A 60,948-nucleotide genomic window follows, 5' to 3' on the forward strand; every position below is an offset into this window, starting at 1 on the left:
TTTAAAGCTGCTTTATCCCATTGACCTCCTCTCCATTTACTTTGCTAACGAATCCAGAAAGCTCTTTATTTTAGCAAGTTGGTTATAATACTACCAATGCCAAGGCATGTACAGTACTCATAGAGGCAACCTACAGAAAGGCCCAAACCCCAATAGGCTAATATTTGAATGAAGTCACAAATAAATGCAGCACTTTTATCTGGTGTGGAGCAAAATGGCAACATTTTCTTTCTACATACTTATCTGACCCCCATTCCTAACCTTGTGATGCAGAGAAGTGCTGTTATTCCCATTTCACAGACAAAGAATTGAGGCACAAGAGAATCTAAGTGACTTACCATCCAGGAGGTCTGTGGCAGAACAGGAAATGGAACGTGGTCTCCAAGTTCCTAAGCTAGTGACCAAACCAACAGCCCATCTTTCCTTTCTAGCCACAATTGACCTCAAATTGGCAAAGCACTTAACTGCAAGCTTAACTTTAGGCACATGCTGAAAGTCAGTGAAGTCAATGGGACTTAAGCCTGTGCTTTGCTGAATTAAGCTATTTAATGTATTTCTAATGATATTCATCTTGTCATATAAGTGTTGTGTGGTATTAACTATTGACCTTTATGCTAAAAATTATGTTAGCAATTGAATATACCAAAGAATTTACAGTAAAGATTTGACTGGCTTATGTTTTCTCATGAATGCACAATACTAGGGTTGTTGCATGAAACAGCATTTAAGACAGACCCTTATGGATGGGTCTAATTTAATAACAGTTGATAAGCTTTCCATAGAAAGTGTAAGCCAGCCTATAGCAAGTAAGAGACAATGATATCCCAGCTCTAAAATTGCTCAGTTCTAGGGTCCAGTTTCACAAAGGTACTTGGGCACCTAACTCCCATGGAAATCAGTGCCTAGGTAGCTAACTGAGAAGCTCGCCAACTCCACCTAGATCCTGACAACATCCTGGACCCCTCCCACTCAGATTTCAGGCCAGAACACAAACATGGACTAGGCATGGTGCTGTTGTCCATGGCTAAGAGGAGATCATCATGGAATAAATTGCTTATGGAGTTTGTGGAATCTCCTTCATTAGAGATTTTTAAGAGCACATTGGACAAACACCTGTCAGGTCTAGATAATACTTAGTCCTGCCTTGAGTGCAGGGGACTGGACTAGAAGACCTCTCGAGGTCTCTTCCAGTCCTATGATTCTATCAGTGCCAAGAGCCAAAGATCCCTACTCATGTTGGACCTCTCCACAGCATTCGACTGGCTGACCAGAGACTTCTGCTGTCCCACCCCAGAAGTGGGGAGGGAGAGCAGGCTCATGTGGAGATGGCTGTGACCATTTCTCTCAGACTGCACCCAAAGTGGTCTGTTGAGACCCTGCTCCTCCATCTCCAGAGCTCTCAACTGAGTCACACAGATTCATGCTATCCAATATTCTACATGCAGCCAGTAGGGGAGATTGTGGAACTGCATGGACTTGAATGCCAACAATAGGCCGATGATACCCAGCTCCAAGGGTTTGTCTGAGATCAGCAGCTGGATGTAGATGAGATGACAGAATCTGGAAATACTAGGGTGATACTGGTGCGGAGAGGGAAGCACTTTGAAGAATGCACCACCTCCATGGCATCACCCTCCACCAAGGCAAATGGCCCTAAAATTGTTAAGCTGGTCTACAGCCTTGGTGTCCATCTACATTCTTCATGTCCATGTCTGCTGGAATTCCAAATAGCCACAGCCATGAAAAATGCCCTTTACCATCTTTGGCTGGCAAGGTGACAGTTCCTCCTTCTTTTGGATTCAGCCTTATTCACAGTGATCCATGATCCCCAGCCTCGCATATTAAAATTCTCCATGCTTAGGAATGAACTCACTAACCCTAAAAAATCCCAGATCCCATCAACTCAACAGGCTGCCAAGAGCACATGAAACCTGTGTTTCACTCTCTTCACCAGTTCCCTGTGGAATACTGGGTGAGATGTTTTGGTTTTGGTTCTCATCTTCAAAGCCCTTCCTGGCACTAACCCAAGTTACCTGAGAGATTGCCTCTCCCTCAATAATTGTGACCTCCCAGGAGAGCTCTGTTCCAGTGGAATAATCAAACTAAAAGTGAAATTTGTAAGGACAGCATCCAGGCCCACAAATCTGGAACTCACTCTCCCGAGAGACCAGAATAACCCTGAACTTCACACTTTCGGAGCAAAGTGCAAATCCCACTTTCTTTGGTTGAGTTTTCCCACCATAAATCCACACTGAAAAATAAACAGTTTGACTAAGTCCAGTGCCCTGTGCACTTTGTAATTTTTAGACGCACTCTGACAGCACAGTGTTGGAGGCTGTATAAAACTTGGATGTGGCAGATTAAAAAATTATTTGGAAAGGATAATATTCTATTAAATTCTGTTGTTTTTAGAGTGGTTTCTGTAGAACTATACTGGCTCCAACCCTATTAATTAAATTCTATAGGATTCTTTCTACAGTGCCATGTATACCTTCCCCTGGTGCAACTTAACCAATGAAACAAGAGGGTTTTCTAGTAAAACTTTATCAAAGTGTTATTGAATGCATGTGAAAGCAAAATTACAATAATGATTGGGTTAAATTATGTACTTTGCACGCATTGGCAATAAATCCAGATTATTGGGCTCTAAAGGTTGCCAGAAAAGGCTTTGTAGAATACCATACTGCTAAAAACTTAATGAGTTTTAGTAGAGAAGAACATAATTCTAAAGTTCAGCAGAAGGTGTATGTTTGTATGCAGTGACTAAGTGTATGTGAGTGGGAGGCAAATGCAGATGGTTGGAAATATGCTACTACTGCTAAACACATATGCTGTTTGGTAGTTTATAGCAGAAAGCAGGAATTGTCTAAAATACGGCAATTCAATTACTAGTTATTGTTGTGATACTGAGTCATGTATCTTCAGAAGCACTGAATCCCCCCAGGAACAAAATTTTCCATTCTTTCTGAAAATGAAAGAGGTCATATTAAGAATTAGGCTCACAGAGAGTTTGCAGAAGTATAAGAGGAACAAGACAAAGGGAAAAAACAGTTCAATAAACCACATTCCGTAAATTTTCCTGTTAAAAGCAAAGGATGCACGAGTTGGCTAGAAAGCAATTTGCTTTTGGTACATAGAAAATGAAACTTAAGTACGTTCCCAAGTGGTTCTCCATTGTGGCTCAGTCCTGTCTTCTCTTTTAGCTGGCTTTTAGACAAGTAGCTAATTAGGGAAATGACTGTCTCACTTTGTGTCTTGTACTGCTCCTGGATTGGTTGTTGCTTATTGAAATTACTACTGATTGGTGAGTGACTGTTCAGTAAATCCAGCTTGTGGAGTTTCTAATTCTAGCCGATATCTTTTCTGGACATATTTTTACCTTTAGTTAAATAATCCTTCACCCTAGGGGTTGAGAAGTCAGTTCTACAGCTCTGCCCAATTAACACAATACCCAGCTGAGGCCCCTCAAGGGGAATGTTTTGGAATGGTTGAGTGGCTGATGCCATTAATGGGAGACCTGTTGGTGTGGAGGGGGAAATGGAGAGCTGGCAATACTTGATGGGAAGAGCAGTGGTCTGGAGTTCTCAAAATATGTTCTCTCACCCCTTAACAAAAATTACACTACAATTAGCTTAAAAACTTGAAAACTTAAAAACTTTTCTTGTATATTACAGTCATTGTTAAAAAATGAATAATGTTAATAAATACATAGGTTTGATGAAACAAAGTACAGTAGTTGTACTTATGTGCCTGTGCTTAATTTGTGTTTTCGATGATTTACCTTCTAAAAAAATCTCGCAGAAAGGTCACCTCGCACCCCCAGGGGATGTGTGCACCCCAGGTTAAGAACCACTGCACTAAACTGATAAGATCTGCATTTTAATTTAATTTTAAATGAAGCTTCTTAAACATTTTAAAAACCTTCTTTACTTTACATACAACAATAATTTAGTTATATAATATGGACTTATAGAGAGAGACCTTCTAAACACGTTAAAATGTATTACTGGCACGCGAAACCTTAAATTAGAGTGAATAAATGAAGACTCGGCACACCACTTCTGAAAGGCTGCTGACCCCTGGTGTAGACACTTTTGGTGTCACACTAAACATTTTTATTAGCCACTACTCAGAATATTCTAAAGACAAATTAATTTTCTTTGCTCAGTATTTATTAGTATACTAGTGTTGTTCTCTCTCTGGCCCAATGACTCTTTAAGTATTTATCCAAAGTGGAACAACTTTAACAGGAGAGACTGAGGGAACCCCGCATCAGAATATCTCATAGCTCAGTGGTTAGCGCTGTCCTGTGAGGTGGGAGACCCCTGTTCAAATCCCTTCAGCTGTGGGGGAACTGAATTTGAATCTCCCACACCCCAGACGAATGCACTAACCACCACTGGCTTTAAAGTTACGAGGTGAGACGTGGCAGCGGCACCTCCTCTTCCTCCACCCCGGCTTTGTGTGGAGCCCCTGCCTCAATTACGCTCACAAGAAACAACTTAGGTGCCTAAGGCGCCTGACTCCAGGAGAGGGGTCCCCCGTTGTGGACTGCTAGCAGAGGTAAGTGCCTCAGTGCAGCCTAGACACACCCTTCTCCTTGGTATCGCCCATTGGCTAACTTAGACAGCTCCCCACCTAGCGTGCTGGCTTTGTGGATTCTATTCTAAGGGGCCTGCCTCTCCCCACTCATTGTACGGGGAGTCTAGGCACCTAACTCCAGCTTTGTGGATTGCAGTGTTGTTCCTGTAATTTTCTAGGTACCTGAAAGTTAGGCTTTGCTCAGTGTCACAACACCTAAGTCCATTTGTGGATCCAGGCTTAAGTCACTTTTGAAAATGGAACCTAGGTGCTCTTGAGAATTTTACCCAATAGCTGTCTTAAAAAAACTAGGAAATAAGGTACAATAAACATTGTCAGACTTTTCTCTGCATTTTCATAGTATGAAAATTACCTCACATTGTTAACAGATTAGCAAGGAAGAAGTAGGTGACAGGTCACTGCTTCATGCCCTGTGTACTTGAAGCTTTCTTCCCAAATTAGCTCTTGAAAATGCTTCTTTTTGCAGAAACATTCCAATTTCAAACCCAGCGACTATAGTTAGAGGATTACTTTCCAATTCTCTCTTTCAAATTAAATCTAACCCCTATATTACATTTTGCTTACTAGTTAGATTGTTAATACAAAAATTACTGTCTCTTTCATAGAACTGAAAACAAGGAGCAGAAGGTATAAAATTGTATGAGTATGGAAGTAATTCCTGACAACACTCAATCAGAAACATTAAAACTTAGGTTAGATAGCAATTCTCCCACAATACAAGCATATATTTTAATGGTCCACATGAACTAACACTATTAATTTTTCATTTACCATGTGTAGGTTCCAGGGTCAGGTCTTCCAGCTCATAAAACACACATACACACTATACAAAAATGCCCTGAACAACATGTGGAGCTGCTGAGGAAAAGGCTTGGTTGTTTAATAATCTGGTTATCAGAATTGAAGTTATTATGCCCTTAAAGCTTTAAGACTCAATTCAAGTAGACCCCTGAGTTCTTAAATGATTACCTGAATTATATCCTTTGTTGGCAAGTCCACATGATCTCAAATATTTCTACTACTACAATCAATTTGTCTGGGAGATATCTGGATCAGAATTATGTCAAAGGGAGAAAGAAAGAGGAAACTAGTCAAGCCTAATTAGATTTAGTGCCAAAGGGGTACTGCTTTTGCCTATATATACTGAACCTGGAAATATATCATTTAAATTCCAAAATTATTTATTTCCCTGTTAACTTATATAGAAACTGACAGCACAGTCCAGTGGCTAATGCCATAGCCTGGGCATCAGGAGACCTAAATCCAATTCCCAGTTCTACCATTGCATTGCTGCTTGACAGTGGACAAGTTACCTCCGGACCTCATAAAAAGGATATATTTTTCTCCAAGTACAATGATTTAAGATCTATGGCTGAAAAAAATCACTATTTAAGTGACAAGGGTTATTGAATTACTACAAAGATTTTTACTTTGTTATCCAAAATAGCTTTCATATTTTCACTTTATAGATCTACTAAAACAGATCTAGAGAATATGGCTATTTAAGCAGCCAAGGTGTTTTCATTGTGGTGACTTTGGAAGGACAGAGAATTCCTAGCTCCCCAATGAAATCTCTTGTGTAGCTGCTGATGTGTACAGCATATGCTTCTGAGAAAGTATGTGGTTTAAGCAACATCTAGTGGTTAATACCGAACAAGCAGCCATTCACATTCAGCTCAAGGCTCATTTTTAAAATTCAGTGTTTAGGTAATAAGGGCAAGGACTTGGGTAAACTCCACAATATGCTTTCTGTAATCAACATTGAAAGGAGAATTTGCTATAAACAAAATTTCATGTGGACATGCACTCACTGTCACACTGTCTGGAGTGGCTCACAACTCGGAGTGCCTCCGTGAGGCCAAACTGTCAAAAACAGGGTGGACACCCCAAACTGGTGATATGTTCTCTTATTAGATTTCACCAACCCAATAATAAACGTGAACTCCCAAAGCACTACAGTAGTCTTATAATGGAGTCACAGACAATCCCCTTAGACACTCCTATCTATCTTGCCACCCAGACAAGCTGAACTCTGTGATAAATGGTCATTTACACCAAAATCACAACAATATTCAGATTACACCCAGTCCAAGAGACCAGTTACTCACCCAGGTCGATTTGCATCCTCGATCTCACACCAGACAACACTGGTAGCCAATTCTACAGTAAACTAACTAAAGGTTTGTTAGCTGAGCAAAAGGAATGAGAGTTATTGAGAGGCTAAAGCAGGTAAATATATATGTACAGGTGAGTCAGTCTATAATTTCAAAAGGTAGCACAGATGTAGTAATCTGCCAGCTTCCCAAAAGTCTTAACTCTGGGGATCTCCATCTTCTAATTCAGTTATTCTGCCCTGTTAGATCCAAACAGTCCAGAGTTGAAGAAATTTGTTCCTTGTGTCCACACTTATAGCTTCTTCTCACAGAACAAGTTAACCCACAGAACATGTGGGCTCTTTGATGATGGAGTGGGGAATGCATTTAGAGTCTTTGATTTCTGATCATCACACACAAAGAGCACTTGATTTGAAATGTGCAGGAATTAGCACCTTCCTGTTATAGTTTGACTTACACATGGTTTCCTTATGTTTGATCAGTCACTTAGGTATAAGGTATATACAATATAAATGTTTGCTATTTCATTCTAAGATGATACAGATAAGTGAAAACAATGCATGCAACATCCCATTAGTTTTCATGAGGTTTAAACACTAAACACATTCTAACATGTTCAACAACTACTTTCATCTATACAAATACACAGTGAATTGGCCTGGCATCCAGCTGCAAGTTTGTCAGTTTTTTATTGACGCCTACACCTTGGCCAGACCTAGCACTCGGCTCATCAGTGTCGGCTCATCACTATCTTCAGTGTGACTTTAATACAGAATGGCTGAAAAAGTACAACAAGTGATATTAACAGTCATACTCCACAAACAGGAGCAGTCTGAGGAACAAGATTTCTTTAACCAAAAACAACAGGGGAAATTCACTGACTTATATTGGTTAAGTCATTCCCTCTTGCAATCGGCACTTCCAGAAGAAAGCTTCTTACACAGGAAGTGGTCACATCTTCCCAGGCAGAGGGCTTGGGTGAGCAAACTCTCTCTGGGTTTGTGGATATCACTATTTCACCAGTAACAAAAGCAAAATTGCTGGGAGATACTAAGCTAAATTAAGGATTCCACTATTGCTGCTACTGATTTTTCTGACCCAGCCAGAGGTGTGGTGGGAAAGATATCTAAGTTTGTCTACTGTGGACAAGCCTTAGTACATGGTCCCTTCCGGGCCAGCCTTTGTCTACACTAGAACAACCATAGTGTTCTACCTCTTTAACTGTAGGGTATCATTAAGTGATACAACCCCCCTAGACATGGTTATACTGGTAAAACTATGCTTGTAGTGTTACAAGCTTATACCATCAAGAAGGAAAGAACAATTTCAGGAAAAAAAATCACACTCCTAAGCAAAACAGTTGTATTGGTAAAACTTGAAAGGGAAGACTAAGACTAAATGTGTCAGACTGGAAGAGGACCAGGAATTGGAGAAATTTAACTCTAGCCTTTTTTGTGGTAGTGTGAAATTTTGAGTGCCTAAATGCAAGAGGGGAAAACTAGAGATGCTGTGAAATGTTAAACGTATGCAAGTATGTGCCTGAGATAGCTTATCTCAAACTACTAAATCAAGTTCACCAAGCACAGCTTGCTCTAGATCAGTTGTTCTCAAACTTTTTTATTGGTGACCCCTTTTACACAGCAAGCCTCTGAGTGTGACCTGCCCGCCTTATAAATTAAAAACCACATTTATTTATATTTAACTATGATAAATGCTGGAGGTATTCTCCCATTCTGTCTCAATGAAAATAGCATAGATTTCCTCCTACTGTATTTTAGTTTTTGTTTTATCTTCTCTGAAGCCTGAGGGACGGCCACAGCTGGAGATGAAACATTGGATGGGGAGGACCAGGGCTCTGAGGTGGTACCAAGCACTCTCTCAGGTGCTTTTTCTGGCTGGTTTTTTGCTCACATGCTATTTCTAACAGATCACACCATATGTGGGGTTGGTAAGGAATTTTCCCCCCAGGTCAGATTGGAAATGACCTTGGTGGTTTTTCATCTTCCTCTTCAGCATGGAGTGCAGATCACTCGCTAGGATGATTTGGATATATCTCAGTTCCCTGCCATGGCAAGGGCCTTGAGGACGGTGCACCTCAGTTCCTCCTATTCTCTGCCTGCAGCACACAAGTCTAATCTCTTGTGGGCTGTAATATTTTGGTCTAATTCTGATTGTGGGAGTTAGTGTGTGGGTGCTGGATGGTGTTGGTGGCCCGTGATATACCTGATCAGACTAAATGATTGGGTTGTCCCCTCCAGCCTTAAAATTCTATGACTCTACAATAATAAAACTAGTGTCTTATTTTGAAGAACATTTGTTGGCCAATGCATAAGAATGCAGGTAGACAAAGTGAGGTCAAGTTACTTGTAAAGTAAACAAACTCCTGTCTTGCCTCAAGTGGGTCAGTGGGATAGAATGCTCTTTTCAAGTGAACATTTATATTTTCCACACAGTTTCTTCTGTACATACATACTAAAGAGTTGTTTTTTTAAAATACTCCTTTTCCATGATGCAGCTTTGCAGCAGTGCTTGTTCAAGATATACAAGCCACGTGAGCCGTAGCCACGAAAGCTTATGCTCAAATAAATTTGATAGCCTCCAAAGTGCCACAAGTACTCCTGTTCTTTTTGTGGATACAGACTAACGCAGCTGCTACTCTTAAACAAGCCACATTTACTTTGCCCACAGCTGTCAAGTGTTGGGCTCCTTGGTAGAAAAGCTTAAGGTAAAATGCTGCATTCTCCACTGTTACTTTCTATTACACTAGTTTTACAGACCAGTCAAACTTCAAGAACACAATAAAAAGGGACACGTATAGAAAATAAGGATGCTGTACAAAACTTTTTATTCTGCTAAAGATTACAGATCTGACAATTTGCATTCACTATAACTTGTTTAAAAAAAAAAAAAAGTGTAAATTCAGTGCTTCTTGGAGGTGCTGCAGACCGCCAAGACTGGAGATCTTGTTTATACACAACTTGCGCCAATTTAAAATCAGATTTCATTAAACAATACATAACCCTGTACATGCACTTGTAATTGGATTTTTTGATTCATCCTGTGACTCAAGTTTACTTATATAAGCTATATAGATATGCCAGGTTTAAAATGAGTCACATCCACACATGCAACTCACTCAGCTTTAAAAATCACATAGAGACACAAGGTAGGTGAGGTATTATCTTTTATTGGACCAACTTCTGTTGGTGAGAGAGACAAGCTTGTGAGCTACACAGAGCTATTCTTCAGCTCTGGGCCTGACCCAAGTTTGCACTAGCCTAAGAGTATTATTCTGTTGAGACTGGTTTCATTGTAGCGATGACAGGACTTGTAATAGCAGTGGTTGGCGCCTGAGCTGAGCCACGCCAAGTAAACATACTGAAGATTGTGAGATTAATATCAGAGTCTTTCCAATGATGGAATGCGGGTCACTTTAAGCAGTTTCAAAACTCACAGGATATGACCTCACATTAGTTCCAAGATGCTATACATTAATAAGCCCATCCAATTCATTTCCTATAATGTGGATGGTTCATATACGTAAGAGTTTAGTGTAAAACAGTCTAAGAAAATCATAGAAACACTATTTTGGAAGGCCGATGCTAAAGGCAAAGTAAACTCCAAGAAAATATCTTGTTCTCTCCACAGAGAACACAAGATGATAAAATGAAGTAACCAGCTTTTTGAAGGTGAAGCATAAGGAATTGAGAAATAGCCTGCAGTTTAATGAAGCCGCTCTATCAAAACTAAGTATGAGGAAATTGTCAATTTGGAAGAGAATCTTTTAGTTAAACATGCCCAATTTTATAGCATCTCTAAGTTTTTGTTGAATGCTTAGGAAGTCTCACTAAGGGTATGTCTACCCTACAAGCAGAAGCTAGAGCCATTGTAGTGCAGACACTTACTTCAGCAACAAAAGGGGTTTTTCCCCTTTGCTGCAGCAAATTCACCCCCTTGAGACAGTAGCTAGGTCAAACGAATAATTCTTCTGTCAACATAGCTACATCGCAGAGGGTGTGCAAACTGCATCACTCAGGGCTGTGAAAATTAAGTTGGCCTAAGTTTTAGGTCTATACCAGGCCTATTTCTCTTGAGTTACACATGTAGTCGCTCCCCTGAAGTGGCTCCATGCATTATCACATTATAACAGAGAAGAGCAATAATATATTGAGTCACTAAAGTAGGTAATTATTCAAAAACAATCACTTGTTGCAATTTGAAGAATGCTCCATGTATGCAATATCTATGGCAGCTTAGTTCTTTGAACAGATCCTTCACAATTCCCCTCAAAAGTGGGACTGATGTTGAGTTCTGGTTAATGTTTGGCACTACGGATGTTTAAAACAAATTATGACTTTGAGTAATATAAAACAGACAACTAAATGTTTTGACAAGCTTTTATTGTGAAATATTGGATTTAGAAAAAGGTACAAAATGTCAGATGTGTGTCAATACAGGATTTCAATAGTCTATAAATGTGGACAACTGAATAGCTTCACTACAGGATGCATATTTAGACATACTATCTAAAAAGAGACTGCAATATTCACAGACTTAAAATACATAAATAACTTGAGCCAAAGTGGCAATCACCTGTCAATGTTAACTGACAACTAAAAACAGGCTAAAAAGCACATTACAGTACAATCAGTTCCTTATGTCAATGCTCTACAGCTCCAGGATCGCATTCGTCAGGACTGGGATTTGATTGGCTAGTTTACAAACTTTAAAAATTAAAGTTAAGTTAGGTTACAGAATAAAGAGATCAAGTATTTAATTATAACTAAATACTGTGAAGCCCCTAAATGTTTTTAGCACTGGGATCTATAAAATTCAAGTATAATATTGAACTTTTTCTTAAAAAAAAATTATATTGCAGCTCAAGGAGGTTTGAATAAGAATCACTTAATGGAATAATTCATCAATTTGATGTGCATGGTTCTGAATTGGTTTTTAAAATCCACATGCACCATGGACTGGTGGCCAGTAAACTGGAGAGAAAAGCCCCCAGTATCAAAATATTACTCTGAACTAATGAAAGTCAGAAAAACTCCTAATTTTTTTTAAAACTGTCTCAATACAACTAACATCCCAAGAGGATAGCAGCAGCATTTTCTACCCTAGCTGTATTAATAAGTTTATTAAGAACAGTTTTTATAAACTTACAAAGTTGATCTTCATGTACAAAAAAACCAAATACATCTTCACTGTATGAAACAAGCTAGCTTGCTTTTTCCAAATTAAAGTTATTCATTAGACTAAGTCTGTCTAAACTGCTGAAGTTGTTCACAATTCAGTAGCATCTGGATAGACAGCCAGAGGACTTTAGATTCTAGTCCTCCAAGCAGCAAGGTGTCAGACAAAGCTAGCTGAAGTGCAAGCAGCTCCCGAGTCACCAAATCAATGTCCACATCTGAACTGGAGCTCCCATCTGACAGACTATTCCAAGTATTTGCTTTCCTAAACAGTGTACCCCCAGTTATGCGAAGTTGTTTCATCCTACTAAGACACTTGTACTGATGTCCATTAGGAGCAGAGCTAAAACTGAGCTAACTAAATGTAAAAACAGAAGATACCATTCGAGGGGTTGAACAGTAAGTTTTCATTTGACACCACATCCATTCCCTTTATTTATGTACTGACCATTACGGTTTTGGCTACTGTTTTCTCGATGTATATCTTTACATAAACTAAGTACGTGTCAATCTAGTTACTTAAAAAGTGACCATAAATTACAACTAAGTACATTTAAAACCAAGACAAAGTGAATATGCAAGTTTTAAAAATAAAGTAGTGAGTATTAACTATACTGCTAATTTCGGGATATAACACTGGGAGTACAATGCTTGCTGTGAAATTAAAAAAATTAGTACTGGGCCAACAGGAAAAATACATAAAGCATTATCGTCTAGTGTGGCAAAAACCATATGAATTGTTTATTTAGGAAGTGTTTGGCATAATAAGCACTAACCAGACTCAACAAACCCCACAGATGCAATCTAACAAGGTTAAAGAAGTCAATACACACTATCCATCAATTAGCTAGTTCTTCATGCTGCTTCAAGCACTGCACTAGCAACTTTGATCTTTGTTTGATTCCTCTGTACACACATTTATATATACACAACCATTTATTAAACATGATCTTAAAACAAAAACGTTATGTACAAAATACCAACATTCCTATAAATAAACAGTTGGAGAAAGGCACTTGCAAGAAAAAAGTCTACAGTAAGTCTTACAAAAAAACCACACTTTGCCTCTGGTACTGTACAATAGATAATCTTTCAATAAATTCCAATCACAAGAATGTAAAACACTAGTTACTCACTTGTTATCACTAAGAATATAACTGTTAGTTGTATTTACACATATGTATACATCTTTTGAGTTTCATTTAAGAGCACCATGATTTCCAACCTAAATGTCCTATATTTTAATACAAAGCAAAAGAACAGTTGCCAGAACCCAGTGTCCATATTCCTATTCCAAAAGTGTTGCCCTTGCAGATTTATAAACTTGAAACTGAACTTTTGGCCAAAGTTAGCATAGTTTAAGGGATTCAGTTGCTGCTTTGAACTCTGTAGAAAGTACACCTATTTTGTTATTGCATGATGTGTTTTAAAGAGAGCACTGCTGTATTATCCCTCTGCAATTGTTAAATACTATTGCTGGCAAAAAAGTTCCCAATATAAAAAAAATAAAATAAATTTCTTCAAGCCAGTTGAAGTACTTTATCTGAACAGTTTAACTAAAAAGCTGCATATTAGTTATAAAAATGTGTAGGAAACATGCCGACTAATCTTGTGTGCAAAAATATTTTTCCACTACACAGGATTTTAAGGGCTTCACAGAATTACTCAAATTTACATTGAGTAGTAATCCTCATTTAAGTAACCAGTTCCTCATGGAGATGTTAGTATACTTCCACTTTTATCAAACTTTTTACCCTTTGACAACGCAGCAACCTGTTTGAGTAGTTCTCTGTTTTTGGCCTGTAATATAGATAAAAAGAAAGATTTATAGAAACACTCTTCTGTTTAAAGATAACAGAAACACTGTTCAAAAGTCCTAATAGTTACTCTTAATTCCAGTACTATATCCATCAGTGACACACTGCAGAAAGATCAACAAACTTCTTGAATAGGAGGGAGCAGTTATTCAACAATGCCATGCACAACTGTCTTGCTGAAGTTATGAAGCCACCCTTGCGTAAAACTTCTATTCCTAAGAATAAATCAACATAACGGCAGAAGTTTTCAGCATAGCTCAGGTATTTAAGCTCCACATCTTCCACTAGTTTTATAAAGGAAGACAAAGCCAAATCACTCACACGGATTTGCAAAAATCAATACATCTACTGCATTGTAGATATTTCTGTTCATTCTAGACTTTATAAATTGATTCAGGTTTTCCTGCTGCTTAAAACAGTTGTACTTTCAATGTAGGTTACATCATTGCAAGATTAACCTCTTGCACTGCAATAAAATTGTGCAGTTATGCTAGGTCATTATACCACACAGAACAGGTATATCAGTGTTTCTTAAAGTATGAGGTATGCCCCTTGAGAAGAGGGGCATGAGGAACTACCTGGGGGGAGAAGAGAGGATGCGCCTCAGTTGCTCTTAAAAAGTAGCTATCTAGTGGTTACATTTGAAAAGAAAACTGAAGATAATGCAGGCGTAACTCAGGCAGAGAGAGAGTGAGAACCTGAAACAGCTCAGAGAGGGGAACTGATCCATCCATTTCAATGACTGGTAACTCATGCAAGGATGACAGTGCACAATGGTTATATTTAAACTATTTCATTTCTCAAAGCAAGTATACAAAATATTTTGACACCTATTCTATTAAAACTATTTAAGTATTTACCTGCAGTTGTTCCACTGTTTCCTTGTGAGCTCTTTCCATACTGTTCATTTTTGTCCTTAAATTAGACTCCTGGTACTGAAAGTCTGCCTTCAACTCTGTCAACTAAGAAAAACAATTCCTATAAGGATATTTTGGAATGCTACCTCATACGTATTTTTAATTAACTTAGATCCATAAAATAACTTTTGAGGCATAAAAGTCTCTCGGGGACACTGACTACTTTCTTCATTTACTGCTTCTTGTGTTGACAGCTCAGCAAGGTTAAAAATATCTTACAGCACAAGTCAAATATCTCTTTTACGTGTGAAAGTCCCATTTGGGAACTGGATATGGAAGACTAGTCCTTCAAAGTATTTTCAGATGTTGGATCACACTGATTTACAATACTCAGCTTTATATTCAGCCATGAGACTCATCTGCCAGGCTTTAGCTATGACACTGGCACAAAGCTGGTTTTTGAGCAACAAATCTGAAGTACAGTCTAAAACTGATGTGCCAGTAGAAGAGATTTTAGAACACATTGATAAGTTAAACAGTTATAAGTCACAAGGATCAGGTGGTATCCACTCAAGAGTTCTGAAAGAACTGAAATTTGAAACTGCAGAACTACTAACTGTTGTGTGGAACCTGTCACTAAAATCAGGCTCTGTCCCAGATGACTGGAAGGTAACTACTGTAACACCAATTTTTTTTAAAAAGGGCTCCAGAATCCTGGCAATTACAGGTCAGTGAGCCTAACTTCAATACCAGGCAAACAGGCAGAAACTATAGTAAAGTTTTTCAGAATGATCATACATAGATTAACAGGATTTGTTGGGGAAGAGTCAATGTGGCATTTGTAAAGGGAAATCATGCCTCACCAATCTACTAGAATTCTTTGAGGGAGTCAACAAGCATGTGATCCAACAGGGGTGATCCTGTTGATACAGTGTACCTGGACTTTCAGAAAACCTCTGACAAGGTCCCTCACCAAAAGCTCTCATGGAAACTAAGCAGCCGTGGGATAAGAGGAAAGGTCCTCTCATGGATCAGTAAGTGGTTGAAAGACAGGAAACATGATAGGACTAAATGGTCAGTTTTCACAATGGAGAGGTGAACAGCGGGGTCCCTCAAGATCTGCACAGGGACCCATGCTGTTCAATGTATTCATTAATAATCTGGAAAAAAGAGGTAAACAGTTAAGTGGCAAAGTTAGCAGATTATACAAAATTATTCATGCTAGTAAGTCCAAAGAGGACTGCAAGAAGTTAGAGGAATTTCACAAAACTGGTTGACTGAGTTAATACTTAATCCTGCAATGAGCACAGGGGGACTGGACTAGATGACCTCTGGAGATCTCTTCCATTCCTATGATTTGATGACTGGACAACAAAACAGCAGATAACATTTGACATTGATTCGTGCAAAGTAATGCACACTGGAAAAAATACTCCTTACTATACATATACAACGATGCATTCTAAATTAAACGTCACCACCCAAGATAAACCTTGGAGTCACTGGGGATAGCTCTCTGAAAACTTCTGCTCAATGCACAGCAGCAGCCAAAAAGGCTAACGTATGTTAGGAACTATTAGGAAAGGGATAGATAAAATATCATAATGCCACTATATTCGAGGTGTGGGGACACCATGGATTTATACTCTGTCCAGTGCTGGTTACCCCAGCTCAAAAAAGGGCACAGTGCAAAGTTCAAAGAAGGACAACAAAGATGACCAAAGATATGGAATGGCTTCCGTACAAGGAGAGAAAAACGGTTAAGACTCTTCAGCTTAGAAAAGAGATGACTAAGTCTATAAAAATCAAGAATGGTTTGGACAAGTGAAAAGACAAGTGTTATTTACTCTTTCACACAATACAAAAGCTAAGGGTCACACAATGAAATTAACAGGCAGCAGCTTTAACAAACAAGAGGAAGTACTTTTTCCACACAGTGCACAAGTAACTTGTGGAACGTGTTGTGATGGTCAAAAGTATAACAGGGTTCAAAAAAAGAAATGGATAAATTCATGGAGCATAGGTCCATCAATGTCTATTAGCCAAGATGGTCAAAGCACAATCCCAAGCTCAGGACAGCCCTCAACCTCTGACTACCAGAAGCTGGTGTGGAAGATGGGTGAATCACTGCATAATTGTCTTGCCCCCCTGAAGCTGTACTACGGGCCATTGTTGGATACAGGATACTGGCCAAGATGGACTATGGCAACAGTTAATTAGCATAAAGCTGTAATTTACATGGCAAATATCTAGAGACATAATAAAATGATTCTGAAGAATAAGTCTATTATATCTCATTCCTAAACGGAGAGTAAATTCCAAGAGATCTAGAATTGCCACTGCAAACACTACATTGATAGGAGAATTAAATCACAAGTGAAGTTTATATAGGAAAGTTACTTATCTTTTAATTCTCCTCTAAAGACTAGCTTACAGGTTTCTTGCCCCTGGCTCTCAGATACCAATGATGAAACAGGCAGAAAAATGCTCTAGAGGTGTATTGATCCCCAAAGGCAGTGGGCAGAAGTACAAGCCATGTAAGACCTGCAGTGCCACTCTTGGAGCCTTCTAGTCAAGTCTCATTTATCAGGAAGCGAAGCCTCCCAGAGCCAAACAAGCCAGTCATAACAAAAGGGTTGAAAGAGCAGTAACCTTACAAAGATTCCCTTCCACTCTGAATGGAGCTGGGAAAGAGAAAATTCTGCAAGATGACATCTTCAGGGATGCAGAACTACAAGTAATTCCTACTCTTCTGACATACCAGCTACGTAATAGTCTCAGAACAGAATTTTTTCTAAATCTCCTTTTGGAACCCAGATACTTGTAGGCAAGCAGACCTACAGAAATCCATTCCTGATGCAATAGCTCTTGCTACCTTGTCACTTGCATATAAAAGAACACCTGCACCCAGTACTGGCTCAGCCCCACACTTTTATCAACCATCTTTGAGTTCCTGGTATCTGTCCTGTGGACTACATTCAGTCAGCTCCCCAGTAGTTAATATGCCGTTGGGCCATGAAGGCCCAGCAGTTTCTGATGTGTAGGATAATTGTCTGATGTATTCTCTAGCCATGGTTGTCTTGACCACCAAGCTTTTCACTGGGATGGGAGAAACTGCTGGCAGAGTCCTGGGCAATATGTACTTCTCAGCAACATTTGAAGCAAAAGAAGTCGTGTGAGTTGTCTGACACACCTTTGCCAAGTGGTCCAAAATAGGATGCAAGAGCATGGCCACTCAATTGGATGGAGGCTCTTGTTCCACGTATGTACTAATTGTTGCCCTTCTAAATTCCTGGACTGGTGCTAATCCAGATCCCACCAACTTTATGCATTAGAGAAAGTCAAATCCTTACAGAGCATGTCTTGTTACTCCTTCAGTTAATCTGTTCTGCATCCAGGAGGCAGACATTGTATCCCTGACCACCATCATGCTTCTATTAAGGCAGCAAAGTAGTGAGCTAAAGGGGCACTTGGAGCATTAACCATCTCAAAAGGCATCAACAACGGCTGTGCCCAGACTCTCAGCACAGGAGCTGTGGGGTTTGTGTACTGCTATTAAAGGCCAGTACTTTGTTTGTTGAAAGAGCCAATCCTGGGGTACAGTATCCAACTCAGGCTTATCTTGATGAAGGATCAGAGGCAAGCATTAGTGATGGCACTACACGGTATGAAATCACCAGGAGACACACGGCTAGGTTGCTGAACACACCATGGAGGCTCCCCAAAGCAGTCTTCCCTGTCCTGAACCAATGTGAAGAGAAGATGCCGTGGTCTTATGATGTGAAGGTGCCCCAAGTCTTTGGAAGTGATGAGTTGGAGGGCAGGTGGCTCTCTTCTGGCGTCTCCTGCTAATTATTTGTTTGAAAGAAAATTCGAAGTCTGATGTGACAAAAGTCAGTACCATAGACATTGAGCACCGAGACCTTGATTTGTGGTAGAGTCCTTGGATTTGGATGGGATGAAACAGAATTTTTTCCCCCCAGGGGAACTAGTTTGCTGGGCTTAGAGGGAAACAAGGCATGGCACTGCAGGCCTAGAGTCCAGGTGGTCAGAGGCTGATTAAGGCTTGTATTTTTATATTTTTTCCCTTCAGAGCTAACCAGGCTGACCACATGCTGGACTTATGGGAGTCTCTGGAGAGTGCCTTAAGGAGGGCTTAAAGAAATTTCTCAGTGCTTGGGTGCACAAGGCAAATATCTGAAGGCCCTGCACATATTGTCCCACTAGTTTGAATTATTAACTCCCAGGCTGAGGATTCTGTGAATATGATCATTTATAAACAGACCTGTCAGCCATACAGGTACTGTATGGAGGTATGACTGGTCTTCCTTCCTACCCAGGTGCTGAGGAAATGGATGTTATTCTGAAAGAAATTAATACCTAAAAAGCTTTGAAGTTCAGAGAACTATGAGATGCCAAGAAAAAGGTTCTAACAGTAATACGAAGGAGCTGAAGCACAAGTTGCCAAAACAAAAACTCAGACCAAACAGAAGTTTTTCTATGATCCCCAGAGGCTGGCAACCCTATCAATGCTCCTAGAGAAACAGAGGCCACAGGATAAGAAAAAATTTGAAGACAAAAATATATTCATAACAGTTAGGTGCTGAGAAAAAGGAGTACTTGTGGCACCTTAGAGACTAACAAATTTGAGCGTTACCTTCCGTGAGCTACACGAAAGTCTTATGCTCAAATAAATTGGTTAGTCTCTAAGGTGCCACAAGCACTCCTTTTCTTTTTGCGAACACAGACTAACACGGCTGTCACTCTGAAACCAGTTAGGTACTGAGTGTTTAAGAGCTGAAGAGGTGCAGGGCTATCAAGGTCGAAAAGAGACTGAAAGGTTCTGAAAGTAGTGGTTAAGGCATGGGATATCATACCACCACTAGCTGAGGACTGCTTGTGCTACTACTTGCTACTTCTCACCTAAACCTTGGGGAGTTCCAGCTATTTTGCATTAAGGAGCAGAGACCCAGGAGTGAGAATCCTGCACAGAGGAAAGTGAATTTACATTTTCAAAAGTAGACTATATTCTGTAATACATCCTCTGCTCCCTAAACTTAAAAGTAATGAATAGCCATATTTAAAATGGCTCGGCTAACAATTCTGAAACAAGGATTTTGCAATTACAACATTAAGTGACAAAATGTAGCAGGAGACTAATCACCGTCTCTAACGCAAGTATTGTCCTCTGCCTTGTCAATCATTCAAATTGCGAGCTGCATTGTGTCTGTTCTAATCTACACCAAACTGGACCTCCTAGCTAACATGATTAGCAAAACATCAGCTCTATCAAATATCCTCTTGGTGAGTTATGGAGAAAATTGGACAAATGAAGAACTGTATTAAAGCAACTCATAGTGTGTATATATACACACTGTAAATGTTTAGCGACAATATCTACTCACTGGTAGTCTTAGTTATCTGATTATAGTGCTTATGTAAAAGGACTAATTGCACCAACAATCACTATTCTAGAATTAAAGATAAGTGTTCTGAAAAATGTTTGGAACTCAAATCACCACCAAGTTACAAGGACATGAAGTGAGAACAAAGTGGGACATATGAACATTCATGTTAATAAATGGGACCAGCTAGATTAAGTACTGCATTTGCTTTCAGCCAGTTATTTAATGCAAACTGTACTGCAGGGAGAAACTATGTGCAAAGACCAATGACCCCAGAATATAAAAACAAAGTTCTCAGCTCAAGCAACAAAATTCAGTTTAGTGTTTTGCTTGTAAAAAGGGCACAAATGCATGTCACTGTGTGCCCACTTTAGACTAACAACAGGAGTACAACCTTCCACACACTGCTCTTTTTGTGTTTCACCTAGATCAAATTTAAAGAGAGTCAAAAGGTAGTTTCAGTTTCAGACTGATTTAAGGCCTCCCACTGACTTCAATGGGACTACCAGAAAAGGTAATGGTAGCTTTTGTATTATGAATTGGACTGCCCAATTCATTTCAATTGAGCCACTGAACAGCTAGAGATAAGGACTTTCTAAGCATTCTAAAGTGGTCCAGATTAATTAGTTTAGCCTCAAAGATTCAATATACCAATACAAGAACCTAACATTGCAGTCCCAACAGCACCCATTTACACCAAAGGACACAACCTTAAACTGGTCAACAAATCAGTTGCTTAAGAAATGAGCTTCTAATAAAAGTTTGGCAAAATTAAAATATTTGGGGCTGTTTTTAAGACAGTAGGCTGCCTGAAAGGTGAGTCTCTTGTATACATTTAACACTAGTCATTACGTTCAGGGAGAGTTGCCTTACAGCTAAAATACATCCAAGCTGTGTAAGTCTGCTACTTAACTTTTTAAAAGGACAATTTGGTAACGTTGTAATTTGGTAACGTTGTCTAGTCACAAAACAAATTTTTGGTATTAATTTTGTTTTAACATTCAAACACAATTTAAGTTGACAGCTCCTTGAGTCTACAAGGTACAAGAAAAAATTTAATAAGGTCTTATTAAGCAGCTGTAGCCTTTACCTTTTTATCTTTTTCTAAGATAGTCTGATCTCTTTGCTGCAAAAGACGTTTGAGTGACATCACTTCTTCTTTCAACTGACTTATGAGGACAAAGTTGTCAGTTCCCCCACTGTCTGCTGACTGATTTATAGAGCTACTAAAATTAAAAAAAAACCTGTTACTTGTAACATCAACAGAATAACACATTTTTCAAAGTTCAAATTGCTTAAATTAACAATTCCACAAACATCCTTAAGGACTAATGCAAAAAAAGTATGTACCTGACAGAAATGGATGCAACTGGCAAATTACCTTACTAATGGCACACATTACATACACCTGCAGAAATATAATTGAGTATTAGCTTTGAGGGGGTCAAATTCTTCTTAAGTGAAGCAGCCTCTTTGTACATTATTCCAACTGTTGATCAGAGACAGAATAAATTGTTCAGTCTCACACATTTAGGTCCAAACACATTTTCTAGATACTACATCAGTTTAAAGCACCAGATTCAAAATCTGTGTCCTTCTGAAAAATCACTGATGTCAGAATATTCTTTGTTTGATAGCTATGGCCTTATGCTCTACTTTTGCTTCCCTTTTCCCAAAGCAGCTAAAAAAAGGGACAGTGTCAGCTTTCTACTGAAACTCTCAACTGACTAACAGCACTCTGCCATAAAACCCTAAAAGTTACTAGGATGAAAGTGTAATTTTTCGCCTTTCTAATCTGCCAAATAAAAACAGCAACTGGCAGCAAACTGATGGTCTACTTAGTTCAACTATCTCAGCTGTAGAATATAACTTTACCTATCTCCATTGGATGGCTTGGATTCCAGTTTGGGTTTTTTCTTTGGAGTTTCATTCTGAATAGCTGCAGAGGATTTATGGCTGAAATCAAACAACAAATATGATAAATCAAAAGCAGTAGAATGGTCTCATACTGCAGAACTGAGCAACCTACTACTATTTACATATGAAATGACTCATACACAGAGATTAGTCTTGAACAATCAGAGATGCAAGTATGAAAAAAAAATTACCTTTCAAATAAAGAATACAACATTCATTTGCTAAAAAATTCAGAAATGGGCAATGCAATTACCTCTGTTTCCACAGTCCCTGATCTTGTTCTGGACTTAGATTGCTGATTCTGAAATACATGTAATACAGGTCAAATTCCATAACCACTATCTGAAACTGAAAAAGCATCCATATCAAAGTTTTGTGCAGCAGAGCAGCTCAGTTTATAAATTTGTAATTGGATGGATAATTAGCAAGGCACTTAGTAAGCACATTTGGGATTACTCCTCATCAAGGCCAGGCTCATTTGCAAACAGCCTTTAAACTACTGCATGCTATCATAAGGCACAAGGGGAAGAGTTAGGGTTGACAATTCAGCCTTGGTTTTAGTATTTCCCTACTTCTGCAAACATTATTTTAATACTTGGCAATTTTGAACAGAACTTGTTTTTTCAAATATAAGTTGTACCTTAATTCATTTCCAAGGTAAGCTGACCGGAGAGCACAAGTGAAATGGTTATGCTCAACGTATGTGCAACTTAGATTGCATTGGATGAAACCGAACTCCTCAGAGCCCAATTTAATTCATTACACACTTTAAACCTGCATGTGCACTGATCTACCAACAATACTAATAAAATTGGATAGGGCAAGTTGGTGGGAAAACACAGAGGCGGTTTACACAGGAAGGTACCTGTCAATTGAAATTATCAACTCTGTTTAAGTTTGGAATTGTGCATTTTAATAAATACAAGCAAATACATGCATACACACTGAAGCTCTTTTCTTTATGACACCAGGAAGTTATCTGAAAATGTTTTATTTATTAGACATTTATCATGCTCTCATGAAATAAGATTTGAGCAGTTATATCTTGGGTAAGTCAAAATGGATTTTCACCAGACACTATAAAGGTACCTATCATTCCTACTATTCACCTGCTTGCCAAAAGTCACTTTCTTTTATAATGGGAAAATTGCAATTTATTCCCCCCTCCCTGGTCTTCATTTTCAAGAGCAGTTGAACCAATTTTCCCCTCAAGCTTTTTTTTTTTTTTTAAACGTAATTTTTATTAGATTAGACCTGCAAAAGTTTCAGCTTAGAAGATAGTAAGAATGTCTTGAGCAACTGAAAAATGAAGTGTATAATAAAAATGTTTAGGGTGGCCTTAAGAATCTATGCACTTCAGCTATAATTTTTCATTGTTCAATCTAGGAAATACAAAATGTTATAAAGAGGTTCTAAAGTAAAACTATTTCCAGCCTACAGATAACATCTGTATGATTCTTACACAGCATCCTTTTAACAGAATGGTAAAACAAAACACTAAATCCTTGAAAGCAGCTGCCTACAAAGACTAATAAGTGTTTACAAGTGTACAAAACTAGAGATACATGACAAAAGAAATTGGTCCACTGTTTAAGCCACAGCAAGACAGCTGCAAACACTCTGAAGCATGATTAAAGTGGCAAGTTTAAAAGAAAAAATTAAAATGACAATAGCATTGCCCTGCTACTGACATGACAGCCACCCAATTGTAAGGTCTGAGACCTTTTTCTGCAGCCACATTAGGGGAGCAGCTGACATGAGATATAAAACAGAAAAAAGTCACATCCTCACATTCCATCTAAATTACATTAAAACAATGAAATATCTGTTAAGATGGAGATCTTGTCCTAATAGTACCCACCACCACCAGATTAAAAAAACAGATCTTAAGATGTTTAAAGAAAACTTTGCTTGATAGCATTCTGTCTGTCAAGGAATCACTTAACAGTTGTGACTATGACATCTATATTTATTTTTTGCTTTGCCTTTATGGTCTTTACTTCTCTATTGTTTATCTGTATGGTTTCTGTCTGTTTCTTTGATTGTTTCTGTATGTTGCATGACTAATTTTGCAAGATTTAAATCAACTAAGGTGGTGTGGTATGATTAGTTGAAAGATTGTTTTGCAATACATTAGGACTGGTAAGACTTATTTTGTAATATTTTAGTTTAAAATGACTGGTTAAGGTATAGCTAGGGCCCTACCAAATTCATGGCCCATTTTGGTCAATTTTACAGTCATAGGATTTTTAAAATTGTAAATTTCATGATTTCAGATATTTAAATCTGAAATTTCATAGTTTTGTAATTGTAGGGGTCATGATGCAAAAAGGAGTTTGGGGGGGGGGGGGGTGTTGTACCACTACCCATATGTCTGTGCTGCTGGTGTCGGTGCTGCCTTCAGAGCTGGCTGGCTGGAGAGAGACGGCTGCTGGCCAGGAGCCCAGCCCTGAAGGCAGAACAACCCACAGCAGCAACACAGAACAAGGATGGCATGGTATGGTATTGCCACCCTTACTTCTGTGCTGCTGCCTTCAGAGCAGCCACCACTCTCCGGCCACCCAGCTCCAAAGGCAGCGCAGAAGTAAGGGTGGCAATATTGCAATCCTCCCACCCCCAGCAACCACCTTTTGGATCAGGATCCCGTTTAAGAAACACAGGTCTCCCCCATTAAATCTGTATAGTATAGGATAAAAGCACACAAGAGACCAGATTTCAAGGTCCGTGATGCATTTTTCATGGCTGTGAATTTGATAGGACCCCAGATATAGTTAAGCAGGACTCAAGTTTAAACTATATAAAGGGGTCCAAAAGGAAGTTCTTTGGAACCTAACTCCAGGACACAGCCCAAGATCACAGCTGCCAGACCTCAACACCCTGCCAACCATATTGTGCAGAAGTTGGAGGAGTCCCAGATGACCTGATCCTGACTGGCCACCAGGAAAAGTTCATTTGCCTTATTGGGAGTGGTGAGCACTGTATGGTGTGTGTGTTCGTTCTGTTTTGGTAACTGTTAATAAAGAAATTAAGAATATTACTGTGCAAGGCTCTTTCACTAGTAAAAGGCTCCGCAAACCTGCAGAAGATTACTCCCTGAGCCCTAGGAACTGGGTTTGGGTGGCCCTGAACCTTAAGAACTGAGTAAGGGTTGGTGCCTTTTGCCCTAGAACTGGTGGGGGTGTCTAAATTAACCAAGTTACGCCTTGAGCCCATGGAAGGGTAAGGGTGGGGTGCCTTAGGGTAACACCATGAATGTCAGTCAGCATTGGATATTCTGGCAAGAATTACATTTACTATAATAATTGGGGAAAATCAAAGGTGACCTGCTTCTATCCCAAAGATGGTGCCATGACATCATTTATCTACTCCTCAGATAAGTAACCCCATTAGCATTTCTAGACTTATGGGCAGTTTCAACATCAGCTGGTAATTAGACTGCCAAAAGGTTTTTTTCTACTAAGTTAACTCTAGTCCATTCCATTTATAGCAGTACTGAGACTCTGCTGGATTTGTGGAATAAATTCACAAAATGTTATTCCGATTTTCAATTCGGTAATCGAAACAGCTACTTTCATTTCGCTACTAACCCTGTCTCATAGAAGTTATAAGATTTTTCAAGTTCCATAAAGTTTCAGAGTACTTACTTGTGATGGCTGCTGCTGTGACGATGATGATGGTGGTGGTGGTGATGGTGTTTCGAATGATGCTGGTCTTTCTCAGCAAGAGACGAGGATGACGAATTAGAATGTGAAGACCCTAGGCTCTTCCTCTGTTCCTTTGTCTTCTGCAGTACTCTCTTGTAGGACAGTGTGCAAAGCCAACACAACAGCTTCCCATCAACCTTTTAGGAAAAAATTCACAAAAAGTGGGCAACTGTACTTAGTACTAGGAGAAATCTCTCTGGAGGAAAAAAATCTTACTTTATCTATTATCCCTGTGTAAGTCAGTCTTAAATTGGTTTGAATAGAATTCTTTTGGCTAGATTACCACTACTGGGACTCCAGAACACGGATTTTATTCTTTAATATACACAAAAAAAGTTAGAAATATACACAGTAACAGTCCATTTTCGTGCCGCAATATTTTTTTTCTATACACTGTGGGATGTGGCAATGAAGGCCAATAGTTACCTTCTACAATAAATGACATCAAATGAAATCAACTCAATATAGTGCATCATTTTTTCTAGTTAAGTTACACTTCTGAAAAGTGAATCCTCTCCTCTTCAGCATTTTAGTTGCCCTGTAAAAATGGCTACAACAACATGTGTTGGACATATATCAAATATTCCTCCCCCAATGCCAACCCCTCTCCCCACCAAAAAAAAAAAAAAAAGGAAAATCCCTACTCCTAAGTAAATTTTTACTTTAGGAATCACGCAGCCACTCAAGTCTTCTTTACTCAGGGCAGCATCAGCCAGCCTAAACCAGCTGCAATACAAACCAAGTAAATTATTTTGTAGCAGTTAAGGAGAAAAGAAGTCTCTTGTTGACAGCACTGTTCTGGAGTTCAATTAAAAAAACGTGCTCACCCATAATGTCATTTCACCATCACTTTCTGGACAAATGGTTTTGGCAATTGCCCCTCTAAGAAATTAAAATACACAGGTCTGTGGAGAGCAGTCTCTTTCCTCTCTTCAGCTATATTCTATGGTTAAAAGGAACTCTTTCAAACTGAAGGATCGGACAAGGTGGAAGTGACAGATCCAAGCTAAGGAAATTTGTAGCGTTGAAGGTTAGGGTGAAAAAAAAAAAACAGACTACTCAACTGCCATGGTCAGATTATTTTTAGCTTGTAAAAAAAGAAAGAATTTATTCCAGAATAAGTCAATAGAGAAGCATCAAATCTCTATTACTCAGAAGTTTAATACAAAATGCTGTGTCAGATCTTTGTTAGAAAGCCTAATGAAATTCTCTTTATACCACATTGCTATTTGGGAAATTAACTCCTGCTATTTTTGAAGAGGGAAATATTTCAAATTGTATCTTTCGTTTTCAGACCCAGCCTTTACAGTACCACCACAACAAAGCATACCTTCCTTCTTCCCTCCTCTTTGCGATCAAAAGCACATTGCTGCTTGCACTGTTCACATGTCTGAGGTGGTCCATATTTCTTTTCTGAATTTGTGCAACGCTGGCATTTTGTGCCAATAAATGCTGCAATAATATTACAGTACTGACAAGGCTTGGGCTGAAAAACAATGGAGAACTAGAAATTAGTACATTTTAAAATGCTTAACAAATTAGCACTACAATTATTAAAAATAATCATGCTTCTAAACTAGTCTTTAGAACTTGAAGTTAAGAACAGGAGGAAAATTTGGTATTTAAATCAATGATGGCCCTAATTTTTTTGGTTTGTTTTAAAGTGATGCTAGCTCAACTGAGACAAAAATAAACAGTGTTTTGCACACAAACTAGCCTACATGCTCTGTGAAAGAAGTGCGTAAGTTTTTTTGGATGTTGCCTTCTCCAATTTACAAGGTCAAACATTTTTTCTGTCATTGAGAAATCTACCTAAATCTGAAAAAGAGTAATCAGATCATTTGCACTTCTCTGAAGGTTTCTGAGAACAAGGAAGACCCTTCAAATAGCCAAGAGACTTGAGCACTGCAGAACTTCGGAGCACTGCAGGTACAGGCTTCAGATATAATGCCTGCTCCTACAACCCTATGGGGAGTAAAACAAAACTTCAGCTAACTAAAGGTCAGTTAATGGAGTTTAACCTTTATTATAAAATGAAGCCAATAAAGACACACAATTAGAAACTAAAATTAATCAGTTTCTAAAAAATTCCCTTCTAGTTCATATATGACCTTATTTTGCTTCGAGGCGGTTTCCTTTTTTGATAAAGTATTGCCCAAGTGTTGGTGCATCTATATGATGCTTGGTGAGATGTATTACAATCCTTTAGAACTTCCAAAAAAGATCCTACTTTATCCAGTTTAAGTTTACAAAGAGCTGGGTAAATTACATGCTGGTAATTTTTAAATTGAACTAGTCCAATAAATTGAATCTCGTGTAAAAATGTGTTAATCTAAGGGCATAGTTTACAAGATTTAAGTGCTTCTGTTCACATGAGAAATTGCTATGCATTACCAACACCTTCTCTAAAAGCATACAGTGCAATTTAACATAAATACTGTTCATTAATATGGATTCTATTATTACATGCAAATCTTTTCTAACACAGCACTAAGTTAGAACTAAAGATGAGGAAATATAAACCATTCCTACAGTAATATTAACCAGCCCACATTACACAAGTAGAATTTGATGGCATACTTGACAGCACAGTGGAGTCAACATTCCTTCAGGAACCTTCATTTTTGTATTATGTTAATAATGGAACCTTTATAGTGCATAACCAGATTTTCACCTTGAGTCGCTCATTAAAAAAATACCAAGGGGACACTAAGTCTCTCGGATAGCTAGCAGCATATCTTGTCAAGTGAGCATTTATGAAAACATGCAGGGATTTGCCACGTACATATAAAATGCACACAGACTTTAATTTCTACTACATGTGCAGGATGAACAAGTTTCCATGATTCATAACTATCAAACTTGGTTGTGAATTACCCTGAATTAATAGTTTCAAACTGAACCATTTTTTAAATTTTGTGAAAAAGTATGCCAATTTTTATAACTGGGAAAAAACCTCAAATAGCTGAGGGTTTTTTCCTTAAGCTTTTCAGAGGACTTTTCTTAGGTCAGAGAGAAAGAACAGAAACTTTCATTCCAAAAGATTAATTTTTCAGAAAGTGTGAGTGTGTGTGTGTGTGTGTGTGTAAAATAGTGTCTATAACTGAAAATATTTTACAAACTGAACTAGTAATAATCTAAATAAGTTTATAATACCAAGATACATGCAACTCTTTGCAACATCTTTTGCATTTATAGACCAACTGAAACTGAAATATGTATGTATATTTGACAATGAACTGCAAACTCACCGTTCCAAACTGCTTCACGTTTTGGGCACATTTCTTGCATATTGTGTTAGTTTTGCTAAAGAGAAGATTTTGCAAAGTTGAATTTAACAACAAGCACAAACTTTCAAATTCTTTCCTATATGCAATTACCATATAATATGCATGCAAATATAAGCTACACCCAATGTCTACTTAAAGACAACCAGGTATGGAAGGAGTCTGCCTTCTTTTATGTTTATATAGTACATTTGGGACACTACAGAAAGCAAGTTATTGTGGCTGTCTTATGCCAACTCACAGAATTCACTTCCAAAAGCCTAATATTTTCATTGATAATTATATGCATTATTGCAACACGTGATTTAAGACACAACATTCCTCTGAAGGTATTATTGATAATCCACAGCAATGTTTGTGAATTTGGGATTTTAGCCACACATGAAGGAAGTGTTTTGCATCAATTGAATACTCCTTCATGAAGGCTGAAATAGTTTCAGAACACATACATACCTCTCTTGTTGGAATTCTGATCGGCAGTAAGTACATTTTACAATGGGATGTGCAATTCGACATTCCTGAAAGAAAAAAAGTCAGTAACCATTTATCAAAGCGAACAACCATGACATTACAAGTTAGTCTCATCTGACTTCTTAACATACCTTTTATATATTGTTATTGTATACATCCATTGATGTTTGAGTGGTTAAAAAAACTACACACAGAATAGTTTTTCCTACAACTTGCTTTCCGCCATTTAGTTTTGTAGCAACTGTCTGATGTAACAGATTCAATAAAGAACATACCCCCTTTTTTCCACAGGAAGCAGAATGCAGAAAGTGTGACGGGGCTATGAAGTTTATCATAAAATAGAAAATGATTTCTGAAGTATTTTACAAGGAGGGATGTTTAAAACCCACCATTATCATTTTCTTCCAGGTACAGCTAAGCAGAGGATTAGCGTGACTAATGCTCAACACCGGTGAGAGGGTGAACATAAGTGCTAGTATATAACCATAGCCCAGAAGTGCCCCTACGCCCTGGCCAGCCCCAAATGGCATTGCATCCTGGCTCACTCAGGCTGTAGCTCTAGGCAAGACCCATGAGCAGAGCCAGACACTGGGGGTGCAACTGGTTTTGTAAAGTGGTGCGAGAGCTCGAGTCGGCTCATCCCTTCACCAGGGCAAAAAGGCCCCTTTGGGCATCACCCGAAGCTGGGGAACTTCCTGTCCTGAACAAGGTGCAGCCTCAGCATTACAGACGGGGCAGGCAGGGAGCGGATGTGGTAGAGCCAGAAACCCTGTGCCCAGTAACAGCCCCCCTCAGCCCCTCTTCTTCTTCCCCCGCTCAGGCCCCCCCCTTCGCCTCCAACTTCTCCCCCCGTCCCCAGTGACCCCTCCTGCCCCCCACCCTCAACCTCTCCTCAGGTCCCTCCCCCTTCTCCCCCACAGCTCCCCCCCCCACGTCTTCCTCTCAGCTGCCCCCGCAGCCCTCTCCCGAACCACCCCTCACGCCTACCTGTCCCGCCTCAGCCCCCAGGCGCACCCCCTCTCCCGTCCCCCCGCAGCCCCGCGCGGGTCCCCGCCCCTGGCGGACCTTGCAGAGCTGCTGGCCCTGGGAGAGCTCCTCGAAGGGGTAGCGCTGGTTGCACTTGGTGCAGGCGTACAGAGCCGGGGCCGCCGCCGCCATCCGCGCCGCCGCCAGGGAGGGCGCGAGCTGCGGGGAGCGAGCCGGGCGAGGCCGACGGCAACGGCTCAGGCGCGCCAGTAACCCTCCGCCCGTGGCCTCCAGCCGTGCCCGCTGCGCCGCTAGGCCCCGCGCAGAGCCTGGGCCGCCAAGCCGCTTCCTTGTGTCGGCTTCGGCGTCGCCCCGCTGCCGGCCCCGCCCACGCGCCCCCCCCCAGCCAATCGACGCCGCGCGCCAAGCCAACCTTCAAACCTCGTAACCCAATGGCAAACCCCGCCGCTCCTGCTGTAGCCAATCAAAGCTCGGATTCACGTCCTGCGGCTGCCGTTGATTGGATCTCTTTCTCCCTCCCTCAGTGGCTGCTCCGATTGGCCTGCTCAAGGCCTGTTCTGATTTCTCATTGGCTAAGAGGACACGCAAGCATCCTGACAAAGACCATCCTCTTCCGCCACCCGCGATATGTGCCTGAGCAAGAATACCTTATATCAACAACAAACCTTGACGTCACTACTCCTCCTCGATTCGGTTGGTCGGATCAAGCGATTGCGAACGAGGCTACGCCCCTTCCGTCAAACCTTCGCCTTCTATTGGGCAAACTGCTTTCTTTTCATCTGATTGGATAGCTGACATGTCAATCAAACGTCGCGTTGTGACGCACGACGTTTTATTTCATAGGGGGTGGGACCTATGCTGGACAACCCCACTCTTTCCTCCTCATTGGTCAGTTGCTATGTCGGTCAAGCAGCGCCTTGGTGGCGTAGAGGTGCCGCTGGTCCTGGAGTGGGGAAGGTGGCTGTATGGGCGTCGCGGCCTTAAAGGGGCCCGCACCGCTTGTGGCCGCCCCGTGGGGACATGGCGGCGGCTGGTGACCCCCAGCACATGGTGAGACATGGCGACGGGGTGGGGGCGCTTCTCTGTGCACCGGTATGAGCCGGGGGCGAAGAGCTCTAAGGGCTCGCCGGGGGGCCAAGCTCCTGTCAGCCTCGCCGCGGGGAGAGGGGCGCAGGATCCCCCCCCCCCACGGGCCTGGCTGGGGAAGCCCCCCCCCCTCGCCCCCGATCACCTGAGAGTCCCCTCCCAGCAGGGATCCCGGTGGGAATCCCCCCGTCCCGCCCCCAGCACGGATTCTGGGAGGACTCCCCCCCGCACCCCGCACCCCGCGCCCCGGCAAAGACCCCCTCTGGATCGCCCCGCCCCCTCCTGAGCAAAAACACCCAAATTGCCTCCTGCTCTGTTCCTAAGCCCAGACCTGGCGGGGAACGACTGCTAGAGTCAGTCCCCTCCTTCAGCACAGTTCCTGGATCCCCAGGATCGCTCCCCTTCCCACTCAGGGCAGATCTTGGTGGGAATTCTCCCCACCCCCTCCTGAGCACTGACCTGGGTTGGTTGGAGGGTGGAAGTAGGTGCCCCCGAGCACCTCCATGCCTCCTGTAATGCAAATAAATAATATTCATAGCTTTTGTACATCTCTAGGTCTCCAGCTGTTTCTTACCTGCCCCTCAGCAGCTTGGAGCTGGCTAAAGAATTCCGGGAGGGTGATGGTGATGCTGCATGGAAAGTAATAAACTAATGGCACATGTTTACTTACAAAGGGCTGCAAATTTCTAATAAGAAAACTCATAATATTTTGTGTGTATGTGTGAGCAATGCAGAAAAATTTACAAATCTCTGAGTGTAAAACCTCTCTGAGGTATTACTGGTTTTTAGTGGGAGTATCTGTATTGCACAGCACAGTCTGGTATCTGTGGCCACCAGAGAAGTAGTGGGGACCAACACAGTTTGATAAGAAGAGGTGTTTACATTACTAGAAGCTGAAGCCAAAATGACTGGTTTCAGAGTAGCAGCCGTGTTAGTCTGTATTCACAAAAAGAAAAGGAGTACTTGTGGCACGTTAGAGACTAACAAATTTATTTGAGGATAAGCTTTTGTGAGCTGCAGCTCACTAGCTCACGAAAGCTTACGTTCAAATAAATTTGTTAGTCTCTAACGTGCCACAAGTACTCCTTTTCTTTTTTTGAAGCCAAAATGTAATCCAAGCAGAATAAATTACTAAAAGATATGGAACATCGAAAAAACATGTTTGCAAGAACAAGTGAAATTTTAAACTCTAAATGTCTTCAGTCTAGTGCATTTCTATGACAGGTCTTCTGATAATGCTTCAGATATTAAAAAACTGGCCCTTTTAAAAGTGTTGCTGTTACCTCAAACTCTGGTATAGTGAAGAGGGTAAATTCCCATCTAAAGGACTTTTCTATACAAAAGAAATAGAATGTTGTAATAGGTTTTTTTTACATTGAATTTGTATTTTCCAGCACTTTCTGGTGTTTGCCAGGGTTGTTGGTTTGATGATGATTGCTCTAGGGCTCATCAGAGGCTCAATTCTGCACTACTCAAGCTTAAAATTAGGGATTTGCTTAAGAACCGGGCTAAATCAAGGCCTAAAACCCAAAAGAATCACAATCTAGGGACCAGAAAGGTATGTCTTCGCTGCAGCTGGGAGAGAGATGTAGGCAGACTTGCGCTTGCTCAGCTCAAAGTAATGTGCTAAAAATAATGATGTAGACATAGTAGCTTGGGCTCTCAAGTTTTCCTGGCCCCCTGGCTCTGAACTTGGAGGTCAGGCTGAGCTGCAATGTTTACACTGGTATTTTTATTGTGCTAGCTTGAGTCTGTCTACCCAGGCTGGGAGGTTGCAGTGTAGACTTACCTCAAATGTCCCCACATGCATCTTTCCCAAGAAGCCTAGCTTAGGGAAGCATAGCAGGACCCTCCCTCTCCCTACTCTGACTTCCATGAGAAGGGGAGAGAAGAAAGCATGACTGTTGAGGGGAACACAATAGGACAGAACTGAGGGTGCTGTACAGGGCCATAGGCTACCAGGCCAATGATCCTAGAGAACTGCCTGGACAGTGAAACTAGAATTGCCATGAGAATGTGGTTTCCCCACATGTTTCTGGTCTGCTGTCTTCACGGCTCTCAGAAGTGAAGTCTGCTCTTTTTGCTAGCAACTGCATTTGTGAGAGGAGGTGCAACTGCTGGGAGGGCGTGGCACATGTTTTCTGAGAACTTCTGGCAACGGGCCATAAACCATTAGATGAAAGCACTATTCCTACTTCCTGGGCCACAGGTTAGAATCAGCTGCCCAGGATGACTGAAGCATGGGCTATGCTTAAAAGTTAGGTTGATGTAGCTACAGTGCTCAGGGGTGTGAAAAATCCACATGCTGAGCGCCAGAGCTATGCTGACCTAACCCCTGGAGTAGGCGCAGTTAGGCCCATGGAAGAATGCTTCTTTCGACCTAGCTGCTGTTGACTGGGGAAGTGGAGTTCCTACAGCGATGGAAAAACCACTTCTGTCCCTGGAGAGAACCTCTACGCTGTGCTGCTACAGCAGTTTGGTTACAGCACTGTAGTGCAGTTTCAGCCCCTGTACTGTCGACATGGCCTAACCCTGTTTAGCTTCCTCCGGTTAGTCGCTAGGTCGGAATTCTGAATGTTATTTCTTCTGATGGGACAGAAGTCCGAGCAACAGTCTTGGTCACAAATCAGAGAGAGGATTGAATAATAAGTGTAATCTCAAATATACTGTTAAAATGTGGGTTTTTAAAAGTGAAACCCATCCTCAGTTGGGGGTTTATCAGACCTGCTCTGTTAAAATTTTAAATGTTGGTGGAATGAAAAGTGACAATGCCAGCTCTTCATGCTTTGGAATAGCAAGTTTCTGGATTTAGAAAAGCTCACCCTCAGAGTGTTAGGCCATGTCTACGCGACAAAATTATGTTGACCTAAGTTAAATCGGCATACGGCCACTGCAGTTATTACATTGCTTGTGCGTGTGCACGCTACGCTCCTTGTGCCGGCGGTGCATGTCCTCACCAGGAGTGCTTGTATTGATGCAGAGGTCAGTGTGGAGCAGCTCCCTGAAACCAGTAACAGTTGATGTAAGTAACAGTGTCTACAGAAAGAAAAGGAGGACTTGTGTCACTTTAGAGACTAACAAATTTATTTGAGCATGAGCTTTCGTGAGCTACAGCTCACTTCAATTTGTTAGTCTCTAAGGTGCCCCAAGTCCTCCTTTTCTTTTTGCGAATACAGACTAACACGGCTGCTACTCTGAAACCAGTGTCTACAGAGACATTGCATCGACCTAACTACATCGACCATGACTCTACGCTGCTCAGGGAGGTAGTGTTATTAAGTCAGCCTAGCGGGCCAGTGAAATCAGCGGTATTGAAATTTAATTGTAGTCACATCCAAAGGTAGGTTGACGTAAGCTGCCTTGCGTCGACTTAACCGTGTAATGTAGACCAGGCCTTAGTATGGTGCTGAGTGATTCCTCAGTGCTAATGTTTTTTCTCTTGTGAGAGCTCAGTTGAACTCACTATTAGCTGCTTATTCTTAGCCATACAGATAAATGGATTTAGCAATAAGCTATTTAGAAGCATTCTAAACTTGTGCACTGCATTATAACCTCTCTGTGCTCCTTTCTGAGTAATAGGAGCATAATTACTCAAACTGTTTTTTCACGGAGTACCTAGAATAGGTGCTTAAACTGAATTGTACACAGCACTATTCAGAGCTGTGGCTAATGAAGGGATAGTAGGGATAATTCTGTTCTTTATAGGTTTTTATACCATGCTGAACAATGTACTATCTGAGCACCTTCCAATAGAGCATTAACCACTACACCTCTATCATATGTTGTTTGTTCTCTCATCCTCTCCTCTGAGGGTAGGGTGACCAGACCAAGTGCGAAAAATCAGGACGGGGGTGGGGGTAATAGCCTATATAAGAAAAAGACCCAAAAATCGGGACTGTCCCTATAAAATCGGGACATCTGTTCACTCGTTGCCCTCCAAGAGGGTGGAGTGTCTTGTTTTGGTAGAGTTGGGGTTGGTTTTTTTAATGGGTAAATATACCTGTTGCTATGTGTTTCTATTAGAGAAAGCAAGGCCAAAGAAATGTGCCTTGCATTTGGAGTGGAAAGCAGTGAGGTTTGTTATGGTTCTTCGTTCTTGGGGGTTTTCTTTCTGCAGTCTTGGACCACCCCAGAGAAGTTTTTGTTCCCCACCTAGGTGAGCTTTACTCTTATTGCTGAGAGTTTCGTTGTCCCAGAGGAGCAACAGTTTCAATCGCAGTGTTCATCTTAGAGCTTTAAACGGACTCTGAAGTATCCTGGGCCTAAGCCAGGGAGCGCTTTGAAGAGACGGACCGAGAACTTACACTTGATTAGAAATTCTACTGGAAGCCAGCGTAGAGATTGTGGTGCTGGTGATGTGTGATGGGCTCATGGTAGCCTGTGTTGCTGAGGAGACACACTGCAGCATTTTGTATTAGTTGACGTTTCGGAAGTGTCAAAGGTTACTTTCATGCCAAGGTATATTGCATTGCTGTATTCCAGCTGAGAGATGACAAAGGCATGAATAACTGAGGCCAGGTCTTTGTCTGCTAGGATGGGATGGAGTCTTTTAGCCAGCCGGAGATGGTAGAAAGCATTACTCGCAGCTATTGCCTTGGGAGAGCTTGCATCAGCAAGGAATCCAAGAGGACTCCTAGACTATGGACTGAAGTGACCAGTTGAGGATGTAAACCTTCAATCAAAGGATTGTACAGTGGCTGCAAACTCTTCAGAATACTTTCCACTCCCCACTGGTATCACCTCTGCTTTGCTTGGGTTGAGCTTCAGCCAGCTGTTCTTCATCCATGAGCTGATCTCATCCAAGCACTGCTGAGCCATGTTAGTGGTAGTGGTGTGGTTGTATGTGAAGGATAGGTAGAGCAGTGTGTGTGTCATCTGCATGCTGCAAGCACTTACGTTCATGTCATCTAACCAGGTCACCTAGTTGCTGCTCACAGACTGGAGAGAGACTTGATCTTTGTGGAATCCTACAAGTTGAGGGGTCTAGTGGTGAAGGTGCAAGTTTCCCATTATTACTCTTCGGGTATGTCCCTCTAGGAAGGACTCTCACCATTTTATCACATTACTCCTGCCACTTCTCTCAGGTGAAATAGTATCTCATGGTCAGTATCAAATGTTGCAGAGAAGTCCAGGAGGATGAGAATAGATGTTTGTCCTCTGTCCATTGACAGGAAGAGATCATCCATCATTGCCACACTAAGGCTGTTTTGCTTCTGTATCCTGATTATACTGGGTCTAGAATGTTGGCTTTAGTTACACGAACTTGTAGTTGACCTTTGGCTGGCTTCTCTATGAGCTTGCTCAGTTTTGACACTGGGCAATGGATGGCTAAGACTGAAGTATCCAGGGTGGGTTTCTTCAGTGTTGGTTGGACTTGCGTGTGTGTGATGGAAAAAGGGAAGATTCAGTCTTTGAATATGGTGTTAGCAAATTTTGGTCAGGAATGGTACCTGTTCACGATTCTCTTCCACAAGCCAGGAAGGGCATGGGTTGGATTTACAGGTCTTGCATCGGGACTCCTTTATGGGGTCAAGAACTTTCTTGATGAGTGAATGTATTGAACTCTGGGAAATGCAGGCGGGCTGTTGGTTGGTGGGTGCAGGCAGTGTGGATACATGCTGTTTGAGAGAGCTTCTCAAATGTGCATGATATTTTCAGCGATATGATAGTTCCACACAGTGCTTGGTGTTCAGCTCCAGTCTAGGCTGTAGGCACTCAGGATTGATGAAGTGATTTACTGACCTGGAAAACTCCTTGGGGAGGGATTTGGGAGCCTCAGTGGAGACTGATAGAATGGGGTGATCTTGTCCTGTAATTAAGGCTACATTTTAGTCACAGGTATTTTTAGTAAAAGTCATGGACAGGTCACGGGCAGTAAACCAAAATTCACGCCCGTGACTTGTCTATGACTTTTACTATATACCCCTAACTAAAATATGGGTCAGGGGGACACAATGCTCTGGGGAGGGCAGTCTAGGGTGTCGCGAGTGCTGGTGGGGGAGTGGCTCAGGACCCCTGCTGGTGCTGGGGGGAGGCGTGCGGTGGGGTCTGGCCTGGGACCCCTGCTGGTGTGGGGAGGGGTGCAGGTGGCATGCAGATCGGGACCGCTGCTAGTGCTGGAGGGGGGAGGGTTGGCATGGCTGGCAGACTCCCTACCTGGCTCTGACCGGCGTGTCCCTGCAGCTCCTAGGGGAGGGGCAGACGGGGGGGTTCCGCACGCTGCTCTCGACCCAAGTGCCAGTTCTGAAGCTCCCATTGCCTGGGAACCGCAGCCAATGGGAGCTGCGGGGGTGGCGCCTGCAGGCAGTGCGCGGAGCCCCCTGGCCCCTCCGCCTAAGAGCTGAAGGGACATTTTAGTGAAAGCCAGGGAGCGCCCCCGACAGGTAAGTGTTGCCTCGCACCCCAACCTCCTACCCCAGCCCTGAGCCCCCTCCCACACACCCAAACTGCTGCTGGCCCAGGGGTGCCTGGCTCAGGCAACCCCTGAGCAAGCTCCAGCCACTGCAGAAGTCACAGAGGTCACGGAACCTGTGACAGACTTGCAGCCTTACCTGTAATACAGCCTCAGCATAGGCTTTGAGGGATTTATTACCTTTCTTCCTGTCTGAATCAGCCTTTGTCTTCTGCATAAGTACATGAGTTGCTGCCCCCCTCTCTTCATCTGACACAAGGTGTCAGAAAACTAAGGGTGTCTGTGTGGGTATGAGGAGGAAGGGGTCATTTGTAAGACAGCGTGTCAATGGCAGAGGCCAGTGCAGAATGATGATTATTCCACAGGTCCTTGACTTTTCATCCTATGACTAGAGTACTGCTGCCATTTAGCAGGCTTTGGAATTGGTTGCAGTTCATGAGCCTTCGTGGTCAAATCAGGATGACTGGTCTTTTTTGTTGCCCAGGTCATTGGCTTGCTGAGGCGATGGTCTGTCCAAGACCGTGTAATGTCCTCTATTTTGATATCTAGGCTGAAGATCAGGGTATGAAAATTATCTATGTGAATCTGTCCCACCCTGTATTTGTGCTATCCAGCATAAGACAATCTGATTGCTATTCCTTTTCTCTTAAAAGTTACTGTACCTAGATACTGCCTGCAGAAAGAAACTCAACTGCAAAATTCCTAGGCAGCTTTGCGTGTTAGGAATGTAAAGGAGTTGGGTGCCAGCCCATTCATGCCTGGCTCCAAACTAAAAATCTCATGAATCCTTTCCCACTCCACTTCCCTCCCTGCAGACTCTCTTCATCTCCCGCTAACCTCCTCTTGCTGCCTTTATGCAAGCTTACCACAGTTACTATCTGGAAGAACTATCCTTTGCCTTTCTGCCTCCTGGGTTCTCCATTTCTTTATAATCTCATCTAACTTGTGTACATCCTGTACAAATCTAATCTAAAAAGGTGTTTGCTCCCTTTCTTATACCTCTTAATTTTTCTCCTCTTAAATTTAAGAGTATTATTTATGCTATGTCTACACTACGGACCTTACAGCTGAACTGCTGCAGCTGCACCACTGTAGGTCTGCGTAGCCGCCCTAGGCTCTCCTGCTGAGATAATTAAACCACCCTGAACAAGCAGTGGTTGCTATGGCAGCAGGAGACCCTCTCCTGCCAACATAGTGCTGTCCACACTGGTGCTTTTTTTTGGTGCACCTTATTCACTCATGGGGGTAACACCCAGGAGAGGGAACAGAAGCTGTGGTTGGTGAATATGGTCCATGAGTTAGACTGACCTTAGAATCATAGAATATCAGGGTTGGAAGGGACCCCAGAAGGTCATCTAGTCCAACCCCCTGCTCAAAGCAGGACCAATTCCCAGTTAAATCATCCCAGCCAGGGCTTTGTCAAGCCTGACCTTAAAAACCTCTAAGGAAGGAGATTCTACCACCTCCCTAGGTAACGCATTCCAGTGTTTCACCACCCTCTTAGTGAAAAAGTTTTTCCTAATATCCAATCTAAACCTCCCCCACTGCAACTTGAGACCATTACTCCTCGTTCTGTCATCTGCTACCATTGAGAACAGTCTAGAGCCATCCTCTTTGGAACCCCCTTTCAGGTAGTTGAAAGCAGCTATCAAATCCCCCCTCATTCTTCTCTTCTGCAGGCTAAACAATCCCAGCTCCCTCAGCCTCTCCTCATAACTCATGTGTTCCAGTCCCCTAATCATTTTTGTTGCCCTTCGCTGGACTCTCTCCAATTTATCCACATCCTTCTTGAAGTGTGGGGCCCAAAACTGGACACAGTACTCCAGATGAGGCCTCACCAATGTCGAATAGAGGGGAACGATCACGTCCCTCGATCTGCTCGCTATGCCCCTACTTATACATCCCAAAATGCCATTGGCCTTCTTGGCAACAAGGGCACACTGCTGACTCATATCCAGCTTCTCGTCCACTGTCACCCCTAGGTCCTTTTCTGCAGAACTGCTGCCTAGCCATTCGGTCCCTAGTCTGTAGCTGTGCATTGGGTTCTTCCGTCCTAAGTGCAGGACCCTGCACTTATCCTTATTGAACCTCATCAGATTCCTTTTGGCCCAATCTTCCAATTGGTCTAGGTCCTTCTGTATCCTATCCCTCCCCTCCAGCGTATCTACCACTCCTCCCAGTTTAGTATCATCCGCAAATTTGCTGAGAGTGCAATCCACACCATCCTCCAGATCATTTATGAAGATATTGAATAAAACCGGCCCCAGGACCGACCCTTGGGGCACTCCACTTGATACCGGCTGCCAACTAGACATGGAGCCATTGATCGCTACCCGTTGAGCCCGACAATTTAGCCAGCTTTCTACCCACCTTATAGTGCATTCATCCAGCCCATACTTCCTTAACTTGCTGACAAGAATACTATGGGAGACCGTGTCAAAAGCTTTGCTAAAGTCAAGAAACAATACATCCACTGCTTTCCCTTCATCCACAGAACCAGTAATCTCATCATAAAAGGCGATTAGATTAGTCAGGCATGACCTTCCCTTGGTGAATCCATGCTGGCTGTTCCTGATCACTTTCCTCTCATGCAAGTGCTTCAGGATTGATTCTTTGAGGACCTGCTCCATGATTTTTCCAGGGACTGAGGTGAGGCTGACTGGCCTGTAGTTCCCAGGATCTTCCTTCTTCCCTTTTTTAAAGATTGGCACTACATTAGCCTTTTTCCAGTCATCCGGGACTTCCCCGGTTCGCCACGAGTTTTCAAAGATAATGGCCAGTGGCTCTGCAATCACAGCCGCCAATTCCTTCAGCACTCTCGGATGCAACTCGTCCGGCCCCATGGACTTGTGCACGTCCAGCTTTTCTAAATAGTCCCTAACCGCCTCTATCTCCACAGAGGGCTGGCCATCTCTTCCGCATTTTGTGATGCCCAGCGCAGCAGTCTGGGAGCTGACCTTGTTAGTGAAAACAGAGGCAAAAAAAGCATTGAGTACATTAGCTTTTTCCACATCCTCTGTCACTAGGTTGCCTCCCTCATTCAGTAAGGGGCCCACACATTCCTTGGCTTTCTTCTTGTTGCCAACATACCTGAAGAAACCCTTCTTGTTACTCTTGACATCTCTGGCTAGCTGCAGCTCCAGGTGCGATTTGGCCCTCCTGATAACATTCCTACATGCCCGAGCAATATTTTTATACTCTTCCCTGGTCATATGTCCAACCTTCCACTTCTTGTAAGCTTCTTTTTTATGTTTAAGATCCGCTAGGATTTCACCATTAAGCCAAGCTGGTCGCCTGCCATATTTACTATTTTTTCGACTCATCGGGATGGTTTGTCCCTGTAACCTCAACAGGGATTCCTTGAAATACAGCCAGCTCTCCTGGACTCCTTTCCCCTTCAAGTTAGTCCCCCAGGGGATCCTGGCCATCCGTTCCCTGAGGGAGTCGAAGTCTGCTTTCTTGAAGTCCAGGGTCCGTATCCTGCTGCTTACCTTTGTTCCCTGCGTCAGGATCCTGAACTCAACCAACTCATGGTCACTGCCTCCCAGATTCCCATCCACTTTTGCTTCCCCCACTAATTCTACCCGGTTTGTGAGCAGCAGGTCAAGAAAAGCACCCCCCCTAGTTGGCTCCTCTAGCACTTGCGCCAGGAAATTGTCCCCTACGCTTTCCAAAAACTTCCTGGATTGTCTATGCACCGCTGTATTGCTCTCCCAGCAGATATCAGGAAAATTAAAGTCACCCATGAGAATCAGGGCATGCAATCTAGTAGCTTCCGTGAGCTGCCGGAAGAAAGCCTCATCCACCTCATCCCCCTGGTCCGGTGGTCTATAGCAGACCTTGATGGAGGTCCCTCCATTTTTATGTTCGTTTTTGTACATTTCAGGTTGCATTTCCTGAAACATCACATGCAAAAGGGGTCCTTCCCATAAGAGTTCCAAAATCAGAAAAAAGATTAAAAAGAAATAATGTTACAAAAAGAATTAAGCCAATCTCATGGTTTTTTTTGTGGGAGATGGGGAGTCTGTCATGATGTTTGAGTTGAGGTTGGCCGTACTGTGATTTATTGGAGTGATGAGTGCTGTCTTATTGCTGTTGTATAAGCTTTTCTTGAACCTTTTAAAATTCAAATATCCAAGTCTGTGTAAAGCTCACTATTTTTCAGTAAATTACAGAACATCTGGAACAGTTCAGTCCTGTCTCAGTTTGTGGAGTAGCATATGAAACTGTTCCTTGGCCACATTCATAAGTAAAATGTACTTGACAGTATGCTATTAGTTGGACTGTGGTAAGAAATGTTTGTCTGAACTATACAATGGTTAACACTTCAAGCTGGGGGTTGTCAACATTGGTCCAAAGTGGATGGTTATGTTGACTCTTCATTGCAACATTCAAACCAAGATTAACTGAATGAACATAATTTGTAGCCAGATTGTTCTCAAGGGAAATGTAAATAAGTAAAGGGGGCAAATATTTAGTTTGCTTTATGGGATTTAATGTCCAAGTGTTTAAATAGACTATCTGAAAAGAAAAATTATGCCTGTTAGTGGCTAGGTACCACTTAAGCAAATAAAGAAAACTGCAGTTGATTATATGTCCCTAGGCTTTTCCATGCAAATATGTTTTTCTGAATCCTGAAAACATGTTTATATATGCTGGGTACCAGTATGCAACCAGCCTGTCCCCTTCAGTTGTGGGGCGTAAAGGGACAAAAGTCTGAATGCCACTGGTGCTAGGGCAAGTATAGTGAAACAAGGGAATAAAACAAAATAAGTTCTTTCTTTTTCTTATTTATATCAGACCCTATTTTTGCGATGAGTTAGGGTGAAAATGAAGCTCATAGTCCCACGTTGTGGGGCAGGAAATCTGGCCTTTGCGATGTAATTATATTATTAATCTCTTGCAGTGCTCCTGAAAATCAAAATGCATCTGAGCACTCAGTCAGTAATTAGGAGGAGCTGGGGAGGAGAAATGTGAACTATAGCTGGAATAATTTGCCATTTCCCCTTCCCAGGCTCTTCAGAGGGCATCCGTTAGCCTCTCCCCATACTTCTGTAGTAGAACCTGAGGGCATAATAAATACCATATACATCTGATTCTCCCTGCTTGTTGCAATTAGTGACTGGAAAACGAGGGTTGCCAGTAACAACTTTGTTTCATTTTTCAGGGTACTCTACGTGGAAGTTGTAAATCTGCATCAGTCACAGATGGACTTTCTGCAGCATCATATGTAGATTATCCGAAATACAAACCCTTCATTAATGCTGATTTGCAGCGCTCACCTGAGAAACCAGTAATTCCCTATCCAGAAAGTAACAGCAGAGGTAATATTTTAGTCCAGCATCTATTGCCGTGGGATGTAGGTGCCATGTAACAAGCATAGAGCATGCCCACAAAGGGCCGTAATCTCATTGTCTCTCCTGCTTTTACCCAGGGGAGATGTAGTTTAATCTCTCCTCTCTTACATGTCATTTCTCTTTCCTTAGTTCCTCCTGTTTTGCCCTCCTCACTGTCCCATTAGGGATCTGTCTGAGGGTCACAACTCCCAGTTTGAGAACCCCTGCCATAGCTGGAGTCCCACAGCTGAGAATCTTCTACCTCCTGTACCTGAAAGTCTGACCTTGAGCCAGTCAGGCTGCACTGAAAATACGTGTGATTCCCTGGATGGATGGGTAGCTGGCTAATGCCCTTATAAAGTAGTCTCTGATGAACATATGGTCCTTCCTCCCCAACTCCCCCAGTGATTAGGGCTTTAATTTTTGCTCAGAAGTGGGTTTGAAGGAGAGGGGAGGTGCTCGGTATAGGGGAAAAGGCAGGATACAAAAGGTAGAAGGGGAAGAATTGCCAAGGGAACGTTTAGAGGACACAGAAAAGCACTACGCATGAGGGGGGATGAAATGAAATGAGAGCAGAGTTGTATGGAGGGGTGGATTTGTGAAGAGTTTGAGCTTCCTGGGGGGAAGATGGAAGAAAGGGAAGGATTAAGCTGAACCTAAACCATGGGATTCAAACTCTAGGTTTTATAAAGTAGCATAACGTGGTTGGAGTGGCTGTGGTAATGCACGTTGTAGTGCAGTCCGACTTGGGAAAGGCCTGGTCCTTAATGGCCAGTGTGGTAAACTCCTCGCACAGAGTGCTTATTAAATGTAACGAGCTCTGGCACATAACCTGCTTTCTGCACTGATAGTGCTGTTGATACATAATTAAAGGAGCAGTGTGGCTGAAACATAGGAGTATTCGGTAGTGCAGGAAGAGCTCTCCTTCTAATTATTGATGAAGGTGTATTTTCATATGTTGCCTAGTGGTAAACTGAAGCCAGGGTGTGCATCTGGTAGTAATCCATTTTGGTTTTCATTGTTCAACACTGAAGACCTGTTAACTCCAGAACGTTGAGTTGGAAAATACTCTGGTAGCAAAAATGTGAGAGGTGGTTTTTTGTGTTTAAATTCAAAAACCATGCTGTGTGATCTGTACCGTAATTAAAAAACAAACAAACAAAACTCCAGTCTCTTGCTGTCGCATTGGGAACAGAGCCATGCTATCTGTAACCCTGAATGCTTGTGAGCTCATCTGAATATTTAGCTACTTTCCACTGACTGTTCGTGTCCATATTTTTAAATGCTACAGTTTCTGTAGCTGTAATGTAAAAAAAATGTACACCCATGCACTTATCATTCATTTATATATTTATTATTATTTATTAACTAGCTACTTTAAGAGTAACAGTGTTTTTTGTCTGTCTACCATTCTACAATTCAGTGTTTGACGTCTTTGCTTTAGAATTTGCCCACTGTACTGTAGTAACTGTTCTTTCCCTTTTGTGATGTTATACCAAGATGTCAATATTCACCCTTGCATGTATTAATCTTTTTAATAAATGCATCTGCTTTTTCTTCAGTGTGGGTTTCAGTACAGAGGTGTCATGTTAATGTGACTTTAACCATACTAATCTTCAGATGTGGTTTCTGTATAGATGTATTCTGCTTTAATGGGACTGCACGTGGGAGTAAGGGTGTGGATCCCTTTGCAGAATTGGGGCCTGTATTAGACAATACAGTGGAGATCCATAGTACCTCAGATGGGTTTCATCTCAAAATGATGCAATTCCTTTTTTGAGGTAGTTGACTGTCTAAAGATTCTGTGGGATAATTGGTGGTTGAAGGAGGAATTTGAATTAAGAGAAGAGTGCAAGTGAAGTGGGGAGGGAGTTCCAAATCTAAGGGGAAAAGGGGCAAAAACAGCAATGGGAGAAGGATACAGAAGTGGTACCCTGAAGGGCAGCTTAGGAGGAAAATAGAACAAGACTGTGGAGAAGAGGATTTTTGCAGTCCTTCTCACTCATGTTAGCCTCCCTGGTTGCAGTGAGTATTCACAGTGTAAACTAATGCACCAGTTGAGTCTGTAGCCACGCTAAAATGCTAGCGAGTAATTCTTTATATGGGGGAGGGCAAACTACAGCCCATGGGCCGGATCTGGTCTGTCAGGGCTCTCAATCTGGCCCGCGGGATTGCCAGCCCCGTGGCGCAGCAGGGCTATGGCAGGCTCCCTGCCTACCCTGCCCGCGCTGCTCCCGGGGCAACATGTCCCTGCGGCTCCTGTGGCGGGGTAGAGGGCTCAGTGCGCTGCCCTTGCCTGCAGGCACTGTCCCCCGCAGCTCCCATTGGCTGGGAATGGGAAACCGCGTGGCGGAGCTGCCTGCCCCATCCTACCCCAGGAGCCACTGCCAGACATAGCCACTTCCAGGAACAGTGCGGGGCCAGGGCAGGCAGGGAGCCTGCCTTAGCCTCGCTGTGCACCACTGCCACCCCGGAGCTGCTTGAGCTAAGCACCCGCACCCTGAACTCCTCCTGCACTCAACCCCCTGCCCTGAGCCCCCAATTCCTACCCTGAGCCCCTGCCGCACCCCTCCTGTACCCCAACCCCCTGCCCTGAGCCCCCTCTTGCACCCAAACCCGTTGCCCTGAGCCCCTTCCTGCACACTGCACCCCCTCCCACAGCCCACACTCCCTGCCTCCCGCACCCCAACCCCCCCCCCAGCCCTACATTCATGGCACTGCATACAATTTCCCCACCCCTATGTGGCCCTCGGGTCAAAAAGTTTGCCTACCCCTAGTTTATATATGCTGTTGAGCTTATAGTGGGGTATCAGTCTTGCACCTTACTATCACTTCAGGTCCAGCCGCCTTCTACCTGTATGATCGAATGAGAGATGCGGTCAGCAAATCTGTTGTTGATTATGTTAGTTTAAAGGCAATTTCTGTGGTGCGACTGAGCGCTAGTTCCACTTGTCCTGGATGTCTTCAGTGCAGGTAGAGTTGAAGGAGGGAGGGGGAATCAACCTCACCCAGGAAAGATAGCCAGTGACTCTTGTGATATTGTCAAGGGCCAAAATCAACTTGTGGGTAAAGGGGCCTGGTAGTAGGGGCTGTGCTGTAGAAGTTTCTCCCAAACCTCTAACTGGTTTCAAAACTGGATCGTCTGAAGCAAGTTTGTTCAGGCCAATGCAGTCTGGTTTACCAAGTGCCTCAAGCTCTTTGAAACTATTCAGCTGAGACTGTTTTAAAATTAGTTAGGACCTTGGGGAAATTTCCCCTGTATTGACCAGACTTAAGGGATATGGGTGTTGCATGGGCCTTGGTATGTGGAGGGAGTGTGGGAAGGTGGCAAGAGGAGGGCGTGGTTGGCATTTGTTAATATATTAACACATTTTAAAAGAAACCCTTTAATACTCAGTTAGCTATCCCTTACTGGCATGTAATGAGGATGTCTAATTCAATTATAGCAATATTTTCTGCTCTGAAGAATCTTCAGGAGAAGATTCGCCGACTAGAACTGGAACGGATTCAGGCAGAGGAGAATGTGAAACACCTGAGTAAAGAAACATCTGACTATAAGAAAGTGCTAAATGAGCAAATACAACAGAGGCAGCACTCCAAGACGGAGGTGTCCAAGCAAAATCAAGGTTGGTTCGTAGGTAGCCTTTGCATGGTTGGGGTGCTAACCATACAAACTCCACCCAAGGTAGCTGACGGGTTTAGTGTGTTGTGTGGGAACATTCTGCCAGGAATGAACTGTTTGTGTATTGCGCCCACAGAGACTTAGGGCTTGTCTACACTTAAAATGCTATAGTGGTACAGTTGCGCCTTCACCGTTGTGGCATTTCAGCACGGACACTACCTACCCTGACAGGAGGGGTTCTCCCATCAGCATAGGTAATCCACTTCAACCTAGCTACTACTTCTAGGGGATGGAAGAATTCTTCCGGTGACCTAGTGCTGTGTACTCAGGGGCTTAGGTAGGCTTAACAGCATTGTTCGGGGTGTGTGGATTTTTCACACCCCAACTGATGTAGTTAAACCAATTTTAATTTCTAGTGTAGGCCAAGCTTTAGGGCTTGTCTACACAAGGAAATTGACTGGAACAGCTATTGCAGAATAAACTATTCTGGAATAGCTCCCTGTGTGGACACTCTGATTCTAGAATAAGAGTGTCCATGTAGGGAGTTATTCCAGAATAGCTATTGCACTTTAAATTTATACCCTACATTATTCTGGAGTAATTTATTCATGGGCTACGTCTACACTACCGCCATAAGTCTACCTACACCACGCAACTCCGGCTACGGTATTCACGTAGCTGGAGTCTATGTATCTTAGGTCGAGTTACCATGGGGTCTATACTGCAAGTGGTCGACATGAGAAACTCTCCCGTCACCTTGCCTTACTCTTCTTGTCGGGGGTAGAGTATAGGGGTTGACTGGAGAGCGATCTGCTGTCTCTTTGGCAGGTCTTCACTAGACCTGCTAAATCAACTGCTGGTGACTCGATCTCAGAGTGTCGATCCTGACTGTAGTGTAGACCTAGCGATATACACACTCCCTTAGTACATTAGGCCTCGTCTACACTGGGAAAAGGTTACCAACATTTTTCTGCATTATTAGAGCTCCACAAGGGCTGCCAATGGTGGAACATTTTGATCTTGTTATGAGTGTAGCCTAAATTCAGCAGGATTGGAGTGAGGAGTTGAGTGTTCACTAATGTCCTTGGAGATGAAGAGGTGAAGTCACTCCCTGAAAAACAAATGGAATAATTCCGTTGTGCTCAAATGAATCTAGTGGTCTGTGATACATACGTAACGGTTCCTGTTATCGTATCTTGTATCTTATTTGTCATTGAGCAGGATTTGCAGGATTCTGATTACTTGCCTAGTTGTAGAGACTGTACATTGTGAGTGCGAGACAATTTACAGACATTCCAGCAATTAGCACCAGGATTTTTCAGATGAAGTGGCCAGACTGATTTCCTCAGAGTAGGAAAAAGAGGTGTTGGTTGTGCCACTAAATTAGAGAACTGTTTTGAAGATGGGTGTGTTTTTTTTGTTTTGTTTTGTTTTTTTTAAATCCCAGCTTACTTTTTCTGTTCAGCTATGGAGGAAGGAGTGATGTCCTAGTTCATATGAAAGCTTCCTACAGGTTTTACTCTATTGTAGAGCCCTGTGTGAGACTCTTTTTTTAATCCCAGTCCCATATTGCTCTGCAATACCCACTCTCTCTCCCATCCGCTCTCATATTGTTTCTTACATTTTTATCCCCCTCCCATCTGCAAAAACCTTAAATCCTGTATGAGAGTCAGATTTCCCTCATGCTACAAAAAAAGTCCAGTTAAAATAATATATATATATTAAAAAAAAAAATATGGAATTGAGATACAAGTTTTACCACTACAAGAATAAAACAAATCTTGCTTAAGCCAAGTAAAAATATACTTTAACTGTTATAATAGACATCAAATCTTCTCTCTCAAATTTAAGCATTAAAAGTTTTGTTTGTTTTTTAAAGTATTTGCTTGCAAATTACCATAGTCTAGCGTGTTTTTGGTTTTTTTGTTTGTTTGTTTTTTGGCTACCCAATCTTGCCCATAACAAAATATGTTTTACCCACTCCCGCTATTATAGCAGCGGGTCCTGTGGGGGACACAGAATCCTAGTCCCACTGCAGGGCTTTGTTCTACTGGATGACTGGTGTCATAGAAGGACTTTTATACTGTGAGCTCTTTTGGGGCAGAGACTTTTCCTTTGTTTTAGAGCAGCGCTTGGCACATTGGGGATGATACCGGAAGCGAATTAACTGACTGATTTCACATTTCCACTTTCTCTGATATCTTAGAACTATCTTCTCAGCTGGCAGCTGCTGAATCTCGTTGCAGACTTTTAGAGAAGCAGTTGGAATATATGAGGAATATGATAAAGCATGCAGAAAATGAAAAGACAAGTGTCTTGGAAAAACAGGTAAATTTATCTGCTAGTTGTACTAGAGAAGTTAATGAATTAAGGTATGATGTTGAGTAATCATTGTAATTCTGGCACCTATAAATGTGATTATGCTGCTTTAACTATCTTTAATCTAAATAAATTAACAATAAAATTCTCTGCTCATATCTGCCAGTCATATTGCAACTGATATTTTGCTTTCTCCTTATGAACACCTCTCTTATTGAAGACAGTAGATGTGCTCTCACAGCATAATACTGAACCAATAAATCTTGAGCCTTCGTTCCCTCCAATGACAGATCCATACCTCTGGGGCAGTGGTTGGCCCTACCTGCAACCCCCCAGCCCCAACTCCTTATCTATAAATAATAATTTCCCGCTTGCAGATGTTTACATCCTTAAAACATTTGCAGAGACTTATCCTAGTTTCCTCATTGCATTATGTGATGCATCTGCATGTTCTCAGACTCAAGGTTTGGATGATTGTGGTGGTGCATTTCTAACAGTTTTTTGCTTTTTCCTTTTCTCTTTGTAGGTCACTTTAGAGAGAGACCGACTTCTAGATCAATCTCATGTTCAATCTAAATTGGAAAAGCTGGATTTGCTGGAACAAGAATACACCAAACTAACTGTAATGCAGTCTCTAGCAGAGGTCTGTCTTTCCTCCTGCATACTAGATCAGATTTGTCTTGGTCATGAGTATTGAGCATGTATTGGTCCTCCGCCAAAAGATCACTAATAGAGCTGAATGTGTGTCCTGCAGGAAATTCTGATATTTTTAACGCTTTTAATGCAAATCAGGTTGTAAAGTTGAATTTTTTTTTTTATTTTTTTTTTTGGTATGGAACAAATTCTGAAAATTGTTTCAACATTTTCAATTGAAATGAAACATTTAAACCTTCCCAAAATTGAGAGGTTTCATTTTGATTTGTTTAAAAGACCCCAAGCTCTTCATTTATAGTCATTTCAACATTAAACTGCATTTTCTTACTAGGGCATGTTGCTTTATAGGAGTTGTAGTTTGGGAACCCACTGTATCCATTCGCTCACTGACCAGACTGATGCACCACTAGGGTTACCGCCTGGCTGGTATTTGACTGGCCTGGCCAGTTTTTTTTATGGATTTGCCAGAAAAATAATTTAATATGCCAGGCTTTTTTTACGGTGTGTCTAAAGATTTGCATTATTATCACAGTGCACTGGGATATCTAATGTTAAAAGTTTGTGTTACTTAAAGATGCTGCAGTGTCTACCCACCAGCACACCACATGCATGTATGAGAGGGTCTGAGTCACGTGAGAGTGAGGAGACATGTGATGTTACCAATCTTATCTATATGTGTTCTCTCTCTCAATACTATAAATGGCTCTGGGGGGGGGGGGGGGGGGGGGAAGGTTGCGAAGTTGCCTTGTGGTTGGAGTTTGGGGTTGCAGAGGGATGGCCTTGTTGGGGACCCATCATTTCAAAGGTGGTAACCCTCTGTACCACACCCAGCGTTATCAGAGGCAAATCTTCATTGCATCATGGAAGATGTAGTCCAGCCAGGGAGCTTGGCTCATAGGAGAGAATGGGGGCTTGAACTACAGTGCCCAGAAGGCAACACATTGATAGGGAAACAGTTTATTTTATGGAACTATTTGAAACTAAACATTTTGGGTTCAACACAACACAATATTCTGATTCAGGTCCAAGTGACCCAAAAATGAAATATTTGTTTTCTTGATGAACTTAGATATTTTGAGGCAACATCTAGTTTTTTTTTTTTTTCCCCTGTGGAAAATCTGAGCCAGGAAGTTCCGATCAACTCTAGTGACTAAGGCCTTGTCTAGACTACAGAGCCTTTGCTGGTATAGCCGTGCTGGCATAGCCCCTGCTGGAGATACTGTGTAAGACTGGAGTTCGTCTGCCGGCAGCACTACACTACCTCCCATAAAAACACTAGCCAAGTTGACAGAGGCACTCTTCTATAGCATAGTTGTGTTTGCAACAGGGCTTTGCCAGCGTAACTATCTCAGCTAGGGAGTGTGAAACTTCATTGACTTTAATGCATAAAACAGGCTCTTAGTTTTCCAGTGACTTTGCAAGACACTAAAAATCAGACTGAATAGAGAAACTGGATGTGTGGTTTATTACAACAATCTCTAATCCATTAACAAACTCCTCCCCCCACCACAACCCCCCTTCTCTCCCATTTCTTTCCCCCTATGTCTGGTGGGGTGCCAAACAACCTGTCCCACCTTGTCTTTAGCTGTGACAGTGGGAGTACCTTTCCCAGACCTGAAGAAGAGCTCTGTGTAAGCTCGAAAGCTTGTCTCTCTCACTAACAAAAGTTGGTCCAATAAAAGATATTACCTCGCACACCTTTTATTCTCTAGTGTCCTGGGACCAACGCAGCTACAACAATACTGCATAGACTTAGTAATGCACATAACTCTGTTGGGGCAAAATGTAATATTTAAAAAAAACTAACAAATATGCTTCCATTTATATACATATCAATTGGAATACGTTTTTGTTTTTTTTCTGAAGACAGTTTGATTTTGGATTATATTAGGGTGCAGTGTTTAATCTTTGTGAAGGTTAGGTCATGTTCTAGAGCAGGGTGGGCAAACTTTTTGGCCCAAGGGCCACATCGGGGTTGTGAAACTGTATGGAGGGACGGGTAGGGAAGGCTGTGCCTCCCCAAACAGCCTGGCCCCTCCCACTTTCCACCCCCTGACTGCCCCCTCAGAATCCCCGACCCATCCAACCCCCCCTGCTCTCTGTCCCCTGACTGCCCTGACCCCTATCCATACCCCCACTTCTAACCACCCCCCAGGACTCCCAGGCCTATCCAATCCCCCCTGTTCCCAGTCCCCTGGTTTTTTACTTAGAAATATCAGGAATGTGAAGTCTGGTCTTTTCTGGCTTTGCTAGAAAACCACTTGGATGTCTCTTATGGATTTTTGACCTCTGTCGTTAATTTATGGTCAGGATGTTCAAAGACCTCCATTGTCACAAATGTTTGAGGCATTTTCGTTACAGATGTTGAAAATAAACCCAAAATATGTTTGTTTTCATTCTAACTTGTACAGTATCTGACATAAAAAAATTGTTAGTTCTTTAGCTGTCTCTTTGGCCTGAGACACTGGACAATACTTAAATTTTAATGTAAAAAACCATGTTAAATCATTTTTAGGCCTTTTATGTATTTTTAAAGGAGGGCAGTCACCTCATTTTTTCCTCTTTGTAGGTTATACCCTTCACTAACTTGCTCTAGACTTTCAGGCATTGTAATTAATGTCTTATTGAAATAAACATGGGAAAACCCAGTGTGTTCACCTTTAAATATTCAGGCCTGCTTGTACTTGTTAAAGACAGATGAGACTCATCAACAGTTCTTCTGAATCTGAAGGGAATGTTCAGTCTAAAACAATGCACTGAACTATTAGTTTTAATTTTGTTCAAGTTTCTGTTTTAAGACTTCAGAAAAAAGGAACCAGGCATTCCATCAGTAACAACATTTTTCTTATTGAATTTCAATTAGAAAAAAATGAGAGAACTGGAACAGAAGCTCAAAGAGGAGGAACATGCAAGGAAGCTTGTGCAGGACAAGGCAGCTGAGGTAACCAGCACGTAATCTTTCCTGCTATTTTACTGTGTGTTGCAAGTAGCTCGCTCTCTTATTAAACTTTCATTTAAGCTCACTGATAGGGTCTCTAATGTGCAATGTAATGAAGAGCTTGTTGCAGTCTGGCTGGTGATGGAATCCAAGGACACCAAAGGCACCAGTTTCTCTTCTTGCCTGTTCTTTTGCATGAAATGGTGGAAAACTCTCTCTGGCAGAGCTAGGAATTGGGGAAGGGTGAAATTTTGTGACTTCCCCAGTCCTGTCAAAAAGAGGGTGTCTGGTAAATTATAGTTTACTATAAAAACACGAACTTAAAGTCTGGTGTTTCCTTCAGATAATCTCCAGATGGTATCCTCATCATCATATTACCAGATCTGGCCAGTGCACCCAGTTAACTGGATGGCTTTCAACTCCAGCTAAATAAAACTCCGTGGACTGGGTGGAGCTTTTCTTCATTCAAAGCTTCCAAATGGTCTATTGTCCCGTTCCTTTCCAAGGCTTCCTTGCATGCTTTTACATGCTTCTTCCTCAAGCCCTTTTTTCCCCTAGGAAAGATCAGGACTGCTGCTCTTCCTGAGTCTCCACATTGGCAGACATTTGAAACACATCCTACCCTCTCCTATCCAGACTGAGGAAGACAGGCTTTTTATACCAAGCGTGCTTTAACAGCCTGCCGTTCCCAAGGTTACCGAATTATAAGTCCCAAAGAAAGCACTTTTGTGTTTAGTAGATACCACATCACAGGACTCAGCTGAGTTAGCTTTGTTTGGTTCTGCTCTGAAAAGTTTAATAGAAAATGATTGACTCCCTAAGGGTGACTGTATAAATAGCATGGTGGAGGTTCCATGTTTGTGTCAGAATCCATATGGCATTTGCTCAGTGTCCAAGTAAGAGTGTTGTTTTTTCAACTGCTAACCCTACAGACTCAACCTGGACTCAGCGTAAAGCTGAATTCTTTCCTTTTCACGCATCCTTGGGGGCCATAATAAGCATCAGTTACATGGATACAGCTGTATTTGAAGGCTATTATAGTTGGATGGTTATAACTAAAGGCAGAATTTGGCCTGCATCTTATTAGTGGGACTCGTTAATGGTGATGGGGGGGAGGGGAATCCAGGGCTACCATTCAGCAGTTTAGGGAGATGTTGGCACAGTTAACAGGGAATCCCACCATTCAAAATCTTTTCAGAACACAACTATGCTTTAAGTAGATCAAGGAAAAAAATTGAGTCAACACTTTACAATAACTATCAATGTGTAGAGGACAAAAGGATACCATCAAACCAGGAGTGCCTACAAGAGACATAAACCTCTCGGGCCAATGACCTTTTTAGCTTCGGTGCCATGTACATCATTAGCACACAGAGGATTATTTATTATAGTGCCACAGAAGCAGGAAGGTAACACTGAATGCCAGCACTGATGCTTGTGGAGAGATTGAGGGGTTCTCACACAAATTCTGCATGTTCACTTGTGAGATGGGAGTGGGTGGCTGGAAATAATGATTTCTAAAGTCACGTCTTAGAGCTTTCGAGGAAAAGAATTAAACTTTTTTACATGGATCCATTTGCATAGTGATAACTCTAAACCTCAACTCTTTCAGTAAAATGTGGAAGGTATTCAACACAAATCAACCAGAGTGGAAGGAACTGGGATGTCCTCAGACATGGCATCATTTACTGAATAGGCAGGGCCAATATTCTGTAATAGTCAGCAGTGATGTAAAGGAAGTGCATAACTGTACTGTTTCACACTTGCCTGCAGGGACGTGGCTTGTGGCTCATTCAGTCTCTCATTACGACTGGTAATTCTTCTTTGAGCCAGAATCCATGGTGGTAGTTTAGATCCGAGGTTCTGAAACTGATCTGTGAGCTTGATGTTCCATCCATGCACTTTTCAATAACTTTTTAAGGGGGTATATGAACCAATAAAGTTTTGGAACCACTGGCTAGATGTACTTAGTGTCACTACTGTTGTTGAACATTGCAGTAATACCTAGAGACCTCAACCACATGGGCGTACTGTTCTAGGCATGTACAAGACCTACAGTAAAGGACAGACCCTGCCGCAAAGAGCTTACTGACTAAATTGTTCCTTGGCTGGCCAGTCCCAGACTTCAGGGTTTGGTTGTTTTAGGTTTTTTTTACACTTTCCAGTTGTTTTAAAAAAAAAAAAAATAATTCCCACTATTCACAGCTTCAGACAGGACTGGAGACTAACAGAATACTGTTGCAGGCAGGAACACCATCAGTTCCTCCAAAGCCAAGGAAAACAAAGAAGAAAGCCAAGCAGCCAGACAAGGTAGCATGCTGTCATTGTAAATTGTATCGGGAAGGAAGGAGAATTGGGTGGGTGGGTGGGTGGGAGAGATCAGATAGCTGGCTATCGCTTTTACTAGAAAGCAGAGGGGGATGGGTTTGACAGCGTCACTTCTAATGACAATTTCTCTCTTCTTAGAAACGCCCTCTTACGAGACATTACCATGCACAGCCCCACTATAGGCTGTGCCTGGGTGATGTGCCATTTGTAGCTGGAAAGGTGAGTGGGATTAATTTTGAATGCCTACAAATAGCAAGCTCTGGAGAATTTTACACTTGGAGTACAAAGTTAATTCAGAAGACGGTGCTCTGGGTCACAGTTGCCAATGTTCATGTGGACCCCGACTTTCACAATAAGCCAAAAATCAAGCTAAACCCATTTCAAAACAAGGCCAAAATAAGACCATCCCTAAGAACCCCAACACTGTGACTAGATTCCCCCTGCGTGCAGTCTGGGACTGTGGTGGGTCCGATGTGCACCTCTGATTCTCTCCCCGCCTTGCCCCTGCTTGCTGGGAGCCGATTTAAAAAAAAACAAAAACTACTAGCCAACAAGCAACTCACAAGCCAATTAAGCCAAAAACAAGTCCAATTTCTGCATTCTCCCCTTCCCTCCACCCCCCCGCAGATTTGGCATCTTGTTTGGTGCTCTCATGACACCTAGGTGGTCAGGCTACTTAACAGTTCTATTTTCCTTCCATTAACTTTTAATTTTCCCTCCGCCTTTCTTGCAATGCTCTGTTCTGTCTTCTGTAACACTGAGCTGGCATGGTCAGAAACATCTCCCCTGCTCTCAAGGCTGCTAGTCAAACACTTTTCACAAGCACTGATTGACTCCTACACAGATCTCTTCTTAAAAATAAGTCACTAGCAACAACAAGTCAAGAAAAAAAAAATCACAATTAGGACTGTTTCTAAATAAAATGTCCTACAATATCTCTCCTGCTCTAGGTTTGTTAAGAGATCTATTCACATCTACTTTACTTTTTTCCCCTTCAGTCTACTAGTCCCAGCCATTCTGTTGGAGCCAATGTACAACATGTGTTGCATCTAATGAAACAACACTCTAAAGCTCTATGTAACGATCGTGTGATCAAGGATGTTCCAACACCTAAGCCGACTGGCAACTCATCTCACACCAGCAAAGGCAGAAAGTCATCTCTTTCGACAGGCTCCTCTGCATCCCAGGAAGAGCTTTCTGAAGTGTTGCTGACTTTGCAGGATGAATTTGGGCAGATGAGTTTGTGAGTCCTGTGATTAAATTACAAATGTGGATGCCAGTGATTTTGGTTTGGTGTTGAGAATTCTCTGGAGGGAGGGCGGGGTTATACAGCCATTTATCCAAAGATGATGCATGCTTTTAGGCAGGAGTGGATCAGGATTTAGCTCTCTTCAATCATGGCAGCCTTTTTCCCCTGTAATGTTGATTAACATTCAACTTCAGTTATTCCTACACACTAATACTGCATGGCTCTTTGTATTTACAAGCAGCAGTTCCAAGGGGTGCACCTCTGAGTTCATTCATAAGACATCAGACAAGTGGGTAAATGTGACTACCCTTTTGTGAGAGCTGCCTTGCTATTCTTTCTGCTAAAATAGTAATCTAGTTATCAGGATCTAAACTACTTTGCTAGTCTCACATATCATCCATCGTAGGAGCACAGACCTGAAATAGCAGCTAATGCAAATGAACCAAGAAAATGCAGAATGGGAAATAGGACTCTCTCCTCAGACTTGACTGAGCACTAAGACTATGGCTATAGGAGGCCACCCATGTAATCTTAAATTAGTAATATTTAGGTCTAACTAATTTTATCAGTTCTCCAGTATAGCAGCAGAGGCTCCATGTATGCATTCCACATGGACAGTGCTCACGAGCAGGAACGTTACAGACGACTGTTATGAAATATATTGAGACAGTTTCTAGTTACTAATAATACGCCTCCCTGGACATGTAATTTCTCAGGCAAGTGGACAAACATTGTAAAGTGGAGAAAATCAAGCCCAAGCTTTTTTTCTGTCTTTATGTGTAAGTGATCACCTACAGCTAGGAAAGCTAATCCAGGAAACACCAACTGGTGGCCTGAAGGAAGACCTGGAGCGGGAACTTGAAGCATTGGTGAGAAGAATGGAGGCAAAGGCAGACCAAATAAGTAAAGTCCGGAAACATCGGACACGGGTAAGTCAGTTGCCTGCAGTTGCGCTGTAAGGCTTCTGTAAAATGATTATTTTGAAGAATCTTTCAATGAAATGCTGCTATAGCTGAATTTGGAAGAAGCAGACATGACCTGCCTTTTGTGCTCGTAGGAGAGCAAACCGTTTGTACATGGGGGAAATCCCACAGAGACATTTTGCAAGTTGTCAAAAGACTTACAACTAACTTATTTTCCTCAGTGTATGTTGGTTTTGGTCACCCAAACTTTACTTAGGAAAAGGTCTGGGTTCCCAGGGTCTATTTTCACTGTTACACTAAATTTTTGGACAGTCCTCCTCCTGCATATGCTGATCTATCTGGTCTTGCTTTATAATTCACATTTCACAAATATTGGAGGGAAAGTTAAAGATAGATACTTTGATGAAAGATTTAATCCCATATCTGATTGATCTTTCTCCGCTCTTCCTTCATTTTACTGACGTTTGCTTTGCCCCAAAGGTCAAATGCAGTATGTCAAGCCTATTCAATATACACTGCTGTGAAGCGTATCTTTGTGTAGTTTTCAGCCCCCTCATCTCCAGCTTTGACATTGTGTGCTCTAGAGATAGAAACTTCATCTGCCTAAAGTCAAAGTGTTGAAGACTTTAAACTGCAGATGTCCTCTGAAATCAAAGGCAGTTGAGTATGTTTCCCACACATTTACTAGATCAGAGGTTCTCAACTCCATGGCCCACCTGTACCACAATAACTGATTTTCTGCATATAAAAGCCAGGGCCAGTGTTAAGCCCATGCCACAGGGGCCCTCGTGAAGCTACATTGCTCAGGCTTCAGCCCCAGGTGGCGGGGCTCAGGAACCTGGGCTTCAGCCCCATGTGGTGGGGCTTTGGCTTTCTGCCCTGAGCCCCAGTGAGTCTAATGCTGGCCCTGCTTGGAGGCCCCCCTGAAAACTGTTTGAGAACCCTAGGGGGCCCCGGACCCCTGGTTGAGAACCACTGCGCTAGATTTTCAGTCAGATGACTGAAAAATTCATAGCCATTAACCTATTCTGCAGAGGAATGTCCATGCCAGTGGAAGAAGTTAGTTTATTAGTTACTCCTATCTAGAAACTGAAGCAGTTGTTGCAGACTGGCAGGCATAGCAGTGTTGACATTGTATGGCAATATGAATGGTTCTGCATGAGTACTGTATGCCCCTGACTAGTAAAAAATTTTCCTGCACCACTGCAGTACTGAGAGTCGCATACTGTCCTATTTACACATCTTTACAGCTGATGCCAATTCTTCATACCACCAGTCTTTCTTTTTTAGTGCTCTTGAAAGTGATACCTCAGGTAGCTGCTTTCTAAGGACAGTGATTGACCTATACAATCTGTATAGGTAAATGGAAAACTTAATTTTTCAGTAATCTTTGGGAAAAGCTGGGCAGTGACTATGTGGATTGGAGACTTAAGTCAGCTGTAGGTCAGTTCTTTCCCAATCGTGAGGACGTGTGGGTAACTCCCCTAGACTCTTAGACGTGTGACTTTTAAAATAGCTAATAGTAATTCAGATCACAAAATCTCTGATTCCACTGGAATCAATCTCCATGTTCTTAAAGGTTTATGCCATTGTGCACTTGGCTATAGGAGTAAGTATTCCAGGAGACTGGCTGTCTTGGTTATAGAGCCTCAGCTTTCTATCTGAGTCACAGGCATCCGATGAAGTGAGCTGTAGCTCATGAAAGCTTATGCTCAAATAAATTGGTTAGTCTCTAAGGTGCCACTTGTACTCCTTTTCCTTTTACAGGCGCAAATGAAAGAGGAGATTTTAATTCCATTGGGAGAAATGGAAGAAATAAGTAAACTGAAGCCAGGCTGCTCTTAACGTTTCTCTCTGGGCTTTCCTTTCAGCTAGAGAAACTCAAGAAAGAGTGTAAGTCCAAAAAGTCTTGTGCTGATGAAACACGAGACAGCCGGAATGGAGTTAGTGAGGTGAAAGTAACAACCACCGTGACAACCAGGGGAAAGGATGCTGGCCCCATCAAAGTGAAACCAGGAGAGAAAAGCCGGAAAAACCTTCAGTTGTTGCGGGACATGCAGAGTATACAGACTTCGCTTCAGAAAGATGACATCAACTGGGACTACTGATTTCTGTACCGGTCAATAGTTTCCTTAAACTCCACCAGTCTGAACTTTACTTCTCACATTTCAGGTCTAAAAGAGATGCCTTTCCTACTGTGTGAAAGAGACTACTGTATACGAAGTGCACTTTTTAAATGTAAACCCCCCATTTTGCATCTGTAGTTCTGATTTATTATGGTTCTAATCCATGCACAACACCGATAGGAGAAAGTAAGCCTCATTTCTACTGTATCTAACTACTGAGTTATATACAACCCTCCATTATCTCCCCCTTTGTCAGCTGTACCCTTCCTTCCAGCCTCCTTCTGCCATGCCTGCTGCAGGATGTTTTATTTCATTGTTCACAGGGGTGGCTTGCTAAAAGGTATGTGTGGTTTCATAACTCTCTTCCTGTTGAATTCTTCTGTACAGGGCTGCTTAAAGGCATATCACCATTCGAAAATGAAGCTTTAGCCACAAGTCTAAAAGGTGTTAGCAGTTGCTGGATGTATGCACAGTTGCTATCAGCACAGCCTTTGAGAACATAAGAAAAAGCAGGAGAACCTCATAAGTGTTTTGTTTAACTATCCAGTTCCTGGTCTGCTGTCTTCCATTAGCCAATATTAATTGCAGTGGACACTTCAACTCACTCACAAAGAAACAACAAAGTAATTATCTTTTGAAGTAGTTTTTCTTACCAATTGACTCATTTAATAGTAATGAATAGAGAAATGTGCCTTCAGGATACTTTTTCATTTAAGTGTGATGTGGAACATTGGGATAAAATCTATCATTTACTAGTGCACTTTGGCTGGAGCAGTAAAGCGTGGACATTTTTAATTTGAAAGTGCCTCAATCATGCCATTCAATGCTGGCAGCTTGCTTAATTTTAACTTGAAATATTATTCACTTTGACTTGGATATCTGCTTTTGTAATGGTGCAGGTAAAAGTGCTAAATGACTTGCACACCTCAGTGAATGTTATTTATTATATTAATAATGTAAAGAATTTCATAGTAATGGTGTGTACAGAAGACAGACTCAAATTACCTGTGTCTATAAAGTTTTTATGATTGGAAACCAATAAAATTAACTTGCAAATCTGAGTGAGGTAAGTTGAAATTTCTCTTTACTAACTATCTAGCTGTGCCTTTTTCCTCCTTTGTAAGACTGATACAATTTACTCTTTGAATTGAATATCAGACTGTTTAAAAAAAATCCTGCCCCACTAAAACTCACCTCAAACACTGCCTGAGCAAAGGTGTTAGGGGGCACTAGTAGAGAGGAAGGATAGGTAAGTAGTGAAGATGGGAGCCTGGCACTTGGAAGACCTGGGTTAAATTTCCTGCTCTGCCACAGGTATCCTTTGTAACCTCAGGCTACTCCTTCACTCTCAGTGCTTCAGTTTCCCTACCTCTGAGAGGTATTGGGAGTCTACATATATTAACACTGTGAGGTGCTCATGTTAAATATTTGCCAGCTCAAAATTAGTTGAGATAATGGAAGAATTACTACTCACAGCTAAATGGAAAAAATCAGCCCAGAGATTGTTACTGGGACAGTAGCCAAAGGAAAACACTCCCTTTGAGCAGGAAGTTGCTCTGGTCATATACAAAGCAATTATGTTACAATAATTCTACAACT

The 60,948-nt window shown here is 42.0% G+C and overlaps 2 protein-coding genes across 3 annotated transcripts; one reads left to right on the forward strand and one right to left on the reverse strand.

Annotated features, from left to right (window-relative positions):
* Positions 1–11,113: 11,113 nt before the first annotated feature.
* On the reverse strand, positions 11,114–30,704 carry FAM76B (family with sequence similarity 76 member B). 2 transcript variants are annotated; one of them, XM_084622251.1, is made up of 10 exons: positions 30,435–30,704; positions 29,352–29,416; positions 28,863–28,917; positions 26,942–27,097; positions 25,552–25,748; positions 22,161–22,208; positions 21,866–21,946; positions 21,081–21,213; positions 14,589–14,690; positions 11,114–13,711 (listed from the first exon to the last, which is right to left on the reverse strand). In XM_084622251.1, exons 1-10 carry the CDS (start codon positions 30,525–30,527, stop codon positions 13,622–13,624), a joined length of 1,020 nt encoding a protein of 339 aa, XP_084478377.1. In that variant the 5' UTR covers positions 30,528–30,704; the 3' UTR covers positions 11,114–13,621. The 2 variants fall into 2 exon arrangements, with proteins under 2 accessions (XP_084478377.1, XP_084478376.1); XM_084622250.1 differs by having other exon boundaries at positions 21,081–21,216.
* Positions 30,705–31,264: 560 nt separating this feature from the next.
* Positions 31,265–60,410, forward strand: CEP57 (centrosomal protein 57). Its single transcript, XM_084622239.1, has 11 exons — positions 31,265–31,406; positions 43,022–43,178; positions 46,637–46,816; positions 49,019–49,140; positions 49,658–49,774; positions 52,649–52,726; positions 54,929–55,033; positions 55,190–55,270; positions 56,050–56,294; positions 57,085–57,229; positions 59,095–60,410. Exons 1-11 carry the CDS (start codon positions 31,377–31,379, stop codon positions 59,329–59,331), a joined length of 1,497 nt encoding a protein of 498 aa, XP_084478365.1. The 5' UTR covers positions 31,265–31,376; the 3' UTR covers positions 59,332–60,410.
* Positions 60,411–60,948: the final 538 nt, after the last annotated feature.

The sequence above is a fragment of the Lepidochelys olivacea genome (genome assembly GCF_965140295.1).
Source record: "Lepidochelys olivacea isolate rLepOli2 genome assembly, chromosome: 1".
NCBI lineage: Eukaryota > Metazoa > Chordata > Testudines > Cheloniidae > Lepidochelys > Lepidochelys olivacea.

Excerpts from the sequence above, each read along its gene's own strand:
- FAM76B (XM_084622250.1), bottom strand. The coding sequence starts at position 30,527 with ATGGCGGCGGCGGCCCCGGCTCTGTACGCCTGCACCAAGTGCAACCAG. Across the intron at positions 22,209-25,551 it reads CACAGCAGCAGCCATCACAA|AATCAGCAATCTAAGTCCAG; the intron begins GTAAGTACTCTG and ends CATGTATTTCAG. Across the intron at positions 13,712-14,588 it reads AAACAGTGGAACAACTGCAG|GCCAAAAACAGAGAACTACT; the intron begins GTAAATACTTAA and ends TCTATATTACAG.
- CEP57 (XM_084622239.1), top strand. The coding sequence starts at position 31,377 with ATGGCGGCGGCTGGTGACCCCCAGCACATG. Across the intron at positions 46,817-49,018 it reads GGTGTCCAAGCAAAATCAAG|AACTATCTTCTCAGCTGGCA; the intron begins GTTGGTTCGTAG and ends CTGATATCTTAG. Across the intron at positions 49,775-52,648 it reads TAATGCAGTCTCTAGCAGAG|AAAAAAATGAGAGAACTGGA; the intron begins GTCTGTCTTTCC and ends AATTTCAATTAG.